Source organism: Panicum hallii, chromosome 3 (genome assembly GCF_002211085.1).
Source record: "Panicum hallii strain FIL2 chromosome 3, PHallii_v3.1, whole genome shotgun sequence".
In the NCBI taxonomy this organism is placed as follows: Eukaryota; Viridiplantae; Streptophyta; class Magnoliopsida; order Poales; family Poaceae; genus Panicum; species Panicum hallii.
In genome coordinates this window covers 61,315,035-61,383,640 of record NC_038044.1, presented here as the reverse complement: position 1 = coordinate 61,383,640, position 68,606 = coordinate 61,315,035, and the positions used below count along the sequence as shown (strand labels likewise).

Below are 68,606 nucleotides of genomic sequence, written 5' to 3'. Positions count from 1 at the left end.
AAAACTCTGCCATTAGCGTTGAACAAGTGCACGTCAAGGGAGTGGCTTGACATGTACTCATACACGAGCAGCCTCTTGTCGCCCTCGCAGCAGAACCCGACCAGCTTGACTAGATTGATGTGCTGGATGACCCCAACCGAGCTCACCTCTGCTCTGAACTGCTTCTCTCCCTGACGGGCGCCGTCGAGCCTCTTCACCGCCACGGCGAACGAGCCACTCAGGTGCCCCTTGAACACGGAGCCGAAACCGCCTCCCCCTAACTTCTCCGAGAAGTTTTTAGTCGCGTGTTGCAGATCGGCGTGTCGGAATGCGATGATCCCAATGCCGCCCTGATCATTGTCAGGTGTCTTCCCTTTTGTCTTCCAGATCATCAGGCCGAGGATTAGGAGGCCCAAGAAGGCGGCAGTGCTTGCACCAATGGTAACACCGATGCTGGATAATCCACTCTTCTTCTTCCTCCTCCCGACATCCGGCACATCTTTTGCAGCGAGGCGGATGTAAAGCACATCCCCGTTTCCACCGGAAGAAGAAGAAGAAGCAGCAGCAGCAGCAGCAGCATCAGGTTGCTGCTGCTGCTGCGTGACGCTGTACAGCTTGCCATGCCAGACGGAGCAGCCTCCTTCCCCGTAGGAATACGCGGCGCAAGAGCAGTTGGCCAGGCAGACCTGTGAGCAGCCATCTCCACTCGTAGCAGCCTGCACTTTCACTGCGCCATGGGGCAACCCGACGCGGTGCACGGCGTAGAACTTGTCCGTCGTCTGCTGCTTGCTGATCCTGTCGCTGCTGCTAGTTCCACAGTCCAGTGGAGTGTTCCTGACGCACCCGTCCCTCCGGTCCCGGAACTCCCAGTCCGTGGGCGAGCTCACGGAGAAGCCCTCCATGCAGCCGCAGATCGGCTCCGCCTCCGCGTCGCCGTCGTCGCAGACCGTGAAGGGTCCGCACACCGCGTACACGTCGCACGGGTGCAGAGGCTGCCGGTAGTGGATCAGCCAGTCCTGCCGGTCGTCCATCCACATCCCCACCAGGCCCTGGCCGAAGACGTCCAGCTTGGTGAGCACGACCGCCGCCTCGTCGCGCAGCGTGTAGGTGATGTACACCTCCCGGTCGTTGTTCACGAACTTGAAACTTGGCATGGCGACGCCGATCATCTCCGGCGCCAGGCTGAAGTAGTGGCCGTTCCATTCCCCGGTGGACTGGATCTCCACGGTCGAGTTCCACGCGAGGTGGCCGACGCCGCTGGGGTCTAGGCCCAGGGTGTAGAGGCCGGGAGCCTGGTCGAGTAGATTCTTCCTCGAGACGAGGCGGCGGTTGAGGCCGGTGACCTTGTCCCAGCCGATCTTGGCGCCGGGGAAGAAGGTGTCCGTGGGGTGGTCGAAGCTCTGCCAGAAGACGTCGGACGAGTTGGAGGCGCTCCGCAGGACGAGGTTGCCGTCGTCGAGGAGCACGGCGACGGTGTCGTTGGTCGTGGTGCTGGCACGGGTGGACCAGACGACGGACCCGGTGGCCCGGTCGAGGATGGCCAGGTTCCCGTCGCCGGAGATGGCGAGCTCCGGCGGGGTGGGGTCGACGACCGGGCTCTCGCCGTTGGCGCTCCAAAGCGGGGTCAGCTTGGGGACCTTGTTGAACCAGATGCCGAGGTAGGTGTTGGGGCTGCTGTAGTGGGAGGACAGGGACTCGCTGTCCATCTTGAAGAAGCCCAGCGCGAACTTGCTGTTGCTGGAGACGAGCCGGCCGCCGCCGGCGAGCCCGTTGCCCGGTGACACCGTGTCCGTGGCGGCGGAGCACGGCGGCGTGCGCAGGGAGAGGAGGACTCCGACGAGAAGGACGGCCGCCTGTAGGAGAGGCATGGTGAGGAACAAGAACAACCGAGAGGAGTGAAGCGTTGGTGTGGAGGAATGGAGGAACATGATTGATGCAAAACTAAAGCTGGTCTAGTTGTTTGGGAATATTTATAAGCATGCCACCGCTGCTCTCAGTCCAGCTCGCAGGTCAACGCGATGTACATCTCAATCACAGTCTGTGCCATCAAATGATACCTTGTGTTATCCTTGAACAGGCTCGAGAAAACATGATAACTAACTTATTAGCTGAATAATCTTCATCGGTCAAGCAGCTAATTGGGAATGCCAGCTGCCCAAAGAATTACGGCATGCCAATTCACGACAGAGTATTATATTAAGAGATCTCTTTTCAAAACCTTACAGGTGATGATGGGCTATCTTTATGTTACTACTACTAATTAGAGCCCCTCGATATTGATCCTCACGAGACACGCTGAAAAATAGATAATTTCTAAACTTTTTATAGAAATCAGAAATATCTGGGCATCAATCTAGCATACTCTAATAATCAAGAACATTAGCTCTATTACATTTTTTAAAAAAATTACCTACCTTTGACATTTTCAGGAAGTGACCCCCTAAATCTATCTTTAAATTACTTAACTCTACCGTTATAATAAATAATTTAAAACTACGACCTGCTAATCTTCATCTAAGTTACCCATGCATGCTATTATAAAAAATAATTTAAAGCAACACCTAAATTTGCATCAAAATTACCACGTATACCGCTATTGAAACTAACCTAAATTGTAGAAAACACTATGAATGCATATGAATAAGTATATAGAGTAATTGCTAGCTAAACCAATCACAACCGAATAAAAGATAAGTACATATCTATGAGTATTGTATTAGAATATTTAACAAGTGACTGAGGAAAAGCTAATAAGCATCCAATTTTGATTGTTTCTTATGGGCTCTATTTCTCTTGGAATTTTTAATACTTACATCTTTCAAAATCACTAGCCTGTGCTGGAGCACGAGTTGATAAACTAGCCGGTATAATTACACGTAAAAGCCGTTGCTAGTGACTTGATTTATATATGTTTGTTGTGATCGCATGGCTGTTGACTCTACAATTATGCTGTTTTAGGAGTTTGAGAATGCTGATGAATGCATCTGCATATACATGGATCATTGATCGGCTAGAGTAAGTGGGGAGGAATGGAGGAACAGGAATGATGCAAAACTAGCTGATCCAGTTGTTTGGGAATTCCAATATGGCTCTCATCAGTTCACAGTTGGCAGGTCAACGTGATGATGCTCTGGAATGTGGATGTACATCTCAATCACAGTCTGTGCTATCAAACTAAATGATATATACTTTATTTTTATTATCTTGTCATTGAGCAACCTAACCTCAGGAAATATAAACAGCTAACTTAGCTGAATTTTCTTCATCACGGTCAAACCTCAACGTTTGGGGATGGCGACTCTACAGTAAAAACTGTTTTTATTTTATAATATCTATTCTGATCCAACTCAATATGTGCCAACAAAATACGCCATCTTTATCCTTGAACAACCTAGCTTTATCGGTCAATCCTCAATGTTTCGTTTGAGGTTAAGTTGGCAATTGCGCAGTAAAAAATATTTTATAATTAGTTTTACATAATGGCTATTCCAGCCGAGAACTCCTTTAAAATCTTTGCAGACTAACACACAATCTGGTATGAGGACCGTAGCCTCATATATGGCTTAGGTCACTGGCACATGGGTCTAAGCCACTAAAAGAACTAAGTCCATAGGAGAGGCCTTTGGTACTAGCTCCTAAGAGTCATGTGATGTATTTGTAAATTTTCCATTTTGTTGACCAAAACTACATGACACCGTCCTTGTATTGTAGTATCCTCTCCACCTCAAAATATAAGGTGTAGGAAAACCAAGATTTAAAGATCTACTACTTTTAAGCTTTTAGTTCATGAATAGGAGCCTCTTCTTGTCCTAGTGCTATCCATTATAGAAGAATTGTTGGTGGTTTGTAGTATATTTGACTTTGATCAGGCTACATATCTCATTTTCAATTAACAGGCCGTATGAAGTTATACTAAGATACCTCAGGCAAACAATCGAGCTAGAACTTCCTCATTGATTGTACTGTTTCAGATGCAAACTGGGTATGATGCGTTACTGTCGGTACATACGGACAGGGGTACCTCTTGCTAGGGTGTCCAGCCCCTTAGCGTGTCACTGCCGCCTCATAGGTAAGGGCGCGATGGTGTCCGGCTCCGGCGTGTGCGCTAAAAGCATCGTGGTGGACGCGTGCCACTACATGCTCGGCCACCTATCCTCTATCGTCGTCAAGGAGTTGCTCAATGATCAGAAGGTCGTAGTAGTCCGCTGTGAGGCGACCTGCCTCTCCGCAGGCCCCGTCTGTCAGTAAGCTGTCTGGCAGGACCTCCAACCAGATGGGCGCAAGGCTATCCGTATCCTCACCTTAGTCCTTTGGGTGACGGGGCATACGGCCCGGGCCTGACAGCTGGGATCATGGTCTCCGGACCTCCCTCCCGTGCTCACGTAGGTCCGGTGCCACCACGTGCCCACGAGGATAGGATGCTCGGGAATGCCCTCCACAGGTCCGGACCCCCCGGCGCTGCCCACGTGTGGGAGCCAGACCCCTCTGGGGCCTGTCTATCTGGACTGGCCTCGGGGGCCCGGACCTCCCTTTCCCCCAGGAAGGGGTTTGGTGTCACCACGTGTCGCCTCAAGCTGCCAGGGAGGCAGCTGCTGGGCCAACCCTGCCACGTGCCCGTGGCAGAAGGCCTCCCGTGGGGCGTCAGCCCAACTACCGCATTAAATGCGGGTAGGTGGGCTATGCGTGCCCAAGTCAAAGTATGGCCTGCTCACTGACACACGGAGCAGGTGAGCTGAGGCGTGCATTGCCACAGTGCGCGCGGAGGCCACGGCGCGGCGGGTTAGCGCAGCTCCTACGCCTGTCAGAGGGTTCTAGCCCAACAGTGACAACACGTCTTCCACTGTGCGTAACACTGACAGCAGGCACTGTGCTGGTAAGGCGGCACAAGGCCATATCCTGGCTGTAAATACGCACATCAACTTCCCGATCGAGAGGACTACAGAGAGGAGCTGGAGAGGAAGATCTCCATATCTCTCATATAACAAGCTCCTGTTGGCCGGGCCCACCTGTCGGGGTCCCGCACAATGTAAGCACTCCCCTTAGTCTATAAAAGGGAGAGAGCACCCGTTAGAACACAAGTTTTTTCTCAGGCTCTCACAAGGTCTAGACCCACAAGCTGTCCACAGGCACACTCAAGCAATACAACACTCATGTGGAAGTAGGGTATTACGCTCCGGCGGCCCGAACCACTCTAAATCCTCGCGTCTTTCCCGTGTTCGTCCGCCCTTTGATCAAGCGCTCCTAGGTCTCCCCCAAACTCTTCCTAAACTAGGATTAGACGGGTGCGTTCCTCCACCCGGCTGGAGATTTCCTCCGACATTTAGCGCGCCAGATAGGGGGACTTAGGTTTGGTTTGCGCTTGGTCGAAGCTCAAGACCGCAATGGTGCGGGAAAATGGACCTCACGACCTCCTCTTGGGCGAGGAAGTGGCGTCATCCACGCCACACACCATGCGCCGTCCCCCACCTAGGGCGGCAGCGCGTGCTGCTCCACAGCATGCTGCGGAGCAGGCCTCCGTGGCCTAATCGGTGCCTGCACCGAACGGGCCGCTCGGCAGCCAGGGAGTTGCTCCGCAACCCTCCTGGTGAGGCAGCCTCGCCTGATGCGCAGAGGCAGTGGCGTGACGACGTCGATCGCCTCCTCAACCTGGCACAGGCCTCCCCAGATTCAGCAGGGGCATCTGTGTCCAGACAGCGCCGTCGTCAGGGCGGCGCATCCGGCTCTGTGCACTCTCCATCAGTAAGGAGTGCATGGACCGAGGATCTCCAGGCAGAGCTCAACCGCAGACGTGCGGGAGAGGACGCCCGCGTCTCCATCGAGCAAGCGCACAACCGCCGACTCAACATTGAGGGTCGGGATCTTGCGCCCGAGCTCGATGCGTCCGTGGCAAGGCCGCAGGAACTCGCTCAGGCACCGGTGTCAGGGGTGGGCTGCGCAGCGCTCGTAGACCACCTTCGCGCGGTTGCCTGGCCGTCCAAGTTTCAGCCCCACCTGCCGGAAAAGTATGACGGGTCAACCAACCCGTCAGAATTCCTGCAGGTCTACATCACCGCCATCACGTCGGCTAGGGATAACGACGCTGTCATGGTGAGATACTTTCATGTAGCCTTGACCGGGCCAGCCCGGACCTGGCTGATGAACCTCACTCCGGGATCCATCCAATCCTGGGCTGAGCTCTGCGCATAGTTCACGGCAAATTTTGCCAGTGCGTACCAGCAGCACGGGGTGGAGGCCCACCTTCATGCCGTGAGGCAACAACCCGGAGAAACCCTCCGGACCTTCATCTCCCGCTTCACCAAGGTACGTGGAACTATTCCGCGTATCTCCGATGCATCTATTATCATGGCTTTCCGTCAAGGGGTCCGTGACAAGAAGATGCTGGAGAAGCTGGTGACACATCAGGTGGAGACTGTCACCACCTTGTTTGCCTTGGCGGACAAATGCGCCAGGGCTGCGGAGGGCCATGCGTGGCACTCTGCAACTCAGGGAGGACCCGCTCAGACGGGCGGGCCTAGTGTCGCTGCCCCTAGCAGCGGCAAAAAAAGAATAAGAAGAACCGTGGCTTTGATAAGTCACGGGTAGGGAGTCCGGTCGCTGCAGCAGCAGCGGCTGGAGGCCAGAACTCCTGCAGCAAGCACCCACATCAACAGCGCACTGACCCCGGGTCGTGCCCTGTTCATCCTGGGGCTCGCCACAGTGCCACCGAATGCCGCGAGATCCAGAAGCTCACGGAGCGCCTTAGCAAAAGGCGCGACCAAGCCTCCAGGGAAGGCTCCTTCCCTCCGCGGCGGTCCGGCAAGGAGAAGGCCTCCGATGCCGATGCAGCCGCGACGAAGAGGGAGTTGTGGTATCAAACCCCAAACAAAGACCTCAAGGGTCTCTTCCACCAGTCCGACTCCAAGTCCGGTGGTGACGAGCGCTGCAAGAAGCTGTACATCATGTACGGCGGCAGTTCGGAGCTCGTCTCCCGGCGGGACGTCAAGACCCTTCACCGAGAGGTCCTCTTGGTGAAGCCGGGGATGCCAAAGGCGGTGCCCCACCAGCGGTGGAAGAGCACCACCATCTCCTTCGGGCCATCTGACTGCCCGGAGAACATGGCGGGCGCTGGTGTGCTATCGCTTGTCACGGCCCCCACCATCGCCAACGTCCGCCTCCACCATGTGCTGATCGACGGAGGCGCTGGCCTCAGTGTCATCAGCTATGCAGCATTTAAACACCTGCAGATCCCGGAGTCCAAGCTGGCTCCGTCGCGGCCATTCTCCGGAGTGGGCCCAAATCCCGTTTACCCGATAGGGACCATCTCCCTGCCGGTCACATTCGGGATGGAGGTCAACTTCCGCACAGAGAACGTGCAGTTCGAAGTTGCGGAAGTTAACCTCCCCTTCAATACCATCATAGGCAGACCGACCCTGTACCGGTTCATGGCTGTTGCCCATTACGGGTACTTGGTCCTCAAGATGCCGTCCCCGGCAGGCGTCCTCACCGTGCAGAGCGACAGGACCGCTACCGTCGTGGTAGTTGAGAAGCTCCATGCGCAGGCAGCAGGGCTTGCCCCGGCAGCTGGTGCAGAGGGGTCCGACCCCTCATCCTCACATGCCAAGGCTCCGGCCAAGGCGCCCAAGGTCCGTACATCCGATACGGATGATGTTCCCGTGAAGACCATGCAGGTCAGAGTGGAAGCCTCCCAGACCACCCGCATCGGTGGGAATCTGGGAGAGAAATAGGAAAGCGTGCTCATCGCCTTCCTCCAGGCAAATGTTGATGCGTTCACCTGGGAACTGTCACAGATGCCCGGGATCCCTAGGGAGGTGATTGAGCACCATCTGAAGATCCACACCGATGCTAGACCGGTCCGACAAAAGCCACGGAAGCAGTCCATCGAGCGGCAAAACTTCATTCATGAAGAGGTCCATAAGCTGCTGCAGGCTAGATTCATCGAAGAGGTCTACCACCCAGTGTGGTTGGCCAATCCGGTCATAGTACCAAAGGCTAACGGGAAGCTTTGGATGTGCATCGACTACACCAATCTCAATAAGGCTTATCGAAAAAACCCCTATCCACTTCCTCGAATAGATCAGATTGTAGACTCCACCTCCTTGTGCGACTTGCTGTCCTTCATAGATGTCTATTCTGGTTTTCATCAAATCAAAATGACCAGAGATGATAGGAAGCATACTGCTTTTGTAACAGTGGATGGTCTTTATTGCTATACTGTAATGCCATATGTGTCGGCGTTTAACCGGCTGCCCACCGAGGGATATACCCAAGGTGGTAAGTTTTGGGTGAGGAGACGCCGAGATCAGGAACTCGAAGGTGAAAGGAACACAAAGTTTAGACAGGTTCGGGCCGCAAGATGCGTAACACCCTACGTCCTGTATGGTGACTTGTATTAACTTTGGTGTAGAATAATCTAGAGATCCTTTTTTGAGAGCGGTCCCTGTCCTCCCTTATATATCCGAGAGGTCAGGGTTACAAAAATACTAACCAACACCAGCTAAGGAATCGTACCAGAACACATCTCGAGTAGATTTTTCCTGTATCGGTTAGCCTTACCTCCTATTTAAACGGAATAAATAAGAGATAAACAAGATGAATAAGAGATAAGACGGACTTAATCTCTTATACCTCTTTAAACTACGTTATGTACCCAGTCCCGTGGCCCCGGGTCTGACAATATGGACTGCTTAATGCTCTACCCACTTTTGCTCGTGCAATGAACATCACTTTATGTGATTTGGTTAGAGATATAGTAGAGGTGTATGTAGATGACATCGTTGTCAAGACTAGAGAATCGAATTCACTCCTAGGAAATTTAGCTCAAGTCTTCGATAAGTTACGAGCGACCTCTACAAAGCTTAACCCCGAGAAGTGCGTCTTTGGCGTTTCGGTGGGAAAGCTCCTCAGTTTCCTGGTGTCACACCGGGAAATTGAGGCAAACCCGGATAAGATCCGGGCGATCGAGGCAATGAGACCACCTGCGCGTCTCAAGGACGTGCAGAGATTGACGGGGTCCCTTGCAGCTCTCAGCCGCTTCATATCAAGGCTGGCAGAGAGGGCCCTTCTCTTCTTCAAACTGATGAGGGGATCCGGTCCATTCGCATGGACGGAGGAGGCGGAATAGGCCTTCCAGGAGATGAAGCAGTACCTCACCTCTCTGCCGGTTCTGGTCACACCGGACTCAGGTGAGACACTGTTTCTTTACCTAGCAGCGATGACTGAAGTGATCAGCATGGTGCTGGTCGTTGAGAGGTCCGAGCAGCTCCCATAGGGGGGCCCTGTGGTTCCTCCTGTAAGAGAGGGAGGTCCGGCCTCCACCAGTGTTACAACAGACCCTGCTTCGGAGGGCCCGGCCGGGTCCCGACCCGGTGAAGCATCAAGTGACCTGGGGTCCGGCGAGTCCCCAGCTCAAGGAGGACCCAGTTCGGCAGGTAAAGTCAAGGTTGTCCAGAAAGCGGTCTACTATATCAGCGAGGTCCTTCATGAGGCAAAGGCCAGGTATCCTGAGACGCATAAGCTCCTTTATGCTATACTCGTTGCGTCCCTTAAGCTCCGTCACTATTTCCAGGCCCACAAGATTGTGGTGGTGTCCTCTTACCCATTGAGGGCCATCCTCCACAATTCCAATGCCACGGGCAACATCGCCAAGTGGGCAGCAGAGCTTGCTGGTTTTCAACTCGACTTCTAGCCACGCCACGCCATCAAGAGCCAGGTCCTTGCAGAATTCGTTGCAGAATGGACTCCGACTCCAGGCATCTCAGGGGGTCCGGACCCCCCACCTCAGGCCAGGGCTCCGGTGTTCACCGGACCTCACTGGACACTTTTTCTTCAACGGGTCTGCACGCAACAAGAAGGCTGGGGCTGGCGTGGTCCTCATTGACCCTAACGGCGAGCAAGTGAAGTACATGGTACTCCTTGACTTTGAGGCCACCAACAATATGGCAGAGTATGAGGCCTTAATCTTTGGACTCACTATGGCCCTATCCCTAGGGGTCCGGCAGCTCCTGGTCAAAGGAGACTCCCAACTCACCATCAGGCAAGTCCGGGGGGAGTGTTGCTGCAATAATTCCCGGCTCGCAGCCTACCTCATCCACGTGAGGAAGCTGGAGAAGGACTTCGATGTGCTGGAACTGCAACACATTCCACGCGAAGGTAACTCAGCGGCTGATGCACTCTCCGCGCTCAGTTTCTCAAGAAGGTCCGGATGCATGGATCTCCAATGTCCGGGATTACCTGAAAGATAATTTTCTTCCTGAAGACCAAGCATCTGCTGAGCGCATAGTCCGGATGGCTAAGCGATACACGATGGTAGAAGAGAATCTCTATCGCCATGGCGCCAACGGCATCCTCATGCGGTGCATAACCCGGGAAGAGGGCTGCGACTTGCTCGCAGAGATCCATGGAGGTGAGTGCGGAAGTTATTCTTCATCCCGCACACTGGTCGGTAAAGCCTTCCGGCATGGCTTTTACTGGCTGACAGCGCACCAGGATGCAGCTGAGCTGGTAAGGTCCTGTAAAGCGTGTTAGTTCCATGCAAAGCGGATACACACTCCAGCTCAGGCACTGTAGATGATTCCACCCTCATGGCCCTTTGCCGTATAGGGGTTGGATATCTTGGGACCTTTCCCTCGGGTCATCGGTGGGTACCGGTACCTCTACGTTGCCATTGACAAGTTCACCAAGTGGCCGGAAGTAACCCCAGTGGTCAACATTACCAAGGCGTCAGCAACAACCTTCCTCAAGTCAATCGTGTGTCGGTTCGGGGTCCCGAACCGGATCATCACCGACAATGGGACTCCGTTCACGAGCCAATACTTCCAAGAGTACTATGAGGACATTGGTATCCAGCTCTGTTTCACCTCCGTGGCGCATCCCAGGAGCAATGCCCAAGTCGAGCGGGCTAATCTGAGATCCTCAGAGGGATCAAGATCCGGACCTACAGTGATCTTGAAAAATATGGCGCAAAATGGGTTGACCAGCTTCCGAGCGTACTGTGGGGGAACCAGACCACACCCAGCCGGGCGGCTGGGGAGACCCCTTTCTTCCTGGTCTACGGGGCTGAAGCATGCCTTCCCCCGGAGATCACCATGGGCTCGCTACGGGTCCAAGCTTTCGATGAGGACTTGCAGGAGCAGCAACGTCGCCAAGACCTGGACCTCGTCGACGAGCGAAAATGGCGAGCAGCAGTCTGAAACGCACGGTACAACCAAGCACTCTGGCGTTATCATCAACGGTTCGTGCATAGTAGGGAGCTCCGGGTCCGGGACCTGGTCCTAAGGCGAATCCTGAACCGAGGGGGCTACACAAACTCTCCCCCAGCTGGGAGGGACCCTTCGAAGTAACAGAGGTATGCCGACTCGGATCTGTTCGCTTGGATATGGAGGAAGGCATGCAGCTACCCAACCCGTGTAATATTGAGCACCTCCGTAAGTTCTACCTTTAGGGGCCTAGCTGAGAGGGAATTCTTTCCTTTGTAATTGGTAGCATCCTTGTGGGGACCAGGGCAGTGGAGGTCCGCCCTCGTAATCCCGACCCCTGGTGTACATCGCACACTCTGTCTGTACCAATTTATTAAGGAAAAATTTGTTCTCAGTTTGTCCTTAAGGTTTATGCGATTCTGTTTTTCCTTGTTTCTTGCTCCACTAACCCCCACGTGGTCCTTTGCTTCCGTAACGTGCCCGAGACCTATTTTGAGTTGCTACGTAGCGTTTCTATCCAAGGACCTCTGTTTCACAGGAGGGAAGGGACTAGCTTCCTGGGGACTGGCTTTAGGGAAACATGCCCGTCCTTTGCTGGGTCCAGAGTGGTGTAACCGCTTAGCCTGGTTCCGTACCCTAAACCTACACGCCCTGCCTCCTTAGGATGGGTACCGTAGTACCTCAAACCATGGACCTAGGAACCCGGACCCCTTCAATCCTTGAACCCAGGTCCTGGCGCTCTAATCCGCTATGCAACTCAATGGACCCTTGCTCGCGAAGTCCGGGACCCCAGGGGGACATCTGCTAAGCGTCGATCCTAAGCAATGTGCAGGACCTCGGTTTTCTAGCAGCTAGTCCCAATTCATTGCGACTACCTTCCAGGGGGCCAAGGGGCCTCGGTACGCTTGAGAGCACATGACAGAGTCGGAAATCGAAAAACAGCTAAGTCTTCTCGAGAGCACATAATAGAATTAGCAATCGAAAAGCGGCTAAGTTTTCTCGCACAAATAGACATATAAAACGCTTAAGTCTTGCTTTTAACAAAATACATTACTTATAATGTACACAACATTACATTACATAAACAAAAACAACAAAAAAGGAGCTACTCCTATTGTTCTGGTGGTCCGGAGGAGTCCCTCCTCCTTGCAGGTCCGGGACGGCGCTGGACGCGGGACGCCACCATATCCGCTGCCTCCTGCACTCCTTCCTGCGCGATGGTCGCCGTCGCCCTAACGGGGCCAACCAAGACTGGAGTCGATGGAAAGGCGGGGTCGTGGCTCCGGAAGCAGGTAAGAATGTACTCTGCCATCCCCCGGGCAACCGCTCGCCCTTCTGTCTCCAGGCGGTCGAGGATGGCGGACTCCAAGTGTCGCAGTCGCTCGGCGGCGGAGTCCAACACCTGGAGGATGGCGCCAAGTGAGGGTGGGGCCCCAGCAACCTGGATGGGACTTAATCTGAGAGCATCCAAACAGGGGTTCACTTCATCAGCCCACCTCACGACCCGGTCGATGCTGGCGCTCCGCTCTGCCAGGAACTCCTCCACCTTGGCCTCCCGCTCCTGGAGTGACGCCTCCTGCTCCTGGAGCCCCTGGGTCCGGGTCGCCAACTCCTCCTGGTGAACGGTGAGGTTGGCCTCCCCCTTCACCACGGCGGCCTCCCATTTCGCGAGGGCGGCGTGCTGCTCTTCGATTAGCTTCAGCGCCGCCTTGGCGTGGTTGGTCCGCTCGAGGGCGACCCTCGACCTCTCCTCCATCCCGAGCTCCCGCTCGATAAGCTCCGCCTCCTTCCGGACGGCCGCTCTCTCCCGCCGGGCAACCACCGCCTCTCGCTCGAGGACCTTCTACAGCTGCTCCTACAGGTCGTCGCGCTCCTGCTCGAGCTGGGCTCGCTCCTCAGCGTGGCGGGAGGCGACCGTCTTGATCCGGTCCCCCAGGCGGAGCTCCCAAATAGAGAGCCGGAGGCACTCCGCCTCCAGCTTCTCCCACTCCCAGCGGAAGCCCACCTCTGCCTCCTCCTGCGCCCGCTGGACCTTGATCAGGAGGCGGGCAAGAGGGATCTCCACCAGGTTGGGAAGAAGGTGCCTCCCGTACACCACTTCCGGCTCCTCCTGCACGGGTAGTGGGGCGGAGCTGGTGACCTCTGGTGCTGCTGCCTCTGCCGCCGCCACAGCCTCCTTTACAGCCGGCTCTGCTGGAAGGGCCTCCGCCGTGGCGTCTGGCGCCACCACCGCAGCTGGCACTTCGGCTATCGCAGCAGGCCGGGCAGCCTCCTCTTGAGGTGCGGCTTCGGACCCCAGGGGTGCGGCCTCCGGCTCCGGACCTCCAGGTCCGGACTCTTCCGGTGCTGGCAAGGGCGGAGGCCCTGCTGGTGCTGTCACCGACTTCCAAGTGGGGCAGGATGAAGCTGGCTGGGGGCCGGACCCCCGGCCGGTGAATCGCCGGCAGACGCGGTCGGCGTGTCTAGAAAAAGGGGCCTGGCACACACCAACAGGGTTAGGGCCCAGAAATTAAATGGAACAAAGAAAAGCTCTAGAAGGCTACTTACACGAAGTCGAGCCACTCCCAACCTCCCTGAGCGATTGGGGGGATCTCCTTTCCCGCCGAAGACTCCCCGGTCCTCGGGTGGGGGCCTCCCGCTGAGGGCGCTCCCGGCGGCGGGGGCGGGGCTTGTGGCCTTGGCTCCGATGGTGGTGGTGGCGGCATCGCTGGGCGCCGCGTCATTGGCGGCGGTGGTGGGATCTCCTGTGGCTGCTGCTGTTGCGGTGGAGGCGGCGGAGCCCGAGAGCTGCTCGGCCCCTCCGCCTCCGCCGTCTTCTTGCGCTTGGAGGCCGACTCCCCCACGTAGGAGTCGTCACTGCACTGGAGCCTCCGGGACCTGGACCCCTCTTCGTGGCTGCTTCGGGCGGTAGCTGCTCCCCGCACCTCGTCGTCTCTCCGGGCCGGGGTGCCGCCCACACTTTGCTTGTGGCGGCGTTCTGGCTCCGGTTCTTTCCCTTTCCCTTTCCCGGCGGGGGCCGGACCTCCGTGGCTGGACCCGCCGGGACCCTGGCTGGTGCGTTGCTGGCGGTCGGGTGAGGCGCCGGGGATATGGATCCCACGATTGGGGTCACCTCCAACCTGCCGGACCGCTAGGCCACCCTCGTCGAGGGTTGGCATCGACGCCAGGACCGCCGACCGCAACGCCTGATCCTCGCACAGGGCCTTGATCCCGCTAGGGAGGACCAGTGACTCCAAGGAGAACGCCTCGCCGGTCATCCCCCGGATCGAGATCTCCAGCTCCGCCCTCGTGAAATCGGTGCCGGGCCCGCGTGCAATCCTGCAGCAGTCGTTTGGCCCCGTGTACATGCAGGCCATCCTGGACCACTGCTGCAGGGGGGCGATGCGACGCCTCAGGAAGTCGCCCAGCACCATCAAGGACGTTAGGCCACCCCTCGCCAGTTACTTGACCCGGTTCAGGACCGGGCCGATCCCCGCCGGCAACGACGGCTTGGCCTTCCAGGTGCTCGGGTCGCTGAGGGGCCCTTCCGTTGGCAGCTCCAGGTAGTCGTTGGTGTCGGTCGTGGTGATGACCCAGCCGTCACGCCAGTCCTACCATTTGGCGCTGGAGAAGGTGCTGATGTAGGAGCTGGAAATCCCTTGCCGAAGCTGGAAGTAGTAGGCGCCGACCTCGCTTTGCTCCTCCCTGACCCGACCAAGGCATAGAAGTGCCTGAAGATGGCGGTGCAGGGACGGACCCCCACGAACATCTCCATGAAGTGGGCGAAGACCGCCACGAGGAGGACGGAGTGGGGGTGAGGTGCTAAAGCTGAAGGTCGAACTCCTCCAGGAGCAGGAGGAAGAAGAAGGAGATCGGCGGCACCAACCCGCACATGGCGTACGAGGTGAAGAGGACGAACTCCCCCGCGGCCAGGTCATTGAGGGGGATTTTGCTAGCCCGGATCCTCCCGACGAGCTCCGGCGTGGTCCATCCCAGAAGGCGGCGCACCGAGTCCAGCTGGATCTCGCGCTGGAAGCGGCGGGGCTGACAAAGAGAAGACATGGTGATGGACGCTGCGATTGCGGGGGATGGATCGCAAGGGAGCAGGAAGGAGAAGAAATGCTGAGCGCAAGAAAGCTAATCGCAAATGTGCGAGTGGAGATGAAGGGGCGTTACGGCGTCTATTGAAGGCAAGAGCAAAAAGGTAGCCGATCTTTCCGGCGCCTGCCTTTTATGTAAAGCTGCTAGCCCTCTCAAACTCCGCGGCGATCGAGGAGAAGCCGAACGGTAGCCTACACCAGGCCCCCTCCTCTCACACTCTATGACCGGTGGGCCCAGGCCCGCCAGTCAAAGGAGTGGCCGCTGGGGGCGGGGGAAAAAGGCGGAATCCGAACCGCCAGAGCCGTGGGACGGGCTCGAATAAGACAAGAACCTGAACCACCTGGCGCGCGGAGCGCGGGCGGAGGACGGGCCCCTCGGGGACCCCGCCAAGGGGGAAAAGTCTTCCCTGCCCCTTTACGGCGGGAGCAAGCTGTCCACCCAGTGCAACACTGGGATATGGCCCCACCTGCGGGTTCATCCCTCACCCAAGGTGGGCCCGGGGGCCTCTGTCGGTACATACGGACAGGGGTACCTCCTGCTAGAGTGTCCAGCCCCTTAGCGTGTCGCTGCCGCCTCACAGGTAAGGGCGCGATGGTGTCCGGCTCCGGCGTGTGCGCTAAGCGCATCGTGGTGGATGCGTGCCACCACATGCTCGGCCGTCTATCCTCCATCATCGCCAAGGAGTTGCTCAACGACCAGAAGGTCGTAGTAGTCCGCTATGAGGCGACCTGCCTCTTCATGGGCCCCGTCTGTCAGTAAGCTATCTGGCAGGGCCTCCAACCAGATGGGTGCAAGGCTATCTGTGTCCTCACCTTAGCCCTTTGAGTGACGAGGCATACGGCCCGGGCCTGACAGCTGGAATCATGATCTCCGGACCTCCCTCCCGTGCTCACGTAGGTCCGGTGCCACCAAGTGCCGACGAGGATAGGGTGCTCGGGAATGGTCTCCACAAGCCCGGACCCCCCAGGGGGTCCGACGCCGCCACGTGTGGGAGCTAGACCCCTCTGGGGCTTGTCTATCTGGACTGGCCTCAGGGGCCCGGACCTCCGTTTCCCCCAGAAAGGGGTTCGGTGCCACCACGTGTCGCCTCAAGCTGCCGGAAGGCGGCTGCTGGGCCAACCCTGCCACGTGCCCGTGGCAGAAGGCCTTCCGTGGGGCGTCAGCCCAACTACCGCATTAAATGCGGGTAGGTGGGCTGTGCGTGCCCAAGTCAAAGTATGGCCTGCTCACTGACACACGGGGCAGGTGAGCCAAGGCGTGCGCTGCCACAGTGCGTGCGGAGGCGACGGTGCGGCGGGTCAGCGCAGCTCTTATGCCTGTTAGAGGGTTCTAGCCCAACAGTGACAGCACGTCTTCCACTATGCGTAACACTGACAGCAGGCACTGTGCCGGTAAGGCGGCACAAGACCATATCATGGCTGTAGATACGCACATCAACTTCCCAATCGAGAGGACTACAGAGAGGAGCTGGAGAGGAAGATCTCCATATCTCTCATATAACAGGCTCTCACAATGTAAGTACTCCCTTTGGTCTATAAAAGTGAGAGAGCACCCGTTAGAACACAAGTTTTTTCTCAGTCTCTCACAAGGTCCAGACCCACAAGCTGTCCACAAGCACACTCAAGCAATACAACACTTAAGTGGACGTAGGGTATTACGCTCCGGCGGCCCGAACCACTCTAAATCCTCGCGTCTTTTTCGTGTTCATCCGCCCTTTGATCAAGCGCTCCTAGGCTTCCCCAAACTCTTTCTAAAGTAGGATTAGGCGGGTGCGTTCCGCCACCCGGCTAGAGATTTTCTCCGACAATTACTATTATTAGTGTTACTGTTATTAATTGGAGGTTTTTTAGAGCTTCCACGTACGTGGTAGAATGAAAAAGATAAATCCTAAAATACTCACTAAAATAAAAAAATGCGGCCAACAATTCAGTAAACTCTAATTCATAGATATTGGAGCTGTCGGTACATACGGACAGGGCTACCTCCTGCTAGTGTGTCCAACCCAAGGGGCGCAAGGTTATCCGTAACCTCACACTAAGCCTTTGGGTGACGGGGCGTACGGCCTGGGCCTGATAGCTGGGGTCACGGTCTCCGGACCTCACCCCGTGGTCTATCAGGTCCGGCGCCTCCTGTCAGACCCGGGGCCACCGGGCTGGGCATGTCGCATAGTCTAAGAGATTAAACCCGTCTTATCTCTTATTCATTTCCTTTATCTCTTGTTTATCCCGTTTAAATAGGAGATAGAGTTAACCAACACGGAGAGGATCTACTCGAGATATGCTCTGGTATGATTCCTTGACAGAGGTTGGTTAGCATCTTTGTAACTCTGACCTCTCGGGTATATAAGGGAGGTCAGGGACCCCCCTCAAAACAGAAGATCATTAGATCATTCTACACCAAAGAGAATACAAACCGCCATACAGGACGTAGGGTGTTACGCTCCGTGCGGCCCGAACCTGTCTAAAGTCTTGTGTTCTTTGCACCTTCGAGTTCCTGATCTCGGCGTTCCCTCACCCAAAACTTACCACCTTGGGTATATCCCTCGGTGGGCAGCCGGTTAAACACCGACACCTCCCTGTGCCCACAAGGACAAGGTGCTCAGCAACGGCCATCGCGGGCCTGAACTACCGCGGGGTGGTCCAGTGCTGCCACGTGAAGAAGCCGGACCCCCAGGAGGCCTGTACACCTGGGCCGGCCTCGGCGGCCCGGACCTCTCTTTCCTTCGGGGAGGAGGTCCGGTACCGCCACGTGCCTCTGAGAAAGCAGCTGCTAAGCCAGCCTTGCCACGTGTCCGGTAGCAGCCAGCCTTCAGCGGGACGCCAGTCCAACTACCGCATTAAATGCGGGTAGGTGGGGTGTGCGTGCCCAAAACAGGGCATGGGCTGCCCACTGGCGCGTTGGGCAGGTATGCTGACACCACGGTAAGCCCCCTATTACCGAGGCGGCGCGTCGCATCACCACACGCGTACGCAGGCGGGCGGCGTGTAGTCACATCACAGCGCCGCGTGCGTGAGCAAAGGGTAATTATGATCTGTTGTAGGAGGGCCGTGACGTGCGCTGCTACAGTGTGCGCAGAGGCTACAGCACGGCAGATCAACATAGCCCCTTCACCTGTCAGCGGGAACTGTGGCCCAACAGTGACAGCAGATCTTCCACTGTGCATGTCATTGGCAGCAGACCCTGTGCAGGCGAGACGGCACAAGACCAAATCCAGACGGAGGATACGCACCGGAGCCGAATAGGATGATTTCCGAATCTATAGCATTTCAAGCTCCAATGTGTATGTTATTTAGTATATCGCTGGGTCCACCTGTCGGGATCTCGCTCAGTATACGCGCTCCTCTTGAGCCTATAAAAGGGAGAGTGCGCATGCTAGAACATAAGTTCCACGAACACACACGAACACATAAGCTTTCACAAGCTCTCACAAGCAATACAACACACAGTGGATGTATGATTTTACGCTCCAGCAGCCTGAACCATTTCTAAATCCCTTGTGTGCTTTCCGTGTTCATACGCCTCTTGATATAGCGTTTCTTGACTTTCCCAAACTCATCCTAAACTAGGATTTAGGCAGGTGCATTCCGAAATCCTCTGAGAGGAGCTATTATGTTTTTAAAAATTTACCCACTTCTATGTGCCACCTTGTATAAATATACGGATCATGCGGCCAGAATACGACTACCATGTTAAAAAAAGCTCAGATTAAAAATTAAAACAGATATCAAAAGCATATGGAGTGGGGGTGCAAAATAAAAAAAAAGACTGTGAACATGGATGAAAAAGTGTACCGAATAGTTACTAACTAAATGTATCACAACATGGTAAAAGATAAGTGCATATGTCGAAACGTCATCTGATCATCTCAAAGGATGGGAAACGGACATCCAGATTTAGTAGAAAAACTTGAGATGAGGAGCACTCCGGGCCCAAGAAAAAATACATAAATATGCAAAATATAGTGGCTAACATGGAGCAAAACCCCTAATTTTGACTGAGATGTCTATTCATAACACGTACGACTAGCTGTCGTATCATCGCACATATCCGCTGGATATAACAATATTTTAGAATAAAATAAAATATTTCAGAACAAAATAAAAGGTTGGAGATGATTTTATAATATTTTATTTAATTCTGAAATATTGTTATCTCTAACGGACATGTCCCGTAAAGCCGCCAGTCGCACCTACGACGTCCCGTTTCGACTGCCGATCAGACGGCGCATAATTTAACAAAGATGGTAAACGCTGTCATTTTTTAGGTACTAATCTGTGCCCCCGTACTGCCTGTGCTGTGACGGACCCTCCGAATTCGAACCCGCCTCGCGGGGCACCCCGTGATCCCATCTCAGCCGTCCACCCGCTTCCCGAGCTGAGATCCCAGCCGTCCGTTTCGAATGCCTCCACCTCGATTCAAATCCCGCTGGTCGGCCCCGCCGGGCCCACTCTCCCCCAACGGGCATAACATTTCGCCGCTCGCCCCTCGTTCCTCCCAGTAATCAGTCTCCTCTTCACACAGGCGCAGCGAGAGGGGGGAGGGGAAGGGAGGGGGCGAGGGTTCTAGAACCTTCTACAGGAGGGTTCCACTAGTAGCTAGGCGTAGCGTCTCCGGCGTCGGCGGCGCCGTGGTTCCGCCCTTCCTCCTGTGACTCCAGAACACCAGGTGGGTCGAGTCGAGCGCGGCGCGATCTGGAATTTCCTCCCGCTCCTGTCGGAATTTGAAATTTCGCCGCTCCTCTGACGCGGATCTCCCCTCCGTATTCCTCCTCCAGCTTCCGGAGGGCGCACGCGGCGGCGGCGGGGGCACCATTCGCCGCCTCGCCATCCTCCTGCTCACCGCCGCCACCACCTCCGGGTCCACTAGCTCCGCCCCTCTCAGGTGTGCCTCCGCCGCCTCATCCTCGAGATTTTGCTTCTTCTGGTGCTGAGCTCTGAAGCTTCTGTGCTGTGCCGCGCAGAATGGTGCGGGATCTCACCGCTCCCCGCCGAACTCCAGCGAGGGCCGCTTCCGCCTCGGAAGCCGGGAACGACGAGAACGCGTCGGGCGACGCCTCGGACGTGGCGGCCGTGGCCGCGGACCCCGGCGCGGCCTTCCGGCCCCCGCTGCTCGCCATCCAGCCGCCCGCGTCCGGCCTGAAGCGGAAGCCCGACTCGCCGGCGCCGACGCCCTCCAAGCTCCCGTTCCGGACCCCCGAGAAGGCCGCCGCGCGGAGCCGGTTCGGGTGGGTCCCGCCCCGCGGCGAGGAGCCGCCGCCGCGGGGGGGCGCGGGGGCGCCCCCCTACACAGCGATGACCACACCCCGTGCGCATCGCGGCAAGGCGCCCGTGCCGGCGGCCTCGGAGGGTGGGTCCACGCAGAGCACGCCGACCAAGAGCGTGACAAAGCCGGCGTACAGCATTGGGATGAGCGGGTCGAGGCCGCCCATGAGCGGCGGCGGGCCCAGGGTGGCAGGGTTCGGGATGGGTTTCTCGACGTCAGGGAGGGGGGCGCCGCTTTCACTTGGGCCAGCGGCGGTGGTTAATTCCGCAGAGGTGCCTCATTTCGAGCTCCGGGAAGACCCCTCGTTCTGGATGGACAACAATGTGCAGGTGAACTACATCGTCTGCAAATATTTTGCTGATATGTTGGGATGTTTGGATGCTAATTAGGAGTATTAAATATAGACTAATGATAAAACAAATTCCATAACCCCTAGGCTTATTCGCGAGACGAATCTATTAAACCTAATCAGTCTGTGATTAGCCCATGTGATGCTACAGTAAACATGTGCTAGTCATAGATTAATTAGGCTTAATAGATTCATCTCGTGAGTAAGCCCTAGGCTTATGCAGCTAGTTTTATAATTAGCTTATATTTAGTTTTTCTAATTGGCATTGAAACATTCCATGTGATAGGGCTTCAAATAAGCCTTAGGGAACCAAACACCGTGGTACCGTGCTCCCAGATTACACAATTGATGGAAGATAGAGAATTAGAGACTGAACTTTTTTAGTATATGACTTAATGTACAAATAGGTGATGCATCCAATGGGCAAAAACTAGCACTTGTGCTGATCTAGTTATGATTGTGTAGAGTAGCATAAATAATGTTCCTCAGTTACTGATTGTGCGGGTATCCGACTGATAAATTGGCTGAGTTTTTCTTTTTTCCTTTTGCTTTCTCTGTGAGCTTTCAGTTTTAAACACTCTTCATTTGTGGTTCATTTTCCAGGTTGTTATCCGTGTGCGCCCTCTAAATAATAATGAGAAGAACCTGCATAGCTACAATCGATGCTTGAAACAAGAAAGTGCCCAGAGCATCACATGGATTGGGCATCCTGAAACTCGTTTTACTTTTGACCATGTTGCTTGTGAAACAGTGGACCAGGTTAGCTTGAAACTAATTTGAGTTGTGATCCAGATATGGTTGTTGGGCTGTGGTTGATTGCCAAGTTTGCATTCGCAGGAAGTACTCTTTCGAGTTGCTGGTTTACCAATGGTTGAGAACTGTATGGCTGGATACAACAGCTGTGTTTTTGCCTATGGACAGGTCTTTATCAAATTCATTTGTGATTTACTTGCTGCAAAAGGAATGCTTTCTAGCCCTTGAATTTTTCAATTGTCTGCAGACTGGAAGTGGAAAAACATATACAATGCTTGGCGAAATAAGTGATCTGGAAGTGAGGCCTAGTCCAGACCGAGGAATGACACCACGCATTTTTGAGTTCTTATTTGCTAGAATTAGAGCGGTAATGTTCCTCTCTTTTGCAATTCTGAATGATCATGTATCTCATTGTTTTGAAGATATCATTGCTTTTGTAAATGAAAAAGTGCTTGGGAGCTGCTTTGCAGTTTTTCACAAAAAAGAAAGTATGGCACGTACCATAATCCCCATGTTGTTGTGGAAATCAAAAATTGCAGGAAGAAGAGAGCAGGAGGGACGAGAAGCTCAAGTACAGTTGCAAGTGTTCTTTCCTGGAGATATATAATGAGCAAATTACAGATCTTCTAGATCCTTCTTCCTCTAATCTCCAAGTAAGCTTTCATGCTGTGGCTTCAAGTTGATATGACCTTTCAATGTGACACCGTTATATGTACTAAGTAAGGAAAAAAATAATATGCAGCTCCGAGAAGATATAAGGAAGGAAGTGTATGTTGAAAATTTGACTGAATTCGAAGTTGGCTGTGTCAGTGACATAATAAAACTGCTAATGCAGGTAAGTACATTTGTGTTATGATCTTATGTCTTGTGAATATTCTCAGTTAGCTTATTGTATTTAAAATATCACGCTTGCCCCAAAATGTGCTTTAGGGTTCTGCAAATAGGAAAGTGGCTGCTACAAATATGAATCGTGAGAGTAGCCGCTCCCACAGTGTTTTCACTTGTATCATTGAGAGTAGATGGGAGAAAGATTCGGCATCTAACTTACGGTTTGCAAGATTAAATCTTGTTGACCTTGCTGGATCTGAAAGGTAGGAAGACAATTTGGTCAGTTTTTTCACAGTATACTGTGATCAGCTCAGTCCTAATTCTTGTGAATCCACTTGAATCAGGCAGAGGACATCTGGTGCAGAAGGTGAGCGGCTGAAGGAAGCTGCTAATATCAATAAATCATTATCAACACTTGGGTTCGTGCTTATGACTCTAAACTTTTCGATGAGTTATTTTCCATGAAAAGAAATTTCTCTGTTCTATTGCTCAACCATGAATATTGTTGCGAATTGTCTGTTGCAGTCTTGTGATAATGAATTTAGTTGATCTTGCACACGGGAAACAAAGGCATGTTCCTTATAGGGACTCAAGATTGACATTTCTTCTCCAGGTAATAATCTTGACAAGTCATATTACTCTTCACTATATCTGAGTTCCCTTGATGCATGGATTATTTTGTTTTTGACATGTAGGATTCACTTGGAGGAAACTCAAAAACTATGATAATTGCAAATGTCAGCCCTTCAGTATGGTAATGAATTCCTTAACTATGTCCAGTCTAACTTGGCAAATGTATGTGAACTTGTTAAGTATTGTAATATCTCCTTTTTCGATGTTAATACAGTTCTGCTAACGAAACACTTAGTACCCTCAAGTTTGCTCAGCGTGCAAGGCTCATTCAGAATAATGTTAGTATATGCCTGTTCAGTCTGTTTATCTTCTTTCCAAAAAGTCTTAAGTTACTAACAACTTTCAATTCTCTCATTCAAACTTTAAGGCGGTTGTGAATGAAGATGCTTCCGGAGATGTGCTAGCTTTGCAACATCAGATACGTCTCCTACAGGTGATGTATGGAGAGTTTCAGACCTACTTTTTGTTCCATATAAAATTCATCCTAAACTAAAGAAATGGCCATCTATCAGGAAGAGCTTGCTGCCCTCAAGCGTCAACATGTCACCAGATCATTATCATTCACTGCTGATATTTTTGGAGGTGATGTTAATGATGGTAGTGTGTATGACAAGAATGATAATGATGCCAATAACAGCAGCTCTTTGAAAGATTTACAAAATCCAAATAAGCAGGTAAGCTGTCATTATATTTGTCTGTTGGATCTCATGACTTCTAGTTTTACATGTTGTATGCCCCTCAGAGTTGAACATTTATTTTGAGATCAATTGTGATTTTAATATTATTCAGCATGAACATGCAGACACATCCCTAGTTACATGGCTTTGTTCTCTGGTTTTTTTTTGTGTGTGTTGCAGCAAAGACTCTTTCCACTTTTCAAGTCATCAATTAAACTAAATTTGTTTGCTGATACATAAATTTGTTGCAGTTGAAATCACTGGAAGAAGCATTAGCAGGAGCATTACGGAGAGAATCAGCTGCAGAAAATACTATAAGGGAACTTGAACTTGAAATTGAGCAGTTGAATGAATTGGTAAGCTTCTTGTGACAACAAAAATACTTCGCTAACAACCACCCATAAATTTTGCGAGTTGACATAATTATTTTTTTGGATTTATGCATAGGTTCGCCAGAGAGAGCATGATACACGGTCTGCTAAGATGATGCTTAAGTTTCGAGATGAGAAGATTCATAGGATGGATGCTCTTGTGAACAAAAAATTGCCAGCAGAATCATATCTCCTGGAAGAAAACAAAACCTTGTCACAAGAAATTGACCTTCTCAAGGAAAGACTAGATAAAAATCCCGAAGTAACTCGCTTTGCGCTAGAAAATATTCGTCTCTCAAGCCAATTGAAGAGGTATGTCTAGTCTTGATCAGCATGCACATATGTTGCAATTTAAGGGGGTGATCCTACTGTTCACTCAAAGACGAAAAAGTTGCATTGGAGTAAAATAACTTTGGTTTATTTATAGGTCCCAAGAGTTCTTTGATGAAGGGGAGAGGGAGCTCTTATTGAATGAAATTGCTGAACTTCGAAATCAGGTATGTATTGAACTTTATTTTCTAATTCTAATAGGTACAGTCTACTGTTTCTCTTAAATAACTTTTCCTTGCACTGGCAGGTTTCACAGATACTTGAAGCGAGGATAGAAACTGAGCAACAAAATATCTTTCCTGCCAAATCCAAGGTTGAGTTCCTCTTTAAATTCTCTGTGCACACTTATTTTCCCTATCCGTTTACTCAAAGTTTCTTTTCCAATTTCAGGACAGCCAGCAGCATTCCATTGGTCTTGAAAGCGATGCTGAAATTGTAAATATGCATATGGAGGTATGTTTTTGGCCTCTAGATTTATCTGTTTCTTGTTAGTCGTATTGACTAAAATAAACAGTTAACTAACAAGGACCCATATGATGTACTAATAGATTTTGTTCTATCCCTCTTTTTCATGTCCAGTTAAAAACGACCAGCCAAGAATTAGAAGCATGTAGAGGTGACCTGCAAGCTTGCTTAGAATCAAACAGAAAACTAACAAGGTATTTGCATATTTGCATAATAAGCATTACCATGAGTTCCTCTTGATTGAAATTTCTGTTATTTAAGCAAGTAAAACACTTCACAGGGAAATGGCTGATCTTGAGAAAGAATTAAATGCTCTAAAAATCTTAAAGGAGGAACAACCTAGAGTATTTGAGGTATGCACACTACTGCTTGAACTTATCTATCTTCTTCTAAGTCTGTACTTATCTATACTTCCTGTGGTGATGGTGAAAAGAGAATAATCTAAACTTTGTGCCTTTTGATTTTGTGGACAGAATTCATCTCCTGTGCACCAATTTGATTCTGATACATCTGCAAAGATGGAAGACTATTTTGATGAGACTTTCAAGATGGAGGAGCTATTAAACCTGCAGCTGGAGTTGGATGTAATAAAAACAATTCTTGTAGAAGAGAGAACATCCCGTGCAGAAGTTGAGGAAAAATCAGCTTGTTTAGTTGATGAGCTGCAATCAGCAAATATACGTATCCTCCAAGCATGTAAGCGGTATGAGGCCTTGGAAAGTGAACTGAATGACTCAAGATCTGTTATTGAAGCTCTTGAATCACAGCAGATTATGTTGATAAATGAATTGGATGAGCTGAAGAATAATAATCAGCAAAGTATAGAGCTTTTGGAGAAGAGGGATATGGAGATCTCAAGGTTAAACAATGAGCATGACATCCTCCGTAGACAGGAATACCTGACCAAAGAGGAACCCAAAACACAACTTCTGAAGTGTTATGATAATGAAGATTCACCTTTGCAGACAAAGCTGAAAAGAATGCAAGCTTCACTAGAGAAGGTACGGAACTTAAATACAATGTACCAAAGGGATCAGGCATCTCACTGTTCCGCTGAGCAAGAAATGGATGAAGTCCGCAGACAGGTGGAGGTTGAAACAGCTGAGGTGATTGTGCGCTTACAGGAAGAGCTGATATCAGTCCAACAACAGCTAGATGCAAGCAACAAAAAAGATCTGTTAGCAAAACAAAGCATAGATGAACTTCAGCTAGAGATAATGCAGTTGAATGATAAGTTACTTGAGGTATTGAAAAATAATGAAAGCCTTTCTTCTGTGATTGAGGACAAAGAAAAGGAAATTGAACTGTTGACCAATGACTGGAACAGGTTAGTTGCTGACATTGGAATCTACCTTGTGGATGGAAATGCAGCTCTAAGCGAAGCTTCTGATCAGGTTGCCTCTATCTCCAAATCTTTTTCTCAAAGAAAATGGGTTGAGGAACAAGTCCAGAAGATGTGTCGTGGTATATCGGAAAGAGATGAGCTACTTGAAGAGCTTCAGAACAGATTGAAAGAGGCAGATAATATAAGATGTGATTTAGACTTGAAGTTAATGTCCTTAAGAGGAGCAATGCAGGCTATAAATGAAGTACATCAGCAGGAAAAATGTGATCAAGAAAAAGAAATGTATATTTTAAGATCACAGGTATCTGAACAAGGACATGTGAACAGTCAGCAACTAGAAAGAATTCACAGAATGGAGCTTTTATTGGATGAATCCATCGAAACATTTGTGCAGAAGGAGGTTTGTGAACAATACTATGTTTCTTTACATAGGGAGATGGAAGAAGAGATTCATCGGCTGGAGTCACAGCTAGACCAGTCAAAGAGCTATTTAGCTCATTTATTGAGTCAGACTCAGGACAAGGACCAGGCTATTGAGAAGCTGAAAAATGAAGAGTTCACTATTTTGTTAAGACTGATGTCAGAAATTGTGAAGGCAAATGGTATTATACGTGAGCTTGGAGTCGGACTCAATACATTGCAGTCAAGCATTTCTATCAGCCCAGAAGAGACCACTTGTCAAAATTCAGACTTGAAATTGGAGGATCGGGTAAGCTAATGCTCTTGTTATTTGGTACGAGGTGAACCATTACAATCCACTGTTATATGTCAGTAGGTTCCGCGCAGTGATCAATTCATGTCAATTAAGAGTGGCAGTCAGGATATGACCATATTTAACTTCATGGTGTAGGTTGACCTTAGGGAACCTGAAGTCTTCCAACCTGTGGAGCGGCAAAATGTTGAGGTTCTTTGCCAACTCAGTAAGGAAATGGAGTTTACAGTTCTAGGAATGAAGATGATGCAGTCTCAAATGACTAAATATCTGCAAGAAAAAGAAAATTTGAAAGAGAGTCAAAGAACAATTAATGACCTAAGGAGTGAGGTCTTTAAATTGAATGCAGAGATAGTTGAAAAGGAAAGATATTATGAAGCTAGATTGAAAGAGCTGGAGGTAAAGATACAAGGAAATGATGCATCACTTATTTCATGGAATAAGGAAAAAGAGGTAACATTTGAAAGGCCATTATGCTCTCTTTTAAAATTTTCCCCCTTTTTGAAAAGATTTTGTGCCTTATTAGCAACATATTATCTTCCGTTTCAGTTAGATAGTATTTTAGCTTATTCATAGTATCCTTTCTTCTTTCTTGCAAAAAAGGTAGATCTCCAGTAAAAGAATTCTACTGTCCTGTATACTTATGTTTGACAGTTAACAGGAGAATATCTGTTCCCTGCACAAAGAAGGAGAGCAATCGTTGATGCTTTTTGGTTTGTAGTAAAATAACTCCTTCGGGTCACCTAATTTTGCCCCATGGGTTTAAAATGGTCACACACCCTTCATTAACAGAACTGCATATTGTTTGGCGCTCTTTGGTGATCTGAATTGCAAGCTTTCAATTGTTATCAAATGTTGAATATGGGATACAAGACATGACTATGTTTGGCTCTGAAAGACATGAATAATAATTAATATGTTAATTTGTTATGGATAATAACTATAAGAGTCTATGATGGATAACTATGTTATCTTTTCTTTGTTTTTCTCGAACACACAGGAGAACAGCGTGTCATTGCATTATGAAGAATACATAGAGTTACAACAGTTTTTCTGAGTTACATCCACACTTTCTGAAAAGATAATCCTTGCATCTAGCTGCTGCTAAAACCGTTACATCCTTAGCTCCAGGGACTCAGCGAGGCACCACGGATGCACTTCCTCCAGCAAGTCCTTGTCTTTTCTTAAGTTATTAGTTCATCTCGATTCCTCACCGCGGTTGATCATATCTAGCTATCTATGTATTCTTTATGCAAGAATGCAAGTCTAGATATTGAAAGCTTATCATCATAAACATGATATTATTTCAGGCACTTGAGCATGAGGTTTCGGAGGCAAAACTTCTTATGGCCAAGAAATCTTTTGAGTCTGCTACACTTATTGCCAAGTTTGAAGAAGCGCAGGCAACTATAAGTGATGCAGATTCTACAGTGAAGGCGCTGGTTGAAGCGAATGAAAAGGCAAAACACCAAGCAGAAAGGTATCAGGAAAAGGAAGCTTTGTTTATTGCTGAAAAGGATGTCATGCTAAGTGAAATTAGTAGTTTGAAGATGCTGCTGGATACGAAGGAACACAGTTACAAGCTTATGGAAAGGAAATTCCAATCAGGCCTGCTTGAAGCAAATGAGGTAGCTCTTGAGCTGGAAGATGGCATTAGACTTTTACAGAATTTATTAATAGAGAAGCTTGAGTTTGTTTCTTCTGATGTCGAATGGATGAAGGAAAAGCTTCAGCAATTTGCAGAGTTGGCCAGAACATGGTTGGAGGAGAATTGGTTGGAGATAATTGGAAAAGATTGTGCTATTTCCGTGTTGCATCTCTGTCACATGGGGATTCTTTTGGAGAGAATCACTGGGCTGAATGCAGAAAATGGTTTCCTTCAACGTGGGCTCTGTGAATCTAATTCTTTGATATCTAAATTGCGAGAGCATAATGACAAAGCCAAGAATGAACTGGAAATGTGTAGTGTTCTCAAAGGAAAGTTATTACTTGATATCAACAACAGTTTCAGTCGTATTGCAAAAAAGGAACAAGAAGCAACCAAATTGAACACAAGGTTAGATTCATTTGAGAAGAAGATTCTGCATTTGCAAGCACAAGAAGAAGCAATGGTAGCACGGTCAAATTCCATGTATAATGAGCTCTCCAATTTGATTGAAGAGATTGATGCTACAAACAGGAGTGCCTTGGCAGCTGAATCGAAAGAAAAGGAAGAACTGCGCCACCAACTGGATGAAGCTTTGCTTCTCAATGGAATGCTGAAGGACAAAATGCTTATAGAATTGAATCTGATTCAAATTAATAGTTCCATACCTTTTGTTGACATTAAAGGTTGCAGTGAATTTGAGTTGTGCTATTGGCTTGCAGATTATCGAAGTGATTTGGTGATGACAAATATGATCGCAAAAGACATCGAGTCTACTGTTTTGGCTTCGGAACTGAAGCAACACAAACTACATCTGCAAGAGCAAAGAGTTATGTTTACAAACGTCCTTGAAGGACTGATGGAAGAATCAACTTTGTGGAAAGTGGACCAGGATTTGGAGAATGTTGCAATATGCATTTTACATGAGGAGAACAATGCCATTGGGGCTGATTTGGAGAAACTGAAGCAAATTAGTGAAGAAGCTATGGAAAATCTGCACGCCATGAATGAGGAAAACATACAACTTAATTATTTAATTCCCTCTTTGGAATCTAGCATCATATCCTTTCAAACAAATTTAGATACAAAAAACAAAGCTTTGGAGGAGTTGGAACGCTCCCATGCAACCATATGTAGAGAGCTGGAACAGAAAACGGAAGCCATTAATCTGAGCACTACAAGAGAAAATTGTTTCAGTTCTGAGAATGAAATGTTGAAGCAGGAAATTTCGAATATTTTGTGCAAGGAACAGTGCATATCCGAGTTGATGGCTAGCATTGAGGCTGATAAGTCATTTGTCACCATTGAAAGCCGCTTGCAACTGATTACTGATCACATATACAATTACATTAATGAGCAAATAAACATGGTGAGCAAGTTATCCAATGAATTAGACATCATTCAAGTATCAGCTGAGGAGTTAAGTACCCAGAACTCTCTTCTCCAGTCTGAATTAATAAGGAAAGATGAATTAACAAAGGGTTTATCATTTGATCTTAGCCTATTACAAGAGTCTGCATCTGTAGCAAAAGATCAAGCTGCTGAGCTTATGGAGTTGAGAAAAGCAATAGAATCTTTGGAGCAAGATCTTGCATCTAAATCGCTTGAACTTGATGATGTAATCTCTGATAGGCAACAATTAGAAGCTAGAATCTTGATGAGTAATAACAAGGTTGCTACCCTAGAGGAGGAACTGGCAAAAAAGCTTGATGAGCTAAACGTTGTTTCTATGGAGAACGCTGAACTGAAATCACAGCTCCAGCATATTGAAGAGATTAGTTATGCTATGGAGGAGTTAACTGATAAAAGAGAAGCCATTGGAAGACTTGAAGAAGATTTAGTTGAGTTGAGAAGGTTCATTGATGAGAGGAATATCTGTCTTCAGAGTTTGCAAAATGACTTCTCCAAACTCTCAGATGAAAAGCAATGCTGTGACACTCAGTTGCTTATCTTGAAAGAGAAGCTGGAGATGGCTCAGGCACTTGCTGAAGAAAGTGAAGCAATTGCTACAGAATCTCGGCAGGTGCTCATAACATATTTTATTACTAAAATTATTGTATCTTCCTTAAAAACATATTTTATTCTTGTTTCGGTAAAATCATTTCAATTTCATTGAAAGTTGCAGATAGCAGAGGAGCAGAAGGCATATGCTGAAGGGAAGGATGAAGAAGTCAAGCTCTTGGAGAGGTCGATTGAAGAACTTGAGAATACTGTATGTGCTTTGGAAAGCAAAGTAAGTTGTGCCACTTTTTATTTAAATATTTAGTAATTACTTACTGTACTCTCATGAAAGTGTGTTTTTTCTCAACAATGATTTTGCTTATTTCTCATAAGGTTGACATAGTCAAGGAAGAAGCAGAGAGGCAAAGAATGCAGCGAGAAGAACTAGAAGTGGAGCTGCAGAAAGTTAGGCAACAAATGCTTACTGTGCCACCTTCTGGAAAATCTAAGAGCTATATGGAAGATGGAATGGTTGATTTAGCTGACTTGCCCAGGTCTTTATAGCTTGCAGTTCTGTTACATGCTACATATACTTACAGTTGTAACAGAAACTGTCACCACTAACCTTGATGCTCTTGCAGACACCCAACAGATATTCATAATGATCTCCTCTGTGCTCAGGAGAGTATTAGAATACTTGAGAAAGAGGTTTCTGAAAAGGAGTCAGAGGTAGGTTTGCTAATCATTTATCAGCTCACTTGCACAGTTTAATTAGTCCTCCTGACTTTCAGTCATTCAGTCCCGGTTGTAGGTTTCAGCAAGATTTTATTTTCTCTTTGTAGATTGCTCAGTGCAAGGCACATATCTCAGAGTTAAACATTCATGCTGAGGCAGCAGCACGAGAATACAAGCAGAAGGTAAGTGTTTTGTCTGTGTTTATTTTGAAGAACTAAACTTATTAACAGCTCTGCCTCTAATGAAAGCTAATGAAATGTGATCCGGTTAGTTGATGGAGCTGGAGGCCATGGCACAACAGGTTAAGACCGACAATTCCTCAGCACATGCCTGCTCCACAAGACAAGAGAAGATTAGCTCAAAACCTCGGGGTTCAGGTTCTCCATTTAAATGTATCGGAATTGGCTTTGTACAGCAAATGAATTCTGAGAAAGATGAAGAGCTAAGTGCTGCAAAGAAACGCATTGTGGAACTTGAGGGTATAGCAGCTAGCCGACAAAGGGAGGTGCGTTTACTCTTCGCATTCCACTTTTTGTTTCTGCTTTCAATTCTTTTACCAACTTATCTGTGCTCCTTTGTTTGAAGATATTCATGCTGAACGCGAGATTAGCTACAACCGAGAGCATGACACACGATGTGATTCGTGACATGCTTGGGGTTAAAATGAACATGACAACTTGGGTGGTGAGAATACAATTTTTTTCTTTGTTCATTTGTAAAAATATTTCCAGTTATGCATCTAAACCACCTATGTAGCAGGCTCTAGCTGACAACCAGAAAAGGATGGAGCCAATTGAGTCGGTCATTCCTCAAGCACAGGAAATTAAAGAGGTAAGTTCAGCACAACAGTTTTTCTTCAACTTATCTTACTCTTGTCATTTACTTGAACATAAATGTTCAGCAGTCCAATGAGCTGATGAAGTTGAAGAAGCAGCTTGATGAATTCATTGAAGAGAGACAGAGGTAGACACTTCACCATCTGTTACCTATTAGAATCCCAATAATAGGTTACAGTGCGCTAGTGGCTTACATGTCTTAATTTTGTGGTACAGTTGTCTTGAAGAAATAAATCAGAAACAATCAGAACTTGGAGCTGCCCGCATTAATATAGAGAAATTACGACAACGAGAACACTTTATGGTCGCAGAAATAGAGTTGCTGAAGGTACAGAAAATCACCTTTCAATTGCAAAAGAAAGACCATGTTTATTTCCCCTTTCTTATGGTATATTTGGCAATTATTGTTGGTTGATACATTTATAGGCTGAGAATACAAACTACAAAACCATCATTCTCAATCTTGAAGATGAAGTGAAGAAGCTTACCAGACAACAGAATCTTCAGCTTCGGATCAATCATCATGTCAAAACAAAGGTATTGGTTACTTTTGGTACTTACCCTTTTGTGAACATTGGTGTTTCCCTCTGTGATCATCTTATGCATTCTACTCCACTCAACAGGAAGAGAATATCCTGCTCAAAAGGCAGAATGCAGAGCTAAGTGCAAAGCTGCAACAGCTAGGTGCCATCCTTACCCGTACAAAGGAAGAGCTTGCACGCTACAGGGTTTCAAACGGGAAAGATCCGTATGAGCAGATCGAGGAGGAAGAGCTCTTGAGGAAGAAATTAGATGTGCGTCTACTTTCTACTAATTTGTCAAAGAGTTGTGCCAGTTGTGAAGACTGGTGACACTGATACACTGTCTGATTGTGAACAGGAAAGCGAACAAGATAGAAGCAAATTGGCAGAAAATCTGTCAAGTTTATGCACTAGCATTCTAAAGGTATTATGAATATTTTTTCTGGGAAGTAATATTATATTGTGCTTGATACTAGCTTGCCAGATTACATGACCAAACATTAACCCTGCTATTCTACAGGTAGCTGGTGTTGTAAACCCTGAACCTGATGCGAGTCTTCTGAAAGCTTTGGAATGCTTAAATCAACTCCAGTGCCGTATTCCATCTTTGGAAAGTGAAGTTGAGGAACTAAAGCTGAAGGTATGATGTCTGAATTTAGCTGACTTAACTTTCATTATGCTGGGAAAGATATTACTGTTAGTTTATCTTATTGGAATTTGCTGCTTTGTATTATCACTTTGAAGCAGCCTCTGTGGTTAAGTTTTTTTCGTGAAACAGTGAAGATAGAACAGCAAATATGTAATTCTATGTTTTCACACGACCTATTACTGAAACTTGCAACTTGTGCAGTGCAAACTGTTGCAAGAAAAAGCCAGGCTGTCTGAGCTCCGGAGCGACTCATCGTCTTTGAGCTCCGGGGCAAAGGACGGCTCGACATCACCGGGCCTGAGCAGATCTCCAAGCATTTCGTCCTTCCGGTGACACGGCAGGGCTGCTGCGGGCAAAACCAAGTGTACATAACACATTCTCTGTAACTATATTTAGTCGTCAGCTAGCAGCAAACCTGCAGGTCTCACGCATCCCCTACCCCTAGTACAGTCGAACTGGTAGTAGGGAGGATTAGGATCCATTTTGGTTCAAGAAATCTCCTTTGCTGATGTTGTATCTGCTGACTCGTCTGCTGTATTCGTATATATTCAATGAAATTCTGATGCAATCATATTTTTATTTGGCTTATCTGTCTTTTCTAAATGAAAAGGAAATTATGGAGTGCATTTTGTACACGCGTACACGGTGCCAGGTTTATGCATGTTTGCAGCTGTCCAATCCAAACGCAGAATTAGAATTGCGAATTCTTGTTTTTGGTAGCTGCTGTCAAAGATGCGGGTGGCTAGTCCGTACGGCTTTGGACTGAATGTCTGAAATGCGTGAAACCAAATCTTAGGGTTTGCCGGTTGCCTGAAGTTGAGCAGGGGCATGTGAGAAACCAACCGTGTCCGTGGCGACTGAGGGGATGGGCTTTTCTCGTCCTTGCCTTTCTTTAGTTACTGGCTTACTGCCCACATCACCTCTAATCCCCGTAGGGCTGGAAAAATTGACGGCGGCTCGCTAGCTCGCTCGACTCGCAGCTGGTCGGCTCGGCTCGGCTTGACTTGGTTCAATTCCTAACAAGCCAAGCACAACTTTATGCTCGTTAGTATAACGAGCGAGTTCGAGCCAGCTCGTGAGCCGAACTAGCTACGCGTCCAACATAATTTCCATCTACGTCTGTCTACAATCCAAGACTTGATATTTTCTCTGTACCTTTGTACTTGTCCAATATCCATTAAATAGACCGATCAATTTATGTATCTGAGAGACCAAGACTCAGTATTTTGTAATCTCTTTAATTATGATAGGTTAGCTTATAGGTGTATGTTATTGATGGAACATATATGGTCGATGAATCATGGAAGTATCACCTGTAAAATTATATAGAGTACTGAAACTATGAAAATGAAACCATATGTTATACTAATTTTTTTATTTAATCCGTACGGATATATATGATCTGGGAGAGTATACAAGTGTTTGGCTCACTAGCTACCCGAGCCAGCTCGCGAGCTGGAACGAGCCGAGCCGAGCCGAGCAAACTTTTATGCTCAGTAGGATAACAAGCCGAGCCAGCTCGTTATCTTAGTGAGCTGGCTCGTTATCCAGCCCTAAATCACCGACCAAAATGAACATTGTCCCTGTCAATACGTTATTTGTAGGAGTAGCTAGTAAAGTTTTCCCCTTTCGGAACTTGATTTTTTTCCTTTCTGAATTTGAGTGAGGTTTTTACTGCCAAAAGCCCAAAGCGCACGCGGTCAGCTGCTGGTCCGGAGCAGCGGCCGGCTGGCTGATGCAATGCCCAAATCCAGGCCGAAGTTCGCTCGGACACGGCGCACCGCATGACGGCATGAGCCGAGCCGCCGCCCCGGCGTCGTCGTGGGCCCCACATGTCACCCGACCAACACCCCACCCCCGTGGGTCCGGCCCCACGCACGCGCGCGCCTGGGCCGCCGGCCCGTGGTTGGTGGGTGGAGGCACGAACCACGCGCGCCCCACTTGACGGCGCGCAGGGCCCCACCAGGACATGGCGGCGTCGGCGAAAGCGACTCCGAAACCGCGCCGTGAGCCACTGGCCGTGGGCCCGGGTCGGGAGGGATGGGGACGGAGACGGCGCCACCACGCGCAGGTATAACGGACCGGGGCCAGCGGCCCGATGCGAGGCCCAGATAAAAAGGAGCATGCCGCTGCGGTTCCAGCCCCGCCTCCGCCTCCTCCCGTCAGCAGCAGCAGCAGCAGCGTCGGCGCCGCCTTTTCCCCCGCACGGGCCCGCCTCCGCCACCGGATCGAGCGTGCGCCTCACCGGCGGGCGGCGGCGGCGGCGCGGGGCGGCGGTGGCGATGGCGTCCGGCGACGCGCGCGTGGCGGGGATCGCGTCCTCCATCCGCGTCATCCCCGACTTCCCAAAGCCAGGTCGGTCCTCCACACCCCGCTTCGCTAACACCCTCTCGGCTCTCCCTACGGCTCGCTCGCGTAGTTGCGTGGGGTGGGTACGTGTTCCGGGCTGCTCGATTCGACCGATCATGCTTGCGGCTGGCGGCGGCGGCGGCGGCGGGGTGGCCCGCCGTTGACTCGTGACTGTTCGTGGCATAGATTTGCTATCCAGTACTAGTACGGAGTAGCATCGTGGGGCTGACGTACGCGGGATTCCGGAGCTAGCGGTAACTGAAGTGCGTAACCTGGCGTCACGGCATATTACTAAAGCGGTGAACAATATAAAAGTAGAAACAGAGTAGTTGTGATGGCCAAGCAAAAAGAAAAAAAAGCTGTTTTTTTAATTTGTTTACCTTCACATGCAAACTGCGTGCTGCTTAGCAGCCCGTGGGGATCGGCTACTGGGGAGCCGGGTGGTAAAAGAGTCTCAAATTTTAGCCTAGATAATCTAAGGGCCAGGCTCTAATCTTATTCAGTTTTGAGCTAAAAATATATAAGAACTAAGTTGGATTGTGAAGAGAGCACTAGAGTCATGATCCGTTACCACTATGACATGTCACAGTGTGGTGTTCTCCACCTTTTGGAACGATACTTCTCTGTGGGGGAATCTCAGCACTTGTTCATTGTAATCACGCGTCATTCTTTTATGTTTCGTTGTAGGGATCATGTTTCAGGACATCACGACGTTGCTCCTTGATCCGAAGGCATTCCGTGACACAATCGACCTCTTTGTTGAGCGGTACAAGGACCAAGGGATCACCGTAGTTGCTGGTAATGTATACTTATGCAGCCTTTTTTTTTGTCATCTGATGATCTTAGGATGAAAAGGTCAGATTGTAAGCAATGCAATCAAGAACATTACATTTCTCTTATATTGTTGCCATGAAAAACAGGTGTTGAAGCTAGGGGTTTTATCTTTGGCCCTCCTATTGCTTTAGCCATAGGTGCAAAATTTGTACCTTTGAGAAAGCCGAAGAAGTTGCCAGGTCTGTATATCTACGGTTAACAGCTTAGCATTGTTATTGTTGAATGACAATGCTCAGAGCTCAAGATGAATGAAGTAGTTAACAATCTCCATCTATCTATTTACTAGGTGAGGTGATCTCCGAAGAATATTCTTTGGAATACGGCACTGACAAAATAGAAATGCATGTTGGAGCTGTGGAGGCTAATGATCGAGCACTTGTTGTCGATGATCTCATTGCCACCGGTGGAACACTGTGTGCAGCTGTCAAACTTCTTGGTGAGCTCCTGTCTTCAGTTTTACTTTGATTTTTCTGTTGTGTACACAATGTTGTAAACCAATTAGCTAAATATTTCTATCATGAAAAATCATCCTAAACGAGCAAAGTTGATTTATTGTATGATGGTTTATTGTTTCATGGTTACTATTCTGTTCTCTCACTTCGAGTCGCTTTTCTATTGTTTATTCTATGATGATGGTTTATTTACTTCAATTGTGTCCCTTTCCTTTTCAGAGCGTGTTGGAGCAAAGGTGGTTGAGTGTGCTTGTGTCATTGAATTGCCGGAATTGAAGGTATAACATTATTTGTATACCATAGTGGAGTTGCTGTCATGCTCTTACTAGAGTTGCTGTCATGCTCTTACTAGGAGTTTCTGTTTGCGTATACTATGTTCCTGGCAACTTCCATCATACAAATGGGTAAAATATCAGAGATTATGACTTGACTGGAAGGGAACAATTGAAGTCCTGTCTGGAAGTTCATAAGATTATCTAATTTTTCAAGTATATATTGATGGCACTACCATCTCAGGTGTCAGAGTTCCACAGCTAAATAATTATAGTAATTATCTAGGAGTAAAATGGAAGCTAGTTAATGATGGAAAACATTTAGAGTGCCTGTTATGAGAAATTATCTTTGTTTACCATTCTAACTGTATGCTGTATTTTAGGGCCGTGACAAGCTAGGGGACAGGCCCGTTTTTGTCCTTGTGAAAGCGGATGGAGCATGATGAAACACAAGTACACAACTTAGGATGTCTCAGAGTTGGCCCCGTTGATGTTCCCTCTCTAGAATCATTCTGGAAACGACAGAGTATCTCATGTGACATTGGCTAGTTCCTAGCTGATGTTTAATAAAGTTTTATCTTTAAATTTGAGGCCATGAATTATTTGTCAATGTGGACATGATTGCTGGTCCTTGTAAGGCTTATGTATGTCAAACCAGTGCCAATTATTCACATCAATTGAGGTTAATCCTTGTTGGAGTTTGTTGTTGTTGCTAGTAGCAGTACTTTGTTTCTTGGTGCAATTACTCACATCGTAATAGTGGTTGATGTTTGGAGATGGGCTTCTGAAGTGATTTGAGGCTTCTGAAGTGATTTGAGGGCCTGGTGGTCATGAGTTTATATTTCCCTGATGATCATGGATGCTATTTTCCCTGACCACTGCTCATATTTGATTTAGATAGTTTCATGCGTGTCTACTTCATATGCCTTTTGCCATCTCCTTTTATGCCAAGTGGCATTTGGTCTTGATTATTCCTGTTTGCAACTTGAATTTTTAAATCCTTGGCCTTCACAGGGTTGAACATGTGGATGCGGTTTTGTTGCTCAGGTGATGAGGATTGTGAACATTTGACTAAGTATATTAACTTCGAGCATGCTTATGCTTGTCAGTGAAACATTTAGGAGTGCATTGTGCAGTCCTTCCCTTGAGTCTTGTATGATTAGACTTTACCTATCTGTGAAAGGTGCTTTTGGAGGAGACTGTTAATTGTATTGTGACATGTTTATCGGTTTGTATGTTTTATTAAAAGGAGAATTATTTCCTTAACTGAACCTTAAAGAGTACTGCCTTAACTGAATAATTTTAGAGTACGGTGGTATCTGCCTATCAACTTTTTGTTTCTAAATGAGTTGTTATTGCTTTCTGGTGAACATCCTGATTGATGAGTATAACTCATATTTGACTTGAAGTTTGATATGTATTCGGCAATTGGTTTTCCAATCATCTGTTATTTTTATGTTTGACAATGAACTTTTTGTATATGATCTCTGACTTGTAGTTTGTTCTATTTTCCTTTGAAAGTCAATCTGTTTACTTTGACTTCTTTGCCTTGTCTCATGGAAGCTCATTCTCTTTTTTTTTTGAAGTAATTGTTTTTTTGGTGTACTTGTGATCAGAGTGGGTGTGAATTGTTAGTTTTATGAGGTTGATCAAATATTGATCTTTCTTTGTTTCATGGTTCTGGATGCCAATGAATCCCTGTGAAATCAATCTCCATGGATGTTCCCTTCACTTGTGTTTCTATTGGTTACAAAAATGGTGTTAATTTAATAAAATCAAGCAGAAGTTCTCATTGTCTCTTTCTGAGCATGATGAATTCCCCATCAGTTAAAATGGAGGAATCTTTTTGGAATATATTCTCTTATGTCATCTTAATGAGGAGATTAGTTGACTTTATTTGGCTATGTTCCTGCTTATACACATGTTTTTCACGAACTAATGTGACTTTGTTCTTTGTTCCTGCAATTTGCATCAAAGGTACATAGTTCTTGCCCCTGCAATTTGTATATGTGGACATTGTTCTTGCCCAAGTTATCAGGACAGAGGCTGCATAATTCGGTAATAGGAAAGTCTGCTTGACTAGTTTACTCTTTGGTTCAGCTTTTACTGATTACCTTCTCATGGTTTATTTCCAATGCGATTATTTTGTTTTCTCATCTTCAACCCTTCATAGAACTTTGCTTCTGAGGATAATAACATGTTAGCATTTGTGTAAGTCAATCAATACAATCAAAGTTATAAACAATGGCACATTCATGTTGTCAATGAAAGTGACAGAAATTTGTGTTTGGTGATCATTAAATATTGTTATGGTATACAACTGCCTTCGGCCTTCCTACAATTCCTTTGTTAGAATTCACTGCAGCGTGTGAGTGCAGAGATGGAGACTGACTATTCGCAAGTAATTTAAATATTCAATTTCATGTGTTTGTTTTTTTCCCTATTTATTTGCGTCATTGTTTCTCAAAACTACCGGCCTGTCGTATTTCATATTTTGAGGATAAGTAATGTTGGATCATGGTACTCCTATTTCTGTGAGAATAAAAAAAATGCATGAAAGATCTTAACTCAAGATATAGTTATTTTGTGCAAGCAAACATACTAATCTTAAGCTGTAGCTGTTCTTCTGGAAAACACAACAAAGCAACACTATCAGCTGGCATAATTTATTGGTGCCATTTTCTGCTCTTAGTTTACAAGCTAAGAAATGATATAAAGAGAATATCTTTTTGGATCTCCAAAGGAGGTGATCCCTCAAGCAATTTGGCTTTCCCATGCTTTGAAGTTGAACGTTGTGCAAGTCAGAAAATAAACATAGTGTTTACTTGGCAATCATCATATGTTATGTTCTTTGTTTTGATGTTATTGTTGATATATTGTTGGTTTGTTTAGGTATTCTATAATGTGTACTCGTGCAGTTTGGCCGCATAACATCGGAGGCACCATCGCTTCTTTCATACAGCTAAAGGGTATGAATCGTGGGCCATAAACAAATCTCATCTTGTTCCCTTAATCATTTTCCTTGCCAGCATCTTAGCTGTTTTTGTTTGACAAAGAGAGGCAAGAAGTCCCTTTTGAGGACATGCCAGAACTACAACTGATTTGTACATTGTGGTGGATCTGAGTCATGTGCAGCTCTTAATTGCTAGATGGGGGCAGATCACTTCCTGCTGATGAGGATATCAGCAGCAGATCTCTAGCAGATTCAGATTTGTCGGGCATTGCGGAAACCTGACACCCTATGTGGAGACCTACATTGCTGCTTCCATTTTGATGATGCACATGCTCGTCGAATCGCAAAATGTGCTATAATCTGGATTTAAAATCCAACTGAGTTTTCTTAAGGCCTTTGGTATTCTTGGTGCAGCTTGTCCCTTGGCTGACCTTCACAAAGGTGGCATTTTATACACCGTCTGATGAACCTTTTGCACTGTTCAATCTTTTTCCTGTAAACTGCTGTGGTCTAAATTTCGTTTAGAACTGCCTTGTATGAGGTTGTAAGAATGGACTAATTGCTATCTAAGTTCAGTTCCGAAAAATTACTGGATTAACATAGTTTGTGTTTCAACTTTCAAATTTTGCCTTACTTTGGAGTCTGTTTTTCTGCTTCTGGCAAGTACGGACAATCATTGAGGCTTTGGGAGTTCTGCAGAAGAACACCAGTACATTCAACATTGAAGAATGCATCATTCGTCGATATCAGTGGAGGCGTTGGCATATCTCCTTCAATTTCTAAAGAATGTTCAGATTCCCTCCACCATGTTCGTGCAGGCCTCTCTTTGCATCTCCAGTTTTCTTTATTCTATCTCTCTAACCAGCATTACACTCTTTTATTCTATTCTATTTTCTGAGGTGAACCATGTCTCTGTTTAGAGATCATAGACTTCCTCTCCCTCCCCTTGATGAACCAATGATTAGTGAAGTGTCCCCAATCATTGAACCTTCTTCTCAGACAGGCCACGGCACTGTAATCTTGGATAAGTCACTGTTATGTCTACCAGCTAGCAGTTGAACTTTTCTGATCTTGTAACCTTCACATCTCCATGATATGCCTTGGTTGATTTTAATCATTAACTTATAGCCATAAACTTCATCCCAACCGTGGACTGCCATTTCTTTAATCATAGTCACATTTTTTAAAATTTGAAGATGATGCCCAGCAACCTTTCTGAATTCTGGTTCCTGAACAGTATAAAAGCACCTCCACAGTTGTGTATTAGTCTTCATCCGGCAAACACCTCAGACACACAAACAAACTACACAATCACTCGTGACCTCTCCATTGCACATCACAATGGAGGCTGGAGGGTTGATCACTGAGGTTGGTTGGACCGAGTTCGACTTTCTGTCGCATGGAGAGGAGTCGGAGGTAATGGCGCAGCTGCTAGGCGCCTTCCCCTCTCATGGTGAGGAAGGCCACCATGAACTGCCCTGGTCCGATCAAGCTTCCAATGCATACAGTGACAACATTGGAAGCAGCCTTGCTGTCCCACCTGCATTTGAGGGCTACTGTTTGAGTGACTCAAATGAAGCTCTGAGGATCAGCTCCTGCATTGCAGATGATGACCTGAGCTCGGTCCAGGAGTATGGTGCAGCTGAGTTTGTCAACATGTTCTCAAACCATTCCCCTAATTTTTATGGGAATGGTGGTCGGAGCTGCGAGGATGTGGATGGCCCAAGCATGAGTATGCTCAACTCAGTAAGTGCTACCAACAAGAGAAAGCACTTGGCTGGAGAACTTGATGGTCAAACAAGAGTACGTATTCATGATTATCCTTTTGACCATCAGTATTATGGCTAGAAACCTCTCGTTACTAACGTAAATGCTTAATAAAATGAATAAATGCAGGGCCGGAAATGCGCACGGAGAGGTGAAACAAAGCGAACGAAGAGGGCCAAACAGAGTGGAGATGAGGATCCGAGTATGGCCATCGCGAGTGGAAGCCCAACAAGTTGCTGCACATCTGACAGTGACTCCAATGCCTCTCTGGAGTCTGCAGATGCTGATGCTCGTCCGAAAGGCAAGGCTCGGGCAGGCCGCGGCGCAACAACTGAACCCCAGAGCATCTATGCAAGGGTACTACTACATATGATCATCCTGTTTTGTTTGTTCATGAAAGTATCACTCCTCTTCATAACTGAACTTGACAATACTGTTGCTCTTCTTCGGTTATGCAGAAGAGGAGGGAAAGGATCAACGAGAGGCTGAAGATTCTGCAGAACCTGGTGCCCAACGGGACCAAAGTAGACATCAGCACCATGCTTGAGGAGGCAGTCCACTATGTGAAGTTCCTGCAGCTTCAAATCAGGGTGAGGATTTTGCAGAGTCTGATTCAGTTGGCATCATCCATACTGTTGCGCAACGCATTCCGCTGACATTTTCCTTTTCTGAATCTGCAGCTCCTGAGCTCGGATGACATGTGGATGTATGCCCCAATTGCGTACAACGGGATGAACATCGGGATTGATCTGAACATGGACAGATGATCAGACGCGAACCTGATGAAGGAATTTGTACTTACCAATGAAATGTGCTTGGTATAACCAGTCTGGTAGTTTTTTTAAAAAAATACAGTCTGGAACTTTTTATACAATTTAAGGACCATAGGTAAGGAAGCAGCCTGCTAGGCGGAGGTTCTGAAACTTCTGAAGACAAGGAGTTACAGTTGCCTACTGCACCACTTACATGAAGAGACGGTTTTACTCCTAAATTGCACGGGACATTTTTTTTTTCTTTTGTCTTGAGAAGAGGCATCTTTTAACATTGTCAGGAAACCGAGATCTTTTTTTCCTTTATGTAAACTGTACAAGTTTTTGCCTCTTCAGCCCTACCAAGGACCAGCAGACACCACCGCACTTCGTTGACCTTTGACGGTTCGCTCGAATCGCGCCTCTTGGCGCTTTCATTTTAAACGTTTGAAACCTAGTCTTGCTCTTGCACAAGAGCAATGCACACAATAAACGCCAAAGACAGAGAAGAGGAACTGCACAGATTATATAAAATTTAGAATACATGCCATTCTAAAGTTAAAATTCCTTCCGGTCAAATGTTTTTAGACTTTTGACTACCAATATGAAAAATTTCATTGGCCAGCTATGCAGGATAGAGATTCACCACAGAAAAAATATATTTTTGAGGAAATTGCCGGTCAGAATTATAGACCGTGCCGATGAAAGTGAAAGGAAAATATTTTGATGCAATTTGCAATGGCTACTCCTACAAAAACTCCCACCCAAAAAATGTTTTCATCCAATCATCAATAATTCCCTGGCCCATAGGAAACATGTATCCAATCATAATGTTGGGCTTAGTGATCTCTAGTTTCGTTTCGTTTTGGGCTCGCCAACTTCATATGGGCCCCAAACGAGGCCCAATAGACGTTTAGCACGCGCACGTGAGCGAAGAGAGAGAAAGAGAAGGGAATCCCAAACCCCTAGACCCACGCGCCGCCGGCCGCCGCGAACCCTCCTCTCCCTCGCGCCCGCCATGGCCGCCGCCTCCGCCTGCGGCGGCGCAGGCTGCGGGCCGCACTGCTCCTCCACCTCCGCCGCAGGCGCCGAGGAGGGCGCTCCGGCGGAGAGGATGGGCCGGCTTTCGATCGCCGCCGGCGCCACCACCACGTGCGGCAAGTGCGACGGCGGCGGCCCGGCCGTCGCGGTGTCCGGGGGCGCTGGCATGTGCCGGGAATGCTTCCGGGCCTACCTGTTCGGGAAGTTCAAGCTTGCCGTCACCAGCAACGCCATGGTGCGCCCCACCGACGCCGTCCTCCTCGCCTTCTCCGGCGGCCCCGCCTCCAGGTCCCCGATTCTCCCGAATTCACCCTCGCCCCCCCCCCCCCTTTTTTTCATTACTATGTCTTCTCCCTACCGGGTAGTTTGGCAAAATTCTGCACTGAGGAGAAGATCAATACACACAAGCTTAGTAAAACAGAAAAGGATCAATACTCACGGCCATCCTATAGCATTTGATTTGAACTCTGTTACAAAGTATTGAGTGGTAGGATAAACAGTTAGCCTTTAGGTTCAGTTAGCCTTTAGGTTCAGATGTTGCTTCGCTTGCATGGTTTTGTTATAATCCCATTGAATTGAAGTGTTGGCGCACAACCCAGGGTGGCTCTGCAATTCATACACGAGATGCAGTCCAAGGCAATCCAGAGCTGGGAGACGAGCAACTTGCAGGCCCTGCCGGCCTTCGGCGTTGGCGTTGGGTTTGTCGACGAGAGTGCCCTTTCAGTGAGGCCAGAACACGAAACTGAGACAGCGACTGAAGATATCAAGTCGATCGTGTCGAGTTTGTCCCCGGGCAATAAGCAAGTGCATTTTGCCCCTCTTGAGGACGTGTTCTCATCCGGATCAAAAGACAAGGCAGCCAGGCTGAAGGAGGTGCTTGGCATGATTGATGATGAGACAGGGAGGGACGACTTTGTTCAGTGCTTGCGCATGCTTTCACTGCAGAAGGTGCTTCCTTTCAGTGCTTGTCCATGCTTTCAAGTGCTTTTTGGTATGGAACTTACAATTATGTTGATATTTTGCTCAGATTGCACTGGAAAATGGCTACACCAAGATCATGCTAGGGACATGCGCTTCTGGAATAGCATGTCATGTGCTATCTGCCACCGTGAAGGTATATTGCTAATCTGGTGATGCTTGATTGTTGTTGGCTTGTTGCAAAGATCATGAGAGAGAGTTGAGTGCATGACTGAATTACCAATTTTTCCCAGGGGCAAGGCTACTCTTTACCAGCTGATGTCCAATATGTCGATACACGGTGGGAAGTACCTGTGGTTCTTCCACTCCATGATTGCCTGGCCCAAGAGCTTAGCTTGCTATGTGAACTTGATAGGTAAGACTGTTTGTTTCGACTAGTTGTCTGTTGTCCTCAAAATGTCTTTTATTCTAATGGGTTCTATGCTCAGTTTAAAGACGCAGCAACTTCTGGATAGGCCTTGCAGTGGCATCAACAGCTTAGTTGCATCCTTTGTTTCACGGCTAAGGGTAGGCCCTCTTGTTCTTTGCATGTCACTTGCTGACTGACTTAAAGTTTTTGCTATTCTGAATTGAACTAAAGCTGAAGCTGTAATCTTATCTAGTGACTACTTTTATGAATATCTTGTGGAGCAACACAAGCCATAATTTTTAACATATTCTAATTTCTATTTGCAGGAAGAGAATCCTTCTCGAGAGCATACCATTTTAAGAACTGCACAAAAGCTTAAGCCATTCCCTTTTAACAAGTTCTCAGCAAACGGCTATCATGATTTCCTGCCATCACGGCTTCGTCCCAAGTTTCATAATGTTGATACCAACGAGTCTACTTTCTCAGAGATTCTCTGCCTGATATGTGGAAGCCCGTTCAGTGAATCGGAACTCCAGAATTTGGAAAACACGAAGCACAAGGCCCAGAAGAAAATTGATCTTTATACTGCTCATTGTTGTCAAAGCTGCCATTTCCAGATTCTACCAGCTGCTACAGATACATATGCACATTTCTTTTCACTACTACCGAAGTTTTGGACTGAGAAAGTGGACGCTACATCTGCCAGCAATAGCTCACTAAGGTGAGGCTGACGTTCTTTCTTTAGAGGCTGCCTCATTGTCTGGGTGTTTACAGAGCAGGTTCTCACTATTATACTAAAGGAAAACATTAAACCTTCTGTACAGCTCCTTAGCATAATGTTTAGTCTATGTGACCACTTGTCTCTGTATGTTCAACACTCCATTCATTTGCTAATATTATGTCCTGTTTGTTCTGATTCTGCGAACTGTTTCTTTCAGAGATCAGATAGAGGACTACCTGCTGGAAGAAGATGATGTAAACTGAAACTATCACTTTAGTGAACCCAAACTTGTGAGAAAAGTTGCTTGATTTCATGATTAAAGTTGACCCAGTCACGTTTTTTTCTTCATATGGTAACACCAGAGTGCTGGTTTATACTGACACATGTTTTACTACTGTTTGTCTGTTGTGCAAGAAAGCCAGAAGAGATCCCTTTCTGATTGTACCTCACACATCATGCATAATACCTATGGATAGCAATGTTTCTCTCCAGTACGGCACTGCTTTATTCAGATTTGCGAAACATCCTTACAATTATTGTACATTACCATTCTTGACTCGGTCCCTGGTATTCTGTAATTGAAATAGTGATCAGGCAAACCATCCCGTGCCAGCAAGTTTCCACTGATTTTAGAAGACAGCAGAGGTTGGATAGCTGAAGGTTTCCCACTTCCATGTGATTTCATATTGATTGGTCTGTACTGTGCTAACTATTCTGCCAGCAAAGATTGTACCAAGATGAATTTTGGACCTTTCATTTTCTGTATAAATCTTATATTTACTTCTGTTGTAATCTCTTACCCCTTTGTATTGGATTCGAAGGATACTCTTTAGACTAACAGATATATGCTGCATCCTGGTCCTTGGTAGGGCTGAAGGGTTGCAGGAATACAATAATATACACATTATACATCGCATACAGAATACAATACTAAGAGTTGCAGGAAACAAAAATGGTAATGACACTACAGATAAGTTGTCCCTTGCGTTGTGCTTTGCGCAACTATCTAATCAACTTGCTTTTCACTACATTATCATGTAACTGATATTTCGTTCCTGTGAGTGACAGTAAGTCATTTTCTACTAAACCTTTGGCTGTCTTTCCCCCTGCAATTTAGTGCATCGTCTCTTCTACAAACCACCACGTTACAAGTGTGCTGGAGACTTGTGAAATGCATCGCATGCGTGCTTGCATCCATGTGCACTTCTCAGTGTTGCTGAACCCACACTGGTCAAACATTGGGAACCTATATCTTACAAGTGATTAGGTTAAAGCTTGTAAAGGTTAGACCTTTTGGTTAGCCACTTTAATCTGATTGGGTTGGCATAAAGCCTGGCCAGTAATCCTAGCCAACGTGCAAGGGCTTATCCAGCTTTTCATCAATGATGACAACACAAGTGCATACAAAGTCCCGCAAGGGCCTACAGAACCTTTCATTTTAGATGGTTGGAGCAGGATTTATAAAACCGACTGCCTGCTGATAGGTGATGTTGATGGAATCTGGCAGAGCTTGACAAATATTTCGAACTTTCAAATGTTCTCCACCGTTCAAACTTCAAAGCATGAGAATAAAATAATGCAGATATTGACCACAAAAATGGTCCATAACTCTCTGCAAGTTGGGCAGATAGCCTTCAGGGTGTGCTGCCTGCTCTGGTCTGTACTTCTCAGCAGAAGCAGGAAGTGCTATATTTTGTTCTTGTTTGAAGGATTCATTAGTTGCTAATGGTTGCATTTGCCACCCAAATTGCTTTTGAACTCGTTTCTTTAAAATCTCTGTAGATCTATGCAGCTAGCATGGGTGGCAGGCACTCTGCCCTGAGCTATCCAATCAACCCATCCTTGTGGTATTGTTGTCCATGACGTTCCATGGCAGTGGTACTGCGTGTACTACCACCAACAGCAGAGGCGGTGCTTCATCAGCAATTGTTTTCTCTTTGGGCAGCAAGACTGACCCCAAATAGCCCTGGTAACAAAAGGTAACAAATAGGGCTACCAGATATTGCTCCTCCTACTACCTAGCTTCATATGATAGTTTCAAGTTCATACTGTAGCATATATAGATGGTGTTTTGGTGACTCAAAAGGCTAACATAAGCTAATGCTACAACTAGCATGTTCAAGTTTGGCACTTGTAGAGTTTAGCCACTGTGTGACTCTAGTGTGTTTAGTGGACAAGACCTCCATCCACACAGTGCCCACTTTTGCTTACTTCATTCTAACAAGCAAAGGCCCATTGTGTCCCCTAGTGATTGGCACAGCCCTCTGCTGTCATTGAAATATGGAGACGGGGAAGGAGCTAAGGGCCCCCTGTGACATTGACATGACCAAACCTGGGTTTCATTTGTTTATTTTATTATCATGCTTTGATCCAAAAGCTTGAAGCATTGGTCAAAGAAAACATAGGTGAGTGGGGGGAAATATCTGCAAGTGGCACAGTAGATAGCAGCATCAGTGCAGTTTCTGAAACTTGCTTCATCAAAGTGGGTGTTGGTGTGGGTGCACAACTGCACACATGGAATTACTCTGCTCTCTGGTTCTAGTTTACTTGCTAGTTGCTGCTGTTATCATCTCATCTGCGTTAGGTTGGCCTAATACTAGTAATAATTTGAAAGACTGATGAGGTTCTAGTCAACACTTGTGGCCTGATTCTTGAATTATTGAATACTAGGATGTACACATGGCCTCTCTCTCTCTCTCTCTCTCTCTCTCTCTCTGGCTTTCTCTCTCTACAGTGGGGGCTGGGGAGCCTGAATTCAGGGCTGGGCTATGCAGGGCCCTGTAGCAGACTTGACAAGATGTGTCCTGGGTTGCTTGATTCGTGACACATACCTGCTGGCTTGCAATTCATAACTGCATGTCGATGAAACCGAATTCAAATGTCATGGCTGGTTTGTACTACCATTCATGTACAATTGTCCACCGCAGACGGCATTGCTGTGCAGCATGGCTTGTACAACCTTTAATGCAGCGTGCTGGTTCCACATGCAGGACCGTCGGTCACAGTGGATCAACACGGCAGCAGCAGCAGCAGCGAACTCTGGAACTTTGATTCCCTGCAGAAATTTCGTGGTCTCTACAATTCTTCTAGCTAATCCATGCACGCTGATTGTTGAAAGACAACAACATAATCTCATCCTTCAGCTAAACTTGTTCATAATCTGAACTCTGAAGATCTTGGGCCATCCAACTTAGCTGGATTTGAACGTTTCAGAGCTTCGGACAGTCCATCAAAAGAACCGCCAGGTCAGATCTCAATCTTCCCGTCACTCCAATTTGCGATTTGTTTTTCTCCCCTCTTCATCTGAAAACCCTGACGCTTGTGACGATCCAATCCTGCTCCGCCTCACCCTTCGTTTTCAGGCGCGGATTCCCGGTCGTCCTGTTGCCCGAGCCTCGCCGGTGCATCACCAGACGCAAGCGCCGGTGGTCCATCCATGGCTGCTGGCTGCCCCTTGATCTCAGTGAGCTCTGGCCAAATCTTGGCACCTTCCCTTCGCCTTAAAATTTTGTATTACAATGGGGTGGTACTGAATCCGCATCTTGGACGATGCGTGTGGAACCGGGCTAGCTAGTCCGAGACACTGGCCCTGGATTCATGCGTTCTGCTCGCTGCCCGCCATTTTTGCGCCCTCGTCGTCCCCTGTCATGTGACCTCATATGTATCTATCTATCTATCTATCTATCTATCTATCTATCTATCTATGATTATGTCCTATGCCCCCGCTATTCATGAGCTTCAGGATGTAGCATGACTGTGACCTTGAAGACAGCTTGCCCTAGTTCACGAGCATGAAAAGTGTAGACATGATGCATAAGGACATTGGAGACACCTCAAGGTTTAAATTTCCATGGAATTTCACTGTTTTTTTTTGGCTAAGGTGAACCAGAGGTTTTGACAAGGTTTGAACTTTTTTTTTTACTTTGATGAAGTGTTGAGATAAGCTTTTTATGGGATCGTGATGAGGCTTGCGTAGTGTTTGCAAGATGCTGTAGATTAGCCGTGTGAGTCCTGAGCAGATGCCACGCTGTGTCCGTATTATGTCTCTCTGCTCGCTTTCAAAAACTGCTCTCCTCTTTTTCTGAATGGATTTGCGTCCCCGGGCCCACAAACCGGGTGATTTGTCTCACAGCTTGTACATTTCTTCAGGAGGAGCGTTGCCATTTTATTTGTTTGTTATGGGATGCACTAAGGATTTTTGGGAGAGATGATGCTGGGAGGTGGTTGAGATTGGCCTCTCAAACAAATCCCCCTTTTTATACTTATATCATATAATATAGAGAGAGAGCCTGCAGCCTGCCTTTTCCACACCACTACTAGATTAGATTCTAGGGTTACCCTGGGACCAAAAATCTCTATCTGAAAAAGAAACATCAGGAGTAAGCATGCCTAGTCAGGTGGAGCTTGTGGATATTATTTTTGCTTTTTTTTTCTTCTAAGATGTGCGTATGGATAGTTGGATGCACACTATTGCATACCAAACGCATAATCTTGTTTGCAAGATCCTTTTGTATGGAAGCTAAAGCCCGTGATATTGCAGCATGTTACCCCCTCTGTTCCAAATGCAGCTCATTTTGAACTTTTAGGTTTATAGATTTTACTATATAGACATATGTTATATCTAGATGCATAGCAAATATTATGATTCTAGAAAAATCAAAATGATCTGCATTTTAGACGGAGGGAGTACAATTTCTTAAAGATTTTCCTCACCACAACTACTGTTCATAGGGCATGTACAATAAAAAAACGCTAACTTGCTTTGCGAGAATGCATGTCATGCCATGTGCTTCCTCCATCCCAAAATAAATCGATGGCTAGCCAAAGTGTTTATCCCAAATATATCAATTTGTAGGTTTGTCTCTCCCTACCCCTTAACCACCACTCCATTGGTTTTATGCACAACTAACCGATTCATCCAATCCTGTCATTATCCTTGAATGATGTGCATTGATCTATGTTGAACCGGTTCTAGCCATGCATGATTAACTAATGCAAAGCTATCTAAATCTTGCTAAAAATTGATTTATTTTTTGTGAAATGTAGTATTAACGTAGACACTCACACATAGACATACACACTTGCACACTCTACAGACGTATGTATGCACTCCTACAGTCCTACTCCTACTCCCATGCGCATCTACAAAAGACTTAAGAGTCTGAAAGTGAGGGAAGGAGGAGTATTATTCGTTTTTAGAAGTGCATTCGTGGCACAATCAAATACCTCAAGCATCCATACCATTTAAGCACCTATGGATGGTTACAAATCTTTCAAGAAAAAAATAGCGACCATGGAAAACATGATTGTAAATATTTTTTAAAACAAAGATTGTACATATTCTTGTATTTTCTAGAGTATCTAATAAATGAAGAATTGTAGAGTGCTGAAAGCACAATAGTAAAGTATGATTAGGCTCGCCCTTTAGAGTAAATGGCCATTAAGTTAAGGTGACAGATGTACGAATACATGAATGCACTTCACATACGCCAGGCCGTACTGTATACTCTTAGCACCAGGTGAAAATCTTTACCAAAACTTCAAATTTTACCCTCACAACCAAAACTGTCAATATCCAAAATGCAGAGGGTAAAATTGGAACACGAAAAAAAGAAGAGCGGTTATAAAATTAGTGAATGGAGAGCCAGTTAAATAGGGGGGGAGGAGGCTTCGGTTGCCATCTCACTCTATCCTCCACAACGGCCTCTTCCACGCCGCCTCCGCCGCCGCCACCTCGCCGGCGACCACCGTAGCATCAGAGATTCCAGAGCTCGCGCCTCTCGCGCATGGTTCTTGGCTTCTCGCTTGCTCGGCCCGCACTGTAACTGACTGACTGACTAAGCGTGGTGACGAGATGATGCCGGTGGAGGCGGCGGCGGAGGACTGGTCGGCGTGCGCGTTCTCGCTCACCTGCGAGGAAGACGGCGCCGACCTCGGCGACGGCTCCGTCGACGACGGCGAGTTCTTCTCCCCCTACAATGCCCGCGACGAGGAGGAAGAGGAGGAGTACTTGGAGCAGCTGTTGTTCAAGGAGGCCAGCTTCTGCTGCTCCTCCGACTCCGCCGCCGACTGCGACGTCGATGCCGACGGCGATGTGGACGGCGAGTACCAGCTCGTCTTCTCCGAGGAGTGGTTCCGGCAAGCTCGCCTCGCCGCCGTCAAGTGGATTCTTGAAGTGAGCATCTGCCTCTCTTCCGATTAGCTAGCTTAGCTCTCCTTGACGCCATTAGATTGGCTCATTGGCATGGCATCTGATTGCAGACGCGTGGGTACTTCGGGTTCGGCCACCGGACGGCGTACCTCGCCATCGCCTACTTCGATAGCTTCCTCCTCCGGCGACGCGTCGATGTAATCTAACCGCGCCGCCGTTAAAAAATGTTCCTTTTTGGGTACGCGCGAATGGATGCCTGACGCCGGGCATTGCATTGGTGGCTGCAGAGGGAGGCGATGCCGTGGGCGGCGCGGCTGCTGTCCGTGGCGTGCGTGTCCGTGGCCGCCAAGATGGAGGAGTGCCAGGTGCCGGCGCTGTCGGAGTTCGACGCCGGCGACTACGACTTCTGCTCGGCGTCCATCCGCCGGATGGAGCTGCTCGTGCTGTCCACGCTCGGGTGGCGCATGGGCGCCGTCACGCCCTTCGACTTCCTCCCCTGCTTCTCCTCCAGGCTCCACCCGCACGGCGGCGCGGGCGCCGGCGGCCGCGTCGCGCTCAAGGCCATCGGCTTCATCTTTGCCACGGCCGAAGGTTCGTACACATCAAAATCGAATCTTTTTTCCCCGCTTTTCTGACATCCAGTGATCTGTCTTGCGTTGCTCTGACCAACTGGTTTGTTTGTGCAGCTGGTAGCGTGCTTGATCACAGGCCGTCCACTGTGGCTGCAGCTGCAATCTTGGCAGCAACCTATGGACCTCTACTGACCAAAGAGGCACTGGATTCCAAGATGAGCTATCTTCCTCCATCTTGTCTTATTGAGAAGGTTGGTCACTAGCTTGCATCTTTTAACAGTCATGGAGCATTTTGACCATATATATAAATGTTCTTTTTGGATGAACTTCACTTCACCATCTTTTTTAAAAAAAAATGTGTTTGTTTCTTTGATCAGGAGCATGTACATGCTTGCTACAGTATGATGGTTGGAGACATGAACAGGAGGGGTAACAAGAGATCATTGCCATGTTCAGGCTCCAACGAGGTTGCTACTAGTACATATGATTCTGTTCTTGTTGATGATGTTACCGACACCGCCGCCTTTGCGACGTCCGTGGCGGCGAGGAATAAGCGGATCAGGCTGGAGCTGCCGGGCATCCGTTGAGAAGCTAGCACCACCGCGGACATAATTTTTAGCCAGATGTCTAGGGGGGCTTGGTTTGATCTTCCCTTTTTTCATTCTTTTAACTTATATGTTTGCAAAAAAAAAAGTTTTTTAGGTTCTTTGAGCCATTGCCATGGGTTGTCATTGGCTGCTGTCAGATTGGATTGGTTTGGTTTGTGTGAGAGGTGGAAGAGATGAACAAAGCATAGGGCTGAGCTTTCCTATGGAGAGGAGAGCTTAGGTTAATAAGCCCAATGCCAGTGCCCAAATGGGGTACATTCCAGTCAACTTTACTTCAAAGTTGCACTGTTTGATAAGTCATTGTGGAATGTGGATGCCATGTTGCAATGCAATTTGCATTGCATATGGTGAGATGCTGCTGCTGCTGCTTCAGAGAAGTTGCAAAACAAGTGGTAACAACACTGAGGTTGAGGGTTTTGCCATTGTTTATAGGAGAGAGAGAGCTGTTTCCTTTTTTCACTTGTGCAAGTGGACGTGTGAGTGTTTCACTCTGCACTTGCTTGGGTTACATCGGTTTGTAACAACCCTGTGTACTTGTGTAACCCCTCTTGTTCCTGAGGAATGGAATCAGATTGCATCATGTTGTGCATGCCTCTGCCAGCCTGAGTGCGTGACCTCCCTGTAGGTTTCTTGATCAGTTCTGCCGACTGCTGCAATTTTCAGTGCCACTCATTCAGTTCAGGCTGGGCCATGCCGGTGCTTCTTCTTGCTCTGCCTTTTCTTCAGGAGGATCCAATGCAACCTTTTCCCTGTTACATTGCAACCAGCTTAGCACATGCTTGATGAATCTTGGCCAAACCCCACTGTTGAACAGCACTTGCACAATCCACAGTAATATAAAGGAAGAGATGGCCGGTGCCTAAAGAAAGCCATTTTCAACCATGATTAGTAGCTAGTACATTGTGGCCTTTTGGGCATTATTGTGCATGCTGAGCAAAGCATGCACAACACACTACAATGTGATGTGTTGGAAGGAAGACAAGTGTTGCATATGAATGGGAGTATTAATGTACGAAATGGATACAGGAGATTAGAACTTTACGCCAATAATTGCCCAAAGATTAGCAATGGTGATGGGCCTTCTAACTTATGTATTTGGTTGGTGTGAGCACTGGAGCTACACAATCTTGATATTTGTGACACCTAGAGGATGTGGAGAACACTGATGCAACTTGTAATTTATTAGCAAGTAAATTACCAAAAAAGGTTGTGAAATGTGACATTTTTCAGCAAATGGTATAGTTGATCTTTCATGTATAATGTCAATTCATGGAAAATGCATAAACTTGACCATGAGGTGTCTGAAATTTATAGGTCATCAAGTTGGTGCAAAATACAATTGATGAATAACCATGGGTTTCTTGTAAAGAAACTGGTTCAAACACAAATTCCCATACGTTAGTCAATGTAAGAATTAGAAGGTCACCATGAACGTGCAAACAAAGATATACACATGCCCAAAATATTACTACTTTCATGGATACAATAATGATGATATCTTTACACTCACAACCTTTTTTTTTGCCCCCTCTCTCCCCCATGATAAACCCTAAACCCTAAAGTTGGTCTTCTGGCCTCATCCACTATCTAATGCAGGTCTTACATTGCACCCTGCCTTACAGCTGGTAAAAAGAGCTTTTGCACCTGCACTCTGGCAATGAAAATGCCTGGCCTGCCCCCATGGGCAATGGAGTGGCTTTCTGAGCTGAGAGCCAGCCACCAGTCCTCCACCACCACCTCCTCTGCAGGCCTGCATGCTGCCTGCTGGCTGCTGCAGCCATGGCCTTGCCAACCCTCTCTCTTTCTCTCTCATTCATGTGCCTTCATGGCTTTGTTTTGTTTCTCCAATGTTGCTATATAAAGGAAAGTGGTTCCTTGCATTAAAACATGGTCAGTTGGTCACAAATGCTTCTGTGCTGTTCTCAAACAGTGTTTCTATGAAGGTAGGCCAGCTGGCACTTGGAACATGGAGCTCATTTTGAAAAAGTTTATTAGGTATGTTTGTTTAGCTCCTATAGATCAAATGTGTTTGAACTTTGAAGAGGAAATCTGCCCTTTTATAACTTTTTTAAGGGGAAATCAGCTTTGATAATCTAGTACGCGTCCATGTCATAGGCCTGATCAAACGTAAGCTGTGGCATCTAAGGAAACATGATGAAGAAAATATAAACAAGAATTTATCATTTCCAAGTTTGAACATCTTTTCTTCCCAAAAGGGAGAAAAACGAGAATATCGAAATACACTAGGTGTCTTTGTATTAAGAACAAATGGGGCACCCAAATTTGGGCAAACACTTCCCTTAGCATACTTCTATTTTCATTCAAACCGATCTACTTATCACTTATGATACCTCGGGGATCGAGCTGGTCAAGAAGGATGGACCACTACAAAATTACAAGTTTATGAAAGCAGATCAAATCAAACATGTTTGGGGGATTTTCTTGAACTAATCAACTGTACAATGTTAAGATGGGCATCGAGCAACTAAAGATAATCTACAATAATGCATGTGTCAACCAATAGCAGCAAACCTGATAGCTTGTAACTAAAGTGTACGGAGGATATACTATTGCCTGCATTCTGAATCTGGGTTGCCCAAACCTAGAGGTGCATATGCATATGGTTGTTGGGTTAATAAACATGAGGATCCAGAAAAGGGTTCACAAACCTGCACAGCTTCTCAGTCACCAATGCAGTCAAAAACAGGCTTGGAGACAAAGCTCGGTTAAATTTTGTTGGTTCAAAGGAGTCCTACAGCTGCCACCTAGAAGTGAGTGGCCACCTCACTGGAATACTGGATGGCGGCCTGCCCCTGGTCCTAGCAAACCACCATTGTTTTTTTTGGCGACATTCATATCCTACAAGATTTTTGTGTGAACAAAAAACGATCTAATTTCTTGTGTTCAATTGGTTTTGGCAATATAGATGCCTAGATCTGCTTGGAATATAGGACTTTGTAACCGGACGGGACTCCTGTGTTTTTTTTGTGGCCAAATGGCTCTTGTGAAGTTGCCACGCTCAAAAAAAGAATCTTACTGTTCTGAAGCATTTGTACCTTCCAATCAACTTGCAGTGTGTGCCTGTATATATGATCCTAGTATCAAATGCACTAGATGAGGATGAAATTGGAGAAAAGAAAAACTGTTTTTTAAAAAAAGAAAAGAAAAACTAGCAAAGGAATAGGATGAGGCATGGCAGTTGGAGTTTGTACAGCTGTGAGTCTCAGCTCTCAACTGAAAGCCTGGGGCAAAGACGGCCTGCTTGCATAAATGGCAGGGGTGTGGCCCTGGTTGCTCACTGTGCTGCAGGGGCAGGGCGAGCACTTGGGGTGCGGTCTAAAGACTAGAAACAAGCCTGCACAAAGACAAAGAGGCCAGCACAAAGACATCTTCCCATGCATCACACAACAGAGAGCATGTAGCACAGTGACACACACACACAAATCCTGATCTGGTCAAGGAAACATGGGGTTTGTTTTGTATTGCTTGTTTTGGTTCTTGCGTGATGGCACTGCTTGTGAGTGTGATGAACTGTCTCCTTTGGGTGGTGTGGCGTGCGGTCCCGGTTCTTACCCTGTCGTACTCTAACCATGGATACGTGTTTTCTTATACTTTTTTTTTATAAAAAACCATAGAACTAAACTACTACGCTGAAGAAGATGAACAATTTGGCGAAACCGACCGCAAATTCTTCAACCACAAATCCTGATCCGGTCGAAGAACCTTCTCGATTCGGAATTCCCGTTTGAGAAAAAAAAAGATTGCATTGGAACCAAACGCAGATGATCAGGCTGATAAGCATAGCTCCATCATCAGACAACAATCACCACACTGTACTGCAAAAAGGAAGGTGAATTAGCATGAGCAAGTCAGGCAGAGACGAGGTTAAGGAACAGCACACGTCGTGACTTTGTGGACTTGTTCTCCGTCTTGTTGCTGGCTGTGTGTGAGATAGAGGAGGGAGAGGGCGGGCATTATGAGGAGGCCGTGCAGCTGCCGGCTACAGAGCTGGTCTGGTCAACCTCGAGATCGGGGACAGGCTGCCAGCCCTACTTGATCAGAGCGAGCCATGCCTTGCCATCCCCATGGCTGCCACAGGCTTCAGCCTCGGTTCCTGAGCCGGATGACCTGACCGACCCGACGGTGTTCCAGCTACTCGGATCCGTACTTGAGAACTCGGTCGGTACAGCGAAAACTCCTGCTCGATCTCGATCGTATTCATTTCTTCTTCTTCTGTGAGAAAACTTGATTGGTACGTACCAAGTACGTGTACTCTACTGTACGTCTACGGTACAGGCACGGCATGTGTACAGATTATTTTTTTTCCGACGAACCATCTGTACAAATTGTTAACACGTAGGATATTTAAAACATATGAATAGAAAAAAAGGTAGAATTTGAGTGTCATTTGTACCTCTAATCGTCTAGAATGATGAAACACGGTGAAGTTGTAGGAATAGCCATTTAGATGCTGCACAGAAAAACAAAAGAATTGAACGAGAGAGTGACACAAAGAAAACTATCCATGAGGTCAAACCTTTCGGTATAATTTCTCTAAAATCACTATAGAACAAGCCATTTCATATGGATTATAAGTCTACCCACATCATTCTCAATTATTCAAGCTTAGATTGTTAAAATCTAATTTATATTGTTTGACTTTCGACGGGCATATAAGGTGTCACTTATTTATGGTGGAGAGATCATACTTAAACATAGCACTGACCCGATCTTCCGATAGGTATGATAGATTCGATTGGTGAAGAACTCGGCGTTGGCGATCCGGGCTTCTAATCAGACACGATTCAAACCCTTGCAATCGTTACATTACTGCTCCGTTGGTTATCAACCAAGTACAACTCGATTGACCTCGCCAATAAGGCTTTTCCCTGCAAGCGAATCAAAGAACACAAGCAAAAAAGTATAAGCGCGCAATCTGAAATTGCGGATGTGTATCAAGCAAAGACAAGTATGGGGTTCAAGCTCTGATCAGAAAACGACTAATCGCTACAGTGTTGAAGAACAAGAACGGGGACCTGATTCACAGCAAAAGGACTCGACGTCACAGTTATAATGAAAAAGATCTATTTCTCGATGGAAAACTATAACTAAATAAAATCCAAAACCTATTGTGACAGTTGCTACTGAGATTATACCGAAGAGGGAACGTCCTAGGGTTGAGGGCGACCAGTTGGGGGCGTCCTCAACCTGGGCTTAAGATCGACACGATACAAGGCCGACTTGGCTCAAAATAGGTGACACAACACATTTTTATGGACACAGAATGATCCATGAATCTTCTGGAGCTCGGACCAGAACCAAAAGAAAGCTTTCGTTGTCTTCTTTCCAACGCATCAAAGAACGACTCGTTTCGACGTCGTATAAAGGAGAGATCAGCGTTTCTGTTCAGCGTGGTCGGCTAAGTCCGAACCGCACGTGAAGACCAAGTTGGAGATGACTTATAACTCGTAGAAGACCAAATCTCGGGTGTATCCAGCATGTGATGTCCTGATCAATACTCCACAAGTTCTTGAATGGGATGTTTGGTTCCCTGGGGCTTATTTTAAACCATATCGCATCGAATATTTTGATGCTAATTAGAAAGACTAAACCTAAGCTAATTATAAAATTAACTGCATAAGCCTATGCTTATTTACGAGATGAATCTATTAAGTTTAATTAAACTATATTTAGCACATGTTTACTCTAGCATCATACAAACTAATCACGGACTAATTAGGCTTAATAGATTTAAACTACTCGGAGCATGAGCACCTCATAGCCTCAAAGCAGCCAAAGAAATACTCGAAAGACACTTTCAAGACGTAGTTTCACAAGAACTCGAAGAGACTTCAGAAGTACTCGGAAGCCTGCAGTACTCGACTACGAAGAGTTCGGGAGCTTGTCAGACCCTTGGCAGCGGGACTGTTCATAAGGCATAGAAATATCTAGAATAAGGGATAAGGGATGGGGCATGTCCCATACCTTATATCTGTTGTAAAGTACTCGGGTAGGACTCCTTGGCTAGTATCAGTCTAGAATTCTATGTAACCGGACTATATAAGGGTGGATAGGGACTCCCTCCAAAGCATAACCACCCTAAGGTAATACAAACTACCATACAGTATACAGTGTATTACGCACATCGCGGTCCGAATCTGAATAAACCTTGTCTTGCTTGTACCTTCGAGTTTCTGATCTCGGTGACACCCTGCCTACAAGTCTACTGCCTTAGGGTATCCCTAAGTAGGCTAGCCGGTAAAACACCAACAGCTGGCGCGCCTGGTAGCGGTGTTCATCGAAGATGCGCTGGTGAGCTTGACGGCATCCTACCAACCTTACCGTGGCACTAGAAGAGGCGTGGCTTTCGTCTTCGGCTCTTGGGTCTGCATCCCAGTGGCTCTGGTGGCTTCGGCAGACACCTCACCAACCTCAGGGAGCCGGAGGCATCAACGCCAGCAGCCAACCGCGACATCGATGAACTCACCAACAATCTCGGCGAAATCCAAATTTTCGATCTAATTGGAAATCGCGAGAATGAATCCGGGTCCAACTCGGCTCCAACTCGTGACGGGTCCAAACTCGAGTCTCCATTCGGACTTCACATCATAGCCACCGTTTATCGAAGGCGCTACGGTTCGAGTCCCTATTTGCATTGGAAAAGGACTTGCATGATCTATTTCAACTTGGATTCCGACCTTAGCTCGTGCCGCAGCAGCGATTCGCCAACGACTACTTCAACTACTTATCTCGACTAAAAAAACTAGTCGGGAGCGGGCCTCACACTGCTCGTAACTAATCGGAATAGACTCCGACTAGTCAGACTTCATCAACAAACCATCGCGGCTACATGGACGACCGCTACGGCTTCATCAATAATCGCCCACGAATCAAGTTAAGTCACTTATACCTTTCCTGACTTGTTTTCCGCAAGATTGGCTTCTTATCTGTTTACACCTCTCGATGGGCATGAAATCCTCAGAGCTACACTTCGCCGCCTAACTTTTTTGCAATGCGCATTCTCTTTGCCGCAATGTCGACTACTTATTTCTGCATGTTGTCTTCTCTTAACGGTAGCTAATCTAGTCGAGTAGCAAATACCTTAATCCGTGAAACCTTGGATCTTCAGTCATGACCTAAGCGACTCATACACGTTATGAGCGAAGGCTAGAACAGGACCAGATGATTAAACGTAAAAGGTGGACCACTCAGAAGATTTAATTGGCCTAAACAAGAGCTCGACACAACAAATTTATTTTTACACCGAATAAATTTTGGTATTTTCACATTATTATCGAATAAAATTTGGAATCTTCGCATTATGCTACATAATGTATGCATTATCTTTTTCCAGATCGAGCTTCGGCAACTCTCCGGTTCGTTTGGCACATCTCCAATGGCTCCGCTACCTCCCAGGCTGGGGGGCAATAACTACTTTGACGTGGCTCCTACGACTCACCTGGCTCATAAGCTCGGGGGCTGGACGTCGCAAAACTACTCGGAACGAGAACGAGGAGCACCGAGGATACTAGTCGGAAACTAGGAATCTGTTACTAGTCGAAGAACCATATCTCCAACATTGAAGCACAAGGCCCCTTTAGTAACACGGGATACTGGTAGGAAACTAGAAATCTGTTACTGGAAGTATGGAAGCGAGACCCCTTCAGCAAACTTGCGCGTAATACCTGTCAGACCCGAGCACACGGGACTGTGCACGTGGCGTACTTTTCCTAGGATATGGGATGGGACATAGCCCATGCCCTACATCTATTGTAACTACTCGTAGTGTAGTAGGACTACTAATACAGTAGTAAAACTAGTCGGATATAGTAGGGAACTACCAGAAAAGTACTCAGGTAGGACTCTAGGGCTTGTCCCCGACTAGGACTTCCATGTAAACCTGTCCTCCCAGACTATATATGGGCGGATAGGGACCCCCTCAAAATAGGGAATCACCCAGAAGATCACCTGATCACCACCTAAGGAAATACAAACCACACAGGACGTAGGGTATTACGCTCTCAGCGGCCCGAACCTGTCTAAACCTTGTGTTCCTTGCACCTTCGAGTTTCTGATCTCGATGACACCCTACCTACAAACTCACCACCTCGGGGTATCCCTCGGTGGGCGTGGCGGTAAAACACCGATAGCTGGTACGATAGGTAGGGGTGTTCATCGAGCATCCACCGGAGAATTTGATGGTATACTTCAACTTCACTAGCGCTATGCTCGACGAGGGCACAACTCTCATCTTCGGCTCCTAGATCTGCATCGCCAACGGCTTGGGTGGCTTCAACAGCCACCTAGTCAACTCCAGGTAGCCGGAGGCCTCTACATCAACTCAAAGTAGCGACCTCGATGAGTTCATCAATAACCTCGACGAGTTGCTTCTCCACGATCTGGCCCTGCAGATCGAAAAGATATTCGTTTTTTATGCGACTTCTACTCGTGACACATCAGAACTAGTCGGATCGGACTCAAACCGATCTAAGGGGACCACACAATCTAAGTCCCCCTCTGACTTGGAGGAGGACTTAGATCTGCTGCTCAAGCTCAAGGATGTGGGAGCCACCGCTTGCTGGGGGGGGGGGCATTTTTGACAACTACTCAGATTCCAACAAAAAATACTCGTCGTTCAGTACTACACCTTCAAGCCAGTCCCGAGGTGGACTCGGAGACGAGGGAGCCACCACCCGTCGGGCGGCCCCTACTCTTGAAAACCACTCACAACCCGATGGCCACATCAAATTGTTTTTGGACGGCCATCTGGGTTTAACCATAACATCAACACCGCAAGGCCATTTCGTGTACTGGAAGGGCTTTGAACCCTCTGAACTACTCGATTACGAGTCCCGCCTTGTGGCCTTCACATAGGAGGAGGGAGACGGTAGCACAGAGCTACTTGAGTACAGCCTTAGGGCTAACCACTGGCCGGATCATCAAGCCTGCATGGCCTCCCTTCGCAACATGGAGCACGATGAGCTGGGCCCCGAGTACAACAACGAGCAACTCGCGGACGTCTCCGCCGACGAGCCCATAGCTGACGCCCCCCAGGATGAAATCGAGGAGCACCGAAGGACGCGGTGGGTGAAGAACGCGCTTGCCAAGCGCGCCCAGCGAAGGCGGAGCGCGGAAAATCACGCTCGTGATCCAATGTACCAAAGGAACCTCAACAACGCTTTTGCAGCAGTCACGAATCAGGAGTATCGTACACCGATTGGCGCCATTGTAGAAGCAGCCTTACTAGCCCAACAACTACCACCCAACCCTCAGATACAAAGGCTGCAGTATCTAACCCAGCGCGCACTCATGCAACTCGATGGGCAACATCCAGTGTCTCCCACTTGGAATCCGCCCTCGAGGTCTGAGCGCCATGGCGAAATTGCGCTGATCAGTCACACCCCCGAAGGAGGCTCTGGGTACCTGAGGAACGATAGCCGCTAGCGCAATGAGGGCCACCTGTCTACACGTGGCAATGAGGAACAAGAAGTACAATAATCTACTCGCCAACCTCGTAACCAGCATGGTGCAAGGCCTCAAGGCCAAGCTCCACTCGAGGCCAGCCTTCACGACACTCCCACAATCGACCTCAGGCAGAAGATCAATGATGGCTGTGATGCGTGGCGTATTATCGAAGCAAGGAGAAGGGACCGTACCGGCAAGTACCAAGACGACGATGACAGTGACCACTTCCCTGCCTTCACCTCCAACATCACCGACAAATCCTATCCCAAGGAGTTCAAACCAGTCGGAATCCCCAAGTACGACTGTAAGCAGGACCCGCGCCAGTGGATTCGATGCTAATCTGTTGCTATTGAAGTTTCAGGGAAATCCAGCTCTACCAAAGCTCTCTACTTCCCGGTAGCTTTGGAATCCGCACCCCTCACGTGGCTTGAAAGCCTCAAGCCAAACTCCATCGACTCGTGGGAGGTCCTCAAGCGGGCCTTCATCGACAACTTCTAAGGATCCATGATCAGAGCAGGCACTCCCCACGATCTATCCTAGGTGAAGCAAGAGATGAATGAGACCCTGAGGTCCTACACCCGGCGTTTCTTCGAGACGCGCGCCACCATCGCCAACATCACCGATGAGGACTTTATCCGCTGCTTCCAGAACGGGCTCTTCTCGAAGCACGCGTAGGATGACTTCGGACGCAATCGCCCGACTACTGCCATGGAGCTGCGTGACATGATGGCACGGTGGGCTTACCAGGAGGACGAGGAGAACGACCGCTTCCCCAAGCGCAACCACGACAAGCAAGACAATGGCAACGGCCACTTTGACAAGAGCCAGCAGAATCACTCGGGAAACACCCAAAAGCGCAAGCCAGATCAAGAAGTCGCGGCTGTTGAGCGCAATCCTCGTGGAAAGAAGTTGGGGAACAATGACACACAATTCGAGAAAGTCTTGCACAAACAATGCCCGATACACCCGAAGTCGTGACACATGCTCTTTGAGTGCATGAGCCTCCGCAAGTCACTCAATGCGCCACCCCTCCCTCAAGCAGGAAAGCGAAAGGACCAGGAGGATGACGATGAGGGTGACAAGTCGGGGACTCAAGACTTCCAGGATCTGAAGAACGTCATCAAAATCATTTTCGGCGGAGACGGCGGATTCCCCTCCAAGCGCGTGTAGAAGTTGACCCTGCGCGAAATCGTCTCTGTAGAGCCGGCCACGCAAAGGCCTCTAAGATACAGCGAGATCCCGATCTGCTTCTCTAGGAACAATCAATGGACCCGCTTCTCCGAGTTGGGAAACTTCCTGCTCGTTCTAGTTCCTGTCGTGGTGGGCTCACTGCTGACCCGAGTATGCTGCTTTTCACGAGTATTGTGAAGAAAATGGGACTGGACATCTCTAAGATGCTCAACCCTAGCAGAGCTCCTTTGTACGGTATCATCCTGGGAATGCGGCTACACCACTCGGGTCAGTGGTCTTGCCAGTCATCTTTGGGACGAAAGATAACTACTGCACCGAGTATATGAAGTTCGAGGTGGCGGATTTTGACTCGTCATATCATGCCATTCTTGGCAGACCGGCACTAGCCAAGTTCATGGCTGTGCCCCACCACGTCTACCTGCTACTTAAAATGCCATGCAAGACAGGCGTACTCACACTTTGCGGCGACCTGAAGAAGTTGTACGACTGTGACCCGGAAGCGATCGAGTACGCCATGACATCACGAGTGCCGGAGCCATCTGCAGAAGTACTCGCAGCCGCGCAGAAGGTGACCCATTCAGAGATGGAGATCTCTAACCAGCGGCCTAGCCAGTTGAGGGTTAAACCCAACCCCAGCGACGTCGGCATCAAGGCCATCCAGCTATAAGAAGGCCACCCATCCAAGACTGCTTTGATCAGGGGCGGCTTAGGTGACAAATAGGAAAGCGTGCTCGTCAGCTTCCTTAGGGCTAAATGTGATATATTCACGTGAAAACCAGCGGATATACTAGGGGTGCCCAAGGATTTGATTGAGCATTGCCTAAAAGTTGACCCTAAAGCCACCCCGAAGAAGCAACGACTTCGACGCTTCGCCCCCGACAAGAGGGAGGCCATCAAGAAGGATCTAGCAAAACTACTCGCGGCTGGTTTTATTAAAGAAGTGTACCACCCGAGTGGTTAGCTAATCCTGTACTAGTCTTGAAAAAGAACAATAATGAATGGAGGATGTGTGTGGATTATACTGATCTCAATAAACACTGCCCGAAGGACCCCTTCACGCTCCCACGCATCGATCAAGTCATCAATTCTACGGCTGGCTGCGTCCTGCTCTCCTTCCTCGACTGCTACTCGGGCTACCATCAGATAGCTCTCAAGGAAAAAGATTAGATCAAAACGGCGTTCATCAACCCCTTTGGAGCATACGCATACACTACAATGTCATTCGGGTTGAAGAACGTAGGAGCCACCTATCAACGGGCCATCCAACTATGCCTTGCAGACCAGCTACATCACAACGTTGAAGCTTACATGGATGACATGGTCATCAAGACCAGATCCCACAACGAGTTCATCACTGATCTCGAGGAAACATTCAACAGTTTGCGGAACTTTCGATGGAAACTTAACCCGATAAAGTGCGTCTTTGGCGTGCCACAAGGAAAACTACTCGGGTTCATTGTTAGTCACCAAGGAATTGAAGCAAACCCGGAGAACATCACCGTCATCATAGCCATGGATGCTCCACACACTATCAAGGACGTCCAGAAGCTCACACGCTGCCATGCAGCCTTGAACAGATTCATCTCCCGACTTGGAGAATGGTGACTACCCTTCTTCCAATTGCTCAAACGCCACGACAAATTCTAGTGAACCGAGAAGGCCAAGCAGGCATTGCATGATCTAAAGCACCATTTGCAGTCGCCCCTATCCTGACGGCTCCCCCACCAGGCGAGAACGTGCCACTCTACATCACCGCAACTACTCACGTCGTCAGTACGGCAATCGTGGTGGAACGCCAGGAGGAAGGCCACGCCTTTGGGGTGCAGCGACCAGTCTACTTCATTAGCAAAGTTCTTTCTGAATCCAAGTTTTGTTACACGACAATTCAGAAACTAATTTACAGTCATAACCTACAGGAAACTTCGCCATTATTTCGACGCATACAATATCTTGGTGGTCTCCGACTTCCCATTAGCGGATATCCTCCACAATCGGGACGCCATCGGGGGCATCTCCAAGTGGGCAGTGGAGCTGGGAGCCCTCACCCTCGACTTCAGGCCCCGGACGGCCATCAAGTCACAAGCACTAGTCAATGTCATGGCAGAGTGGCGAGAAAACCTAGTGGAAGCCCTAGCCAACCAGCTAGAGCATTGGGTCATGTACTTTGATGGTTAACTCTAGCTCGGGGGCGGTGGCGTGGGAGTACTTTTCATCAGTCCAAGAGGAGAACAACTCAAGTACGTGTTCCAAATACTATTCAATGTCTCTAACAACGAAGCCAAGTACGAGGCATTATTGCATGGGCTACGCGTGGCAGTCTCTCTAGGCATCAAGCGACTACTCATATACGGTGACTCCTTACTGGTGGTTCAACAAGTCAACAAGGAATGGGACGTCAACAAGGACACCATGGATGCGTACGTCATAGAGATACGCAAGCTCAAGAATGAGTTCTCGAGGTTGGAAATCCACCATTTGACTCGCGACAACAATGTGTGCGCGGATCTACTCTCCAAACTGGGTTCTGATCGAGCTACCGTACCACCGGGAGTTTTCGTTCACAAGTTGCATCACCCTTCCATCAAGGCACCAGACTCAAGTTCCACCGCTCAGGGTCCAAAGGAACCCGACCGAGAGGTCTTGATGATCGAGGTCGACTGGAGGGTGGCCTTCATCGACTACATCTAGGAGCACAAATTACCCCCAGGCATCGACCCAAAAAGCGCCAAAGCTACTCGCATCTTAAGCCGCAGTAAAAGGTACATTCTAGTCGGGGGCAACCTGTACAAGCGTGGATCATCATCAGGCATACTCATAAAGTGTGTCGGCATGGAGGAGGGCAAAGAGATACTCCAAGAGATTCATGAAGGCGTGTGTGGGAACCACGCGGCTTCTCCCACACTAGTCGGCAAGGCTTTAGATCTGGCTTCTACTGGCCGACTGGTTTGGCAGATGCCGAAGCACTCGTTCGCCAATGTACCAACTGCTAGTTCTTTAGCAAACAGCCCCACGTCCTGGCTCATAACCTCATCACCAATACCACACTCATGGCCGTTTGCATGCTGGGACCTAAACATGATAGGGCACTTAACAACTGTGCCAGGAGGTTTCACACACGTGTTGGTGGCTATCGACAAGTTTACCAATTAGATCGAGTACAAGCCTATCGCAACGCTCTCTGCAGATCGAGTGGTTACCTTCATCTGCGATATCCTACACCATTTTGGCTTCCCAAACACCATCATTACAGATCTGGGATCCAATTTCCACTCACATCAGTTCTAGGATTTCTATGAATGCAGTTCCACTGAAGTCAAATACGTTTCAGTGGCTCACCCACGGGCCAACGACCAGGTTGAGTGCGCCAACGGCTTGATTCTTGATGGATTGAAGAAAAGATTCTATGACGAGAACAACATAAAGGGTGGCAAGTGGATCGATGAGATCTCAGCAGTAGTCTGGGGGCTTCGCACACAACCAAGCAAAGCCACAGGACAATCACCTTTCTTTCTCGTATATGGGTCTAAAGCTATATTACCAGCTGACGTGATGTGGAAGTCTCCTCGACTAGAAATGTTTGAAGAAGGCGAGACTGGCACCGCAAGACATCTCGAGCTCGACTCAGCTGAGGAAATCAGATGCAACATCTTGTTCCAGTCGGCCCGCTACTTACAAGGAGTCTGTCATTACTACGACCGGAACGTCCAATGATGCTCTTTCAATGTTGGAGATATGGTTCTTCGACGAATCCAGAATGACATCGGGTTACACAAGCTTAACTCGCGAGGAAAGGGCCTTTCGTTGTCCACAAGGTTACAGACCCTGTATCATATCGCTTACAGTACCCTGATGGCCAGAAGGTTCCTAATTCCTGGAATATCGAGCATCTATGCCGTTTTCATCCTTGATCAACCAGGACATTCTCTATTGGTGCATGGAGATTAAAACTTCCAGTACAACTCCATTTCAACGGTTTACGACTGGTCTTACACGCAAGTTTGCTGAAGGGGCCTTGTTCCCATACTTCCAGTAACAGATTACTAGTTTCCGACTAGTTTCCTATGTTACTGAAGGAGCCTCGCGCTCATACTTCCATTATAACTCCGTTTTACCGGTTTACGACTGGTCTTACACGCAAGTTTGCTGAAGGAGCCTCGCTCTCATACTTCCAGTAACATATTACTAGTTTCCGACTAGTATCCTATGTTACTGAAGGGGTCTCGCGCTCATACTTCCAGTATAACTCCATTTTGCCGGTTTACGACTGGTCTTACGCGCAAGTTTGCTGAAGGGGCCTCGCTCCCATATCTCCAGTAACAGACTACTAGTTTCCGACTAGTACACTATATTACTGAAGGGTCCTCGGTCCCATGGCAAGGGGCTTACTAGTTTACGACCAGTTCTACACCTGTTTGACTACTTTGACTACTCGTCTCACCTACAACTCTAGTTAGGATCGACTTCGACTAAATGGCTTCATCGATGCTTGGGCTTGGGGGCTGGCGCCACCGACTGCTAGGTATATTCTATGCTATTCATCTGGCTCCTTGGCTCAGGGCTTGACGTGATAAGGCACTCAGTGTGCTTCCAGGGACATCTCTCTTGCTTTAACGCTGGACAATGTAAAACTACTCGAAAATATCTGATTCAAGAGGCTTTTTAAGATTTATCTTGGGTAGATGATTATTTCAGGGATTTCAATTATTTCAGGGATTTTATTCTGAAATAAGGGGTTTTTCAGATTATCCCAGAGGCCTTATTTAGTCATTGATTCAATGAATAAAGACTGATTTGAGAGGTAATTTTGGAGGGTTTGTTGGAGAAGTTATTTGTTTAACCATTTTTTAG

General features: G+C 47.7%; 6 protein-coding genes across 19 annotated transcripts in view; 5 read left to right on the top strand and 1 right to left on the bottom strand.

Annotated features, from left to right (window-relative positions):
• Positions 1-1,847, bottom strand: part of LOC112887049 (G-type lectin S-receptor-like serine/threonine-protein kinase At2g19130) — a 2,657-nt gene extending 810 nt beyond the window's left edge. The window contains exon 1 of the mRNA XM_025953126.1: positions 1-1,847. This exon is cut by the window's left edge and continues 810 nt beyond it. Within this exon, the coding sequence (XP_025808911.1) occupies positions 1-1,847 (1,847 nt within the window).
• An 18,368-nt stretch (positions 1,848-20,215) lies between these two features.
• Positions 20,216-33,894, top strand: LOC112884865 (kinesin-like protein KIN-12F). 4 transcript variants are annotated; one of them, XM_025950480.1, is made up of 37 exons: positions 20,216-20,845; positions 21,469-21,624; positions 21,703-21,786; positions 21,866-21,985; positions 22,158-22,271; positions 22,361-22,453; positions 22,549-22,709; positions 22,791-22,865; positions 22,972-23,059; positions 23,142-23,200; positions 23,294-23,357; positions 23,447-23,512; positions 23,592-23,753; positions 24,008-24,112; positions 24,204-24,439; positions 24,555-24,624; positions 24,705-24,770; positions 24,848-24,910; positions 25,037-25,116; positions 25,203-25,275; positions 25,396-26,976; positions 27,118-27,432; positions 28,290-30,647; positions 30,750-30,857; positions 30,959-31,119; positions 31,207-31,294; positions 31,408-31,482; positions 31,572-31,805; positions 31,886-31,984; positions 32,060-32,131; positions 32,205-32,263; positions 32,353-32,464; positions 32,563-32,673; positions 32,760-32,930; positions 33,016-33,081; positions 33,178-33,297; positions 33,508-33,894. In XM_025950480.1, the coding sequence occupies exons 1-37, from the start codon at positions 20,216-20,218 to the stop codon at positions 33,637-33,639; spliced, it is 8,427 nt and encodes a 2,808-aa protein (XP_025806265.1). In that variant the 3' UTR covers positions 33,640-33,894. The 4 variants fall into 4 exon arrangements, with proteins under 4 accessions (XP_025806265.1, XP_025806262.1, XP_025806263.1 ...); XM_025950477.1 differs by having other exon boundaries at positions 32,202-32,263; XM_025950478.1 differs by having other exon boundaries at positions 32,057-32,131.
• Positions 33,895-35,461: 1,567 nt separating this feature from the next.
• Positions 35,462-37,914, top strand: LOC112884867 (adenine phosphoribosyltransferase 1). The gene is made up of 6 exons (XM_025950484.1): positions 35,462-35,661; positions 36,343-36,453; positions 36,576-36,668; positions 36,776-36,925; positions 37,161-37,219; positions 37,597-37,914. The coding sequence occupies exons 1-6, from the start codon at positions 35,589-35,591 to the stop codon at positions 37,654-37,656; spliced, it is 546 nt and encodes a 181-aa protein (XP_025806269.1). The 5' UTR covers positions 35,462-35,588; the 3' UTR covers positions 37,657-37,914.
• A 140-nt stretch (positions 37,915-38,054) lies between these two features.
• Positions 38,055-43,188, top strand: LOC112884866 (transcription factor bHLH139-like). 3 transcript variants are annotated; one of them, XM_025950482.1, is made up of 5 exons: positions 38,055-40,182; positions 40,363-41,969; positions 42,063-42,290; positions 42,392-42,523; positions 42,614-43,188. In XM_025950482.1, exons 2-5 carry the CDS (start codon positions 41,508-41,510, stop codon positions 42,698-42,700), a joined length of 909 nt encoding a protein of 302 aa, XP_025806267.1. In that variant the 5' UTR covers positions 38,055-40,182; positions 40,363-41,507; the 3' UTR covers positions 42,701-43,188. The 3 variants fall into 3 exon arrangements, with proteins under 3 accessions (XP_025806267.1, XP_025806266.1, XP_025806268.1); XM_025950481.1 differs by having other exon boundaries at positions 40,349-41,969; XM_025950483.1 differs by having other exon boundaries at positions 38,055-41,619; positions 41,773-41,969.
• A 464-nt stretch (positions 43,189-43,652) lies between these two features.
• Positions 43,653-46,609, top strand: LOC112888096 (cytoplasmic tRNA 2-thiolation protein 2). Of its 9 annotated transcripts, none has more exons than XR_003227717.1 (9): positions 43,653-44,011; positions 44,323-44,671; positions 44,751-44,837; positions 44,935-45,056; positions 45,130-45,208; positions 45,377-45,771; positions 45,989-46,061; positions 46,190-46,262; positions 46,359-46,609. XR_003227717.1 is itself a non-coding variant. In XM_025954445.1 (8 exons), exons 1-7 carry the CDS (start codon positions 43,701-43,703, stop codon positions 46,032-46,034), a joined length of 1,389 nt encoding a protein of 462 aa, XP_025810230.1. In that variant the 5' UTR covers positions 43,653-43,700; the 3' UTR covers positions 46,035-46,061; positions 46,190-46,609. The 9 variants fall into 9 exon arrangements, 4 of the variants coding, with proteins under 4 accessions (XP_025810230.1, XP_025810231.1, XP_025810233.1 ...); XR_003227718.1 differs by having other exon boundaries at positions 46,186-46,262; XR_003227719.1 differs by having other exon boundaries at positions 45,996-46,061; positions 46,190-46,609.
• A 4,891-nt stretch (positions 46,610-51,500) lies between these two features.
• On the top strand, positions 51,501-53,691 carry LOC112886462 (cyclin-D5-2-like). Its single transcript, XM_025952365.1, has 5 exons — positions 51,501-51,946; positions 52,033-52,119; positions 52,210-52,513; positions 52,609-52,745; positions 52,872-53,691. The coding sequence occupies exons 1-5, from the start codon at positions 51,626-51,628 to the stop codon at positions 53,079-53,081; spliced, it is 1,059 nt and encodes a 352-aa protein (XP_025808150.1). The 5' UTR covers positions 51,501-51,625; the 3' UTR covers positions 53,082-53,691.
• Positions 53,692-68,606: the final 14,915 nt, after the last annotated feature.

Bases quoted from the DNA above. Each gene is read 5' to 3' on its own strand.
- LOC112884865 (XM_025950476.1), top strand. From the start codon at position 20,216: ATGGTGCGGGATCTCACCGCTCCCCGCCGAACTCCAGCGAGGGCCGCT. The intron at 21,986-22,157 runs GTAATGTTCCTC...CAAAAATTGCAG, and splicing joins TATTTGCTAGAATTAGAGCG to GAAGAAGAGAGCAGGAGGGA. The intron at 22,710-22,790 runs GTAGGAAGACAA...CACTTGAATCAG, and splicing joins GACCTTGCTGGATCTGAAAG to GCAGAGGACATCTGGTGCAG.
- LOC112884867 (XM_025950484.1), top strand. From the start codon at position 35,589: ATGGCGTCCGGCGACGCGCGCGTGGCGGGGATCGCGTCCTCCATCCGC. The intron at 36,454-36,575 runs GTAATGTATACT...CATGAAAAACAG, and splicing joins AGGGATCACCGTAGTTGCTG to GTGTTGAAGCTAGGGGTTTT. The intron at 36,926-37,160 runs GTGAGCTCCTGT...TTTCCTTTTCAG, and splicing joins TGCAGCTGTCAAACTTCTTG to AGCGTGTTGGAGCAAAGGTG.
- LOC112884866 (XM_025950482.1), top strand. From the start codon at position 41,508: ATGGAGGCTGGAGGGTTGATCACTGAGGTTGGTTGGACCGAGTTCGAC. The intron at 42,291-42,391 runs GTACTACTACAT...TCGGTTATGCAG, and splicing joins CCCAGAGCATCTATGCAAGG to AAGAGGAGGGAAAGGATCAA. The intron at 42,524-42,613 runs GTGAGGATTTTG...CTGAATCTGCAG, and splicing joins TCCTGCAGCTTCAAATCAGG to CTCCTGAGCTCGGATGACAT.
- LOC112888096 (XM_025954445.1), top strand. From the start codon at position 43,701: ATGGCCGCCGCCTCCGCCTGCGGCGGCGCAGGCTGCGGGCCGCACTGC. The intron at 44,012-44,322 runs GTCCCCGATTCT...CGCACAACCCAG, and splicing joins TCCGGCGGCCCCGCCTCCAG to GGTGGCTCTGCAATTCATAC. The intron at 45,209-45,376 runs GTAGGCCCTCTT...TTCTATTTGCAG, and splicing joins CCTTTGTTTCACGGCTAAGG to GAAGAGAATCCTTCTCGAGA.
- LOC112886462 (XM_025952365.1), top strand. From the start codon at position 51,626: ATGATGCCGGTGGAGGCGGCGGCGGAGGACTGGTCGGCGTGCGCGTTC. The intron at 52,120-52,209 runs GTAATCTAACCG...TGGTGGCTGCAG, and splicing joins TCCTCCGGCGACGCGTCGAT to AGGGAGGCGATGCCGTGGGC. The intron at 52,514-52,608 runs GTTCGTACACAT...TTGTTTGTGCAG, and splicing joins CATCTTTGCCACGGCCGAAG to CTGGTAGCGTGCTTGATCAC.